The sequence below is a fragment of the Delphinus delphis genome, chromosome 12 (genome assembly GCF_949987515.2).
Source record: "Delphinus delphis chromosome 12, mDelDel1.2, whole genome shotgun sequence".
Lineage (NCBI taxonomy): Eukaryota > Metazoa > Chordata > Mammalia > Artiodactyla > Delphinidae > Delphinus > Delphinus delphis.
The window spans coordinates 38,557,725-38,628,939 of NC_082694.2; the positions used below are offsets into that span (position 1 = coordinate 38,557,725).

General features: G+C 37.0%; 1 protein-coding gene across 3 annotated transcripts; it reads left to right on the forward strand.

Moving 5' to 3' along the window:
• Positions 1-16,211: 16,211 nt before the first annotated feature.
• Positions 16,212-60,020, forward strand: XPO1 (exportin 1). 3 transcript variants are annotated; one of them, XM_060026524.1, is made up of 25 exons: positions 16,212-16,672; positions 20,014-20,145; positions 25,624-25,725; positions 29,253-29,325; positions 42,767-42,828; positions 43,056-43,100; positions 45,180-45,361; positions 46,609-46,657; positions 46,734-46,853; positions 47,989-48,117; positions 48,996-49,154; positions 50,107-50,304; positions 50,791-50,929; positions 51,130-51,311; positions 51,395-51,551; positions 51,651-51,814; positions 52,106-52,240; positions 52,791-52,974; positions 53,301-53,407; positions 55,633-55,827; positions 56,510-56,678; positions 57,358-57,492; positions 57,569-57,728; positions 57,815-57,911; positions 58,926-60,020. In XM_060026524.1, the coding sequence occupies exons 2-25, from the start codon at positions 20,020-20,022 to the stop codon at positions 59,070-59,072; spliced, it is 3,216 nt and encodes a 1,071-aa protein (XP_059882507.1). In that variant the 5' UTR covers positions 16,212-16,672; positions 20,014-20,019; the 3' UTR covers positions 59,073-60,020. The 3 variants fall into 3 exon arrangements, with proteins under 3 accessions (XP_059882507.1, XP_059882508.1, XP_059882509.1); XM_060026525.1 differs by lacking the exons at positions 16,212-16,672; positions 20,014-20,145; positions 25,624-25,725 and adding an exon at positions 26,395-26,688; XM_060026526.1 differs by lacking the exons at positions 16,212-16,672; positions 20,014-20,145; positions 25,624-25,725 and adding an exon at positions 26,708-26,910.
• Positions 60,021-71,215: the final 11,195 nt, after the last annotated feature.

The following is a 71,215-nucleotide window of genomic DNA, read 5'->3' on the forward strand; positions in this document are numbered from 1 at the left end:
GTTTTGTGAGTTGTATGTTTGTTTTGTTTTGAAGAGTAAGAATTTATCAGCTTGAGCTTGTGTGTAGCTATAGTTTCATTCACTCATTCATCTATTAATTCAACAAATATTTATTGAACACTTAATCTATAGGTAGGCACCATAGGTAACTTAGTGGAATACAAAGCCATATATTGCAGAGTTCCTGCTCTTCAGAAGTTTAGCACTTGGTTGGGGAGGGAAGATGCACAACCAATGAACCACCAAGTTCTGCCAGTTCTACCCCCTTAACATTTCTTGGATCTTTCCACTTCCTGCTATCCTCAAGGCTGCTAGATTAGTTCAGGCCATCACCAGCTCTTCCTTGGTCTTCTGCAATAGTCACTCTAACACATCTCCTCATCCCCAGTCTTGCTTCCTTCAAATCTATTCTCTACAAGGTTCTTTCTAAAACGCTAATCTAATTACTCCTTTTCCTAAAACCCCTTAATGACTCACTGTTGTCCTCAGGATGAAATCCAAATTGTCAAACTGGCTGCGTCTGTCCTTGCTTCTCTCTTTTGTCCCACCTCTAGCCATTCATCTTCTTCAACTACATTTTCCAAACATTCTGAATTCCTTCCAGAGTCCCTAATGCACCATGCTTGTCTTCCCTCATGTTTTTCTGCTAGGAATGTCTTCTGTAGATGTGTGCTCATTTATTCATATTCATTCAAAACTTTCATTATGGGTGTCTACGTGTTCAGCCCTGTACACCATCCTGAAATTTCCCATTATGGTCAGGAGATGGATGTGTCAGTGGGCCGTTGTACTGTACTAGGTCAGTCCCAGGATGGATGTAGGCACAGGAACTGTGGGGGTCGTGGATGAACCCAAGTCCAGGGAATAAGTGAAGTCACCAGAAGGAGGAAGCGGGTTAAGAGCCATCTAGACTTAGGGAGCAGCATGAGTAAAGGCCCAGAGTTGAGAGACTGTTGTTCTGCAAAATGGCAATCAGTGTGGCCAGAGTGGACCGAGTGCAAGCCTCAGAGCACAAGCAGGACTGGGGGAGGCAAGGTCCAGTCACCAAGGGCCTTGCCTGATGTGCTAGGGAGTTGGGGTTTCTTTTCCTCTGAGGTAAAGGGTAGACACTGCAGGATTTAAAAAATTTTTTTTATTATTTTTAAAAATATTTATTTAGTTGGCTGTGTAGGGTCTTAATTGCGGTGCATGGGGTGAGTAGTTGCGGAGCCCAGACTTAGTTGCCCTGCGGCATATGGGATCTTAGTTCCCAGACCAGGGATTGAACCCGTGTCCCCTGCATTGGAAGGCAGATTCTTAACCACTGGACCACCAGGGAAGTCCCTGAAGGACTTTCTTTAAATTGGAAGGGAGGGGAGCTAGAGAGGAGAAGGAAGAGTGGCATGGTCACATTTATTTTTTAAAATCAACACGCTGGCAGCATTGCTTGAAAAAGTGACAGTTTGTCACAAATTGTCTAAATAAGCAAATAGTCCTGAATTGAAAAAAAAAAAAAATCACCTGAAAAATTTCAGGGCCACCTTATGAAGCTGGGGCAATTGACTAGCATAACAAAGTTTAAATTGCATGAGTGGAAACTAGTTTAAATTTCTCATACTTTAATAGACGCAAGGTTATGAGTCTTTGAGGGCAGGGCTGTTTTTACCATATCCTCACCACCTATAGCAAATCTACCATGCAGTAAATTATCAATAAATACTTCTGACCAAGTGACTCTGAAATGTCTTCAAAGACTTTCTCTAAGATCATTCAATGAAAATAGCTCCCTGGTATTAAAAAAAAAAAGCCAACCACGCAACTAAATTAACCCCTACTTGTTAAGGATAATTTGTTCAAATTTATGAAACGATGTGTGATTACATAGAGTCTATTGTAGACCCAATTATAGGAAAAATCACATCTGAAGAAAACATTTTCATCATTAGGTCTTTTTGTGTCCAGGGAAGTGAAAGGTTTTTCTCATCATTGTACTCCCAGCCCCAGCACAGTATGTATCTCACAACAGGGACTCAAAATATTAGCTAAATGGGGCTTCCCTGGTGGCGCAGTGGTTGAGAGTCCACCTGCTGATGCTAGGGAACATGGGTTCGTGCCTTGGTCCGGGAAGATCCCACATGCTGCGGAGCGGCTGGGCCCGTGAGCCATGGCCGCTGAGCCTGCGCGTCTGGAGCCTGTGCTCTGCAGCAGGAGAGGCCACAACAGTGAGAGGCCCGTGTACCACACACACACACAAAAATTAGCCAAATGAATGAATGTCTGAACAAGTATAGGGGATGCTTCCTTAAAACACATATATTCATAAAATCCCTAATAAACTTTTTTTTTCTGCCCTGCTCTTTATCAGGTTTAATCTCTAAGAAGAAAGGAACACACAGAAGTTAGGGATTGTCTTTAGGCCAGAAAGGACTTTAGGGACCTTTTAGCAGTTGGAATACTTCACATATGGTGAAGAGCTCTGCCTGTCCATTATGGGTAGAATGGGGAGGAGAATTCAGCTCTCCTGATTCCAGACATTTTTCACTGTCCCATTTTGCAGATCCAATTTTTAAAAGTGTGGCAACATTTATAAAACTATTGATTGATCCTGTGAATCTCACTTTTTTGGTGCCGCTCAAATCTATCTCTCTCCATTGCAGCTACTAGAAAGCTACATATCTCCTGCAGGAGCAGAATTTGCAATATAGATGTGGAATTTATAGATGAAGTTGTTTTTGTCCCTCAAGTAAACCTCATATGTTTTCCTCTATGCCAGTTATTTCCACAGTATAAATTGTTGGGCTACAGTCTTCAACAACCAAGGAAGTTTATGTTGTACACAAGACCTCGGGGATTTCATGTTCGCTGGAGCAAATAGAAGCAAATTCTCTCATGCCCTCCTACCAAGAATTTCATGATGACATTTTGCCATTTGCCTTCTCAGATCTGCATGTGATTCTCCTTCCCTCTCTAGATTCCAGGATGAAGCCCCATTTACTCTGTCCTCCCTCATTGGGTCCCCTTTCGGTCCCTTTAGGTCCCCTTGGTGGTCCTCTTTTCTTCCCTTCGTCACCCTGATCTTATAAGAACTATGTTTGCAGATCTCTCACTCCCACTAAAGCTTAAATGCCTGAAACCACTCTCCCCACTCTCCCCACCCTGCACCATTCATTTGTGAGAAAAACTAGAAGGGAGAAATAACACCTGCCAGTTCTACGTTTCTAAAGGCAGGAACCAGAAGACAATTCTTCTAGGAGCCCCCCGATGGCCTTCGGGCTGCCTGCAGTCCTTTGGGTCCTCTCTGGAAAGGACTCGGTGGAAAGGGAAGGAAAGGCCTGTCTTCTCCTCTTAGTCCCTGTCTATGGAAGAGCACTCGCATCTCCTGCCTTGAGGGTGCAGCCAGAGGGCCCAGGTGATCCAGCTTCTTAACAGGAATAGTAGGAGGCTGGGAGCAAAACAGGCTATAGTCCACATTGTCAGTAGGGTGTAGGGCAGAGGTTAGCTCCTGATGGAAAGATGATCAGGAACTGTGTGAACTTCCAACGGCCCCTTGTTTTTCTCTCATAGGCTTACTTAGTTCAAGGACTTGGTTTTGTTTTTGTATTGGCATTGTATTTAGCACTGGAGCTGACGCTACTGTAAGACAAGACTGGACAAATTCTCCTGAAACAACTGAGTGACAAGCTCCATTGACTTGCCTCTAGTTTTTTCTAGCTGTACCAGTGGAAGCATGGACTCCTCAGAAAACTGAGGCCCTTGTGGACCACCGTGGATTTTGAAAATGCTATAATAGGTGCAGGGCCTTAGGGGCTGTCCAAAACCCTGACTAATCTGGTATAGCACAAATTTCTTGGTCTCCTGGCCCACTCTCTTTCTGATCAGAAAACTGAAACCTTTGCATGAAATAGGAAGTTGTATCCTAGTGATATAAGAAGCAGCTAGAACTGGGAATTCTCTGGTGGTCCAGCGGTTAGGACTCCGCCCTGGTCGGGGAACTAGGATCCTGCAAGCCAGGCAGCACAGCCAAAAAAAAAAAAAAAAAAAGCAGCTAAAACTGTTTACACCCATGTCATTCATAAGTCCCTCTCTTCCTTCTCCATAGTTTCCTTGGGTTGAGTCTCTTGGTTTATTATCAAGAAGATGCTTCTGCCACCTGGGTAATTAAGTCTGTGATCTTTACTGTCTCCTACCTCATTGCTTCTGAAGGCCAACCCGGCACTCTTTTCTATTTCCTCAGTCTGGCGAGGCTGGGGGCTTGTTTTGACTCAGCCTCCTGGATGGCATAAGGTTCCTGCTAAGCCTGCACCTCCCAGCCTTCGACTGCACACCCCTAACAACTCCGCCAGCTGCTGCGGTGGTCCCCTTGTTCCAGCTTTGCCACCCTGCTTCAGCCTCCGCTTCATGCACCTTTGTTCATTTTATTTGTTCACCCTGTGCTCGCCTTGTCTTCCCCAATCCACGGCAAAACCCTTGTTGGGGAATCCAATTGTTACCCAGTAAAGAAAGAAGTGTTGCTTGTGATGGTGCAAACACAATCTGGAAAGAAAAGCTTTCGTTGTGCATTAGTGATGAGCACAGAATTTTTTTTTTTTTTTTTTGTGGCTGCGCTGGGTCTTAGTTGCAGCACGTGGGATCTTCGTTGCCTCATGCGGGATCTTTAGTTGCAGCATGTGAACTCTTAGTTGCGACATGTGGGATCTAGTTCCCTGAGCAGGGAGTGAACCCGGGCCACCCGCATTGGGAGCGCGGAGTCTAAGCCACTGGACCAACAGGGAAGTCCCGAGCACAGAAATTATATTTAGGTTCTACACAAAACCTATAGATGAATTATCAGGCAAACTACTTTCAATGTGTCCTTTGGTATAATTTGACTTATGTAGGAAAGACAAATATTTTCAAATACTTCAGTTTTCATGGAGCTCAGAATAGGTTAAAAACTTTTAAATATTAAAACACATTAAAATATTTTTTACAGAGTGTGTTCAGTAGGCTGGATCTCTACAGGCAAAAAAAAAGTGTGAAATAATTATCTGGATAAATCAAGAAAAAATTATTTTAGTTTGAAGTTATACTGTGGTACATTTTCTGTGTTCATGGTGTTATGGCACAACCCAAATTTCACTGTATATAAAGATTTTTAAATTTTGCTTTTTATTTTCTTAAACATTCAAACATTTAGAAATTTGAATTTACTTTGGTCTTATTTCTAACATTTATGACTGTCTACATATACAAAGCAACTGACAAATAGCAGATACGGAAAAATTGTCAATTTACCAAGGAATTTCCTTTCTCTTTTTTTTTTTAATTGAAGTATAGTTGATTTACAATGTTGAGTTAGTTTCTGGTGTACAGCAAAGTGGTTCAATTTTGTATATATATATATTCTTTTTCAGATTCTTTTCCATTATAGTTTATTATAAGATATTGAATATAGTTCCCTGTGCTATCCACTAAATCCTGTTGTTTATCTATTTTATATAGTAGTTTGTATCTGCTAATCCCCAAATCCTAATTTATTCCTCCCCTCCCCACCTTTGGTAAACATAAGTTTGTTTTCTATGTCTGCGAGTCTGTCTCTGTTTTGTAAATAAGTTCATTTGTATAATTTTTGTAGATTCCACATATAAATGATATCACATGATATTTGTCTTTCTCCCTCTTACTTGCCTTAGTATGATGATCTCTAGGTCCATCTTTGTTGCTACAAATGGCGTTATTTCATTCTTTTTTATGGCTGATTAATATTCCATTGTATAAATGTACCACATCTTCTTTACCCATTCATCTGTTGATGGACATTTAGGTTGCTTCCATGTCTTGGCTATTGTAAATAGTGCTGCTATGAACATCGAGGTATCTTTTCAAATTAGAGTTTTCTCCGGATATATGCCCAGGAGTGGGATTGCTGGATCATAGGGTAACTCTGTTTTTAGCTTTTTAAGGAACCTCCATACTGTTTTCCATAGTGGCTGCACCAATTTACATTCCTGCCAATAGTGTAGGAGGGTCCTACCAGGGAATTTTCTTATAAACAACTACTACTATTTGATTTCCAGTAAATTACTTTATCCAACTAGAAAAAATAGTGTGTGTCTAATATATAGCTGACTCTCAGTAAACAAATTGATGCATTAAGAAAAAAAAAAGAAAAAACAGTTAAGTGTCCAAGTGTCAGAGCATTGTACTGAAGCCCCAAATGTATTATGGAGGTTTTTTTTTTTTTTTTAAATTGTTTTGAGTGAGAAGAGAATTTTCACTGGACATTTTCCATTCCATGAATCCCCTCCCCCTTTTCCTTTTTTTCTCTCCAATTTTCTCAAAGTGTAAAGAATGAGGGAGAGGAGGAATGAATGTCTGTATATGCAAACAAAATATACTTTATATTTCCGTGCAATACAACAATTAGTATAAAAGGAACTTGTAGAGAAGGATATTATGATCTCATGCTTATACATATATATCGTTTTCCACATTTCTTAGATAAATGGCATAAGCCTCATCTATAGAGGATTAGAATTACTGAAATTATGACTATAATGGCCCATATAGTTCTGTAACATTTTTCACTTCATTTTCCATGTGAAAAGTGGTTCAAATATTATTCATTTGAAAATCTTCAGATTCTAGCTACATTACAAATAAAGAGTTGTATTGGCAAATCATGCTAGACTGTTCTTAAGAAAAGATTCCATGAATTGTGACAATTTTCAAAATGCCTGAGCAAATGTACCTGTTATTGAAATAAATTTAGAATGGTTAAATAAGTAAATAAATAACTTACAGGATTTTTAAAAATTTTATTGAAGTATAATTGATTTACAATGTTGTGTAGGATTTATACCAACTTTTTTTCTATGGGAATTTGACCATAGATCTAAAATAAATTTTAAGAGAATTTGAAAGTTTCTAAGTCAAATTAGAATCAAGTTTTTTTTGTTTGTTTTGTTTTTTTTAAAGAAAAAAATTTTTTTTAATTAATCAATTTATTTTATTTTTGGCTGTGTTGGGTCTTTGTTGCTGTGTGTGGGCTTTCTCTAGTTGCAGTGAGCCAGGGCTACCCTTCGTTGTGGTGCACGGGTTTCTCATTGAGGTGGCTTCTCCTGTTGCGGAGCACAGGCTCTAGGCATGCGGGCTTCAAGAGTTGTGGCATGTGGGCTCAGTAGTTGTTGCTCGCGGGCTCTAGAGTGCAGGCTCAGTAGTTGTGGCGCACAGGCTTAATTGCTCCGTGGCATGTGGGATCTTCCTGGACCAGGGCTCGAACCCATGTCCCCTGCATTGGCAGGCGGATTCTTAACCACTGCGCCACCAGGGAAGTCCCTGTTTTTTTTAAGATCCCATTACATCTACATGTTCCAGTCCTTCCAGGTAATAGTATTTCTCTTTCTTTTCTTTCTTACAAGGTTTGAAATTTACATCCAAATGGAAAGGAATAAGAACCTCTTTTGGTTCTTATTCTTCTAGGAAATAAGAAGAAATTTCATACTTCTTTCACTCATTTTTTTAAAATCAGGGTATCCTTGTATACTTTTCACTTTATTTTCAAATACCTTAACTTTCTGTGTTCACTTTCCCATCTTAAAATGGCAATAGTAATAGTTCCTACCTCACTGGGTTATTGTGAAAATTAAATGAATAAATATCATGAAGTGCTTAGTAAAGTTCCTGGACATAGTGAGTGCTCAATAGATGTTAGCCATTATCATACCTGCTGTTTTTTTGGTTTTGTTTTTATGTGTAGTTGATTTACAATTTTTTTTTTTTTTTTGGCCAAACCACGTGGCATGCTGGATCTTAGTTCCCCGACCAGGGATCAAACCCATGCCCCCTGCAGTGGAAGCACAAAGTCTAAACCACTGGACCGCCAGGGGAAGGCCATGATTTACAATATTGTGTTAGTTTCAGGTGTATAGCAAAGGGATTCAGTTATATATATATTTTTCAGACTTTTTTCCATTATAGGTTATTACAAGGTATCGAATATAGTTCCCTGTGCTATACAGTAAATCCTTGCTGTTTATCTATTTTATATATAGTAGTATGTATCCGTTAACCCCATACTCCTAATTTATCTCTCACCACCCCTTTTCCCCTTTGGTAACGATGAGTTTGTTTTCTATGTCTGTGAGTCTGTTTCTGTTTTGTAAAGAAGTTCATTTGTACTTTTTTTAAGATTCCATGTATAAGCGGTCATATAATATTTGTCTTTGTCTGACTTACTTCACTTAGTGTGATAATCTCTAGGTCCATCCATGTTGCTGAAAAAGACAATATTTCATTCCGTTTTATGGCTGAGTAGTATTCCATTGTATATATGTACCACATCTTCTTTATTCATTCATCTGTCGATGGACACTTAGGTTGCTTCCATGTCTTATTAGCAGTTATTGTAAATAGTGCTGCTATGAACATTGGGGTGCATATATCTTTTCGAATTAGAGTTTTTGTCTTTTCCAGATATATGCCCAGGAGTGAGATTGCAGGATCATACGGCAACTCTATTTTTAGTTTTTTAAGGAACCTCCATACTGTTCTCCATAGGGGCTGCTCCAAGTCACATTCCCATCAACATTACAGGAGGGTTCCCATTTCTCCACACCCTCTCCAGCATTTATTATTTGTAGAATTTTCAATGATAGCCATTCTGACCATATGAGGTTATACTTGCTGTTCTTATTATTACTTTCCCCTTCTGATCTATTTGGGTTTATGATCTCTCAGCTGTTTAATTCTGACATTCTCAAGTATATAGAAATCAGCTTGAAATGGTTTAAAAATAGTACCACCTCACACTTGAGGTACTGAGATTTTTCTACGAACATTTATGAGACTAATTTGATCTCCTCAGAGAAGAATTTCTTCTGCTCTAGAAATACACTTTAAAGATTTGACCGGGGGAAAGAATCGCAAAATACAGAGTACCCAAAAATAACGTATTTTTTATGAGCTGAGTAAAAACTTGCAAATACCATGCCCCAGACATTATTTTTTGGGACTTCTCAGTACAAATTCTTGAGGAATCCCTGTCCCCATCCCACTCCAAAAGACAGTACAGTGGCATAATCCAGTGCCTTGTTACTCAAACCAGGGACTCAGCATCAGCATCTCCAGGAAGTTTGTTAGAAAAGGAGTTTCAGACCTGGCCCAGACCTACTGAATCATAATCTGTATTTCAAAAGGCACCCCAGGCAATTCATGTATACAGTGAAGTTTGAGAAAGACTGATGTAGTTGAGGTTCAGCTTTTTTTTTTTTCCTTTATTAGGCCAGGATAACTTCAAATATTTTATAACTAGATCACAGTTTCTCAACCTCTTGACTGTTGATATTTGGGGCTGAATAATTCTTTGTTGTGGGGATCTGTCCCGTGCATTGCAGGATGTTTAGCAGCCTCCCTGGCCGCCACCCACTAGATGCTAGTAGCTCCCCAACAAGCAACAACGCCTTCATGCTATTATTATTACTATTACCTACACCTTCTGCTCTACCTGGACTTACAATGTGCTCTGTTTGGTTCTGACATTGGCTAACAATGTTTTTCTGGTGAGTCAATGTTTGATTGCTAAATGTCTCCTTGGGGATTAAATTGCCCGCATTGAGAACCATAGAAATAGATCCACTAACTTTGCTATGTTCTTCTTTCCTTTTAAAGTCAGAGTATGTGATAGATCATTTTTTACTGTTTTTAGAATCTATTTTCAGCTTATTATAGGCCAATAAGTTTTTAAACTTACTTTTGATAAAATATTATCAAAATTTGATAATATATTACTATTCTTATCTGTTTTTTAAGTTTTCTGCTTCTGATCAGACAACTAAAGCACCAGGCAGGCAGAAAGATGCAGAGCAAAGTGTCAGATAGACCTACTAAGTGGTGAGAATTAAAGGAAGGAAAGTGGACCTAGTTTGGAGTGGCATCTAGTAGCTTTTCTCCTTTTGTTCAGAGTCTTAGAGTCACAGAATTTCACGTCTGGTAACATCTTCTCATCAACATTAATTTCCAGGACTTCGATTACAAAAGCCAAAAGAGATTAATTCATGAATTCAACAAATATTTCTTTTTCTTTTCTTTTTTTAAAGGGAACGCTATTTATTATTATTATTTTTTGGCTGTGTTGGGTGTTCGTTTCTGTACGAGGGCTATCTCTAGTTGCAGCGAGCGGGTGCCACTCTTCATCGCGGTGCGCAGGCCTCTCACTGTTGCGGCCTCTCTTGTTGCAGAGCACAAGCTCCAGACGCGCAGGCTTAGTAGTTGTGGCTCACGGGCCTAGTTGCTCCGCGGCATGTGGGATCTTCCCAGACCAGGGTTTGAACCCATGTCCCCCGCATTGGCAGGCAGATTCTCAACCACTGCGCCACCAAGGAAGCCCTCAACAAATATTTCTTAAGCACAACTAAGAATTTGGCACAAAGCCCCTGCCTTTAAAGATAGATGATAGGAAATTGAGATCCTAATTCAGCCCGATTCCCCTCGATCTGTGTCTGCTGAAGCCCACCTCAGAAAATGGAAACTACACCTTTCCAGTCACTGAAGCCAAAATCCATGGAGTCATCCTCAAATCCTCTCGTTCACACATCCCATCCAGCGGAAGTTCTTTTGACTCTACTTTCAAAATATATTTTGACTTTGAATACTTCCATGACTACCACTCTGGTCCAAGCCCCAATCTATCCCTGGATGAATGCAGAGTCTCCTAATAGATCTCCCTTTTTCTACTCTTGCTCCCCAGCCTAATCTTATCATAGCATCTAGATTGATCCTGTTAAAATTTGAAGTCAGGTCAAGTCATCACATCTGTATTCCAACACCTGGTTGGCTCCCAGTCTCACTGAGAAAACAAGTCAAAGCATTTACAACAGCCTAGAGTAAGGCCCTACATCATCTGTCCCCTTTGTTGCTTCAACTGACTTCCATGGTATAAATACTCCCTTTATGGCCAATTTCAAGCCACCAATGTGATGTCACAAATCGTGGAGTTGTGAAGGTATTTGCAGTAGCACATCATTATATGGTATTTCCATCATGCAAATACCACTGATGTAAATAATCTCAAGAGCATAGATAATAGTAAAATGAAATAACTTAATTAGGAAGTGATAGATTTTGAGTATTTATTACTTTTGTTTTAATATAATTTATTTACTTAATAGTAAGTTTATATAATTTAATTTTTTAACAATGGCTGTGTTTGACAACCAGCTTACAAAATTCTTGAAAAGTTAACAGTTGGCTCCCAGGAGTCAGTTGAACTGGCTCTAACAGTGTTAGAGCACCAAACATGCACCTGCCTCAGGGCCTTTATTTCTTCATCTGCCTGGAAAGCACTTCTCCCAAATGCTTGCAAGGACTCCCTCCTTCATTTCTTTCAGGTCTTTTATTGAATATTACATTCTAGGTATTACTTTCCTCAGCCACTGTATCTAAAATTGTACCATCCCGATTCCCTATTCCAACATCCAGATTCATTTTTAACCTTAGCACTTATCACTATACAACATACCATTTCTCTCACTTGTTATTTACTCCCAGTGTCCTCCATTAGACTCAAAGCTCAATAAAAGTAGAGATTTTTGTCGGATTTGCGCCCTCTCAAATCCTAGCACTTAGATCTGTGACCAACAATTACTGGGCTCTCAATAAAATATTTGTTGAATGAATGGATCAGCATCACCTCTTCATTTCCTTTATTTTACTTCCTGTTCTGATTCTAATTGCCTAATAGTTAATGGTATGTTATATGTGAAAGAAATGGCATCTTTCCAACCCACATCTTTCCAAAGAAAAGGCATCTTACCTTCCCTGGTTCTTTATTTATTTTTTTTACTTCTTATTTATGCAGACCCCAAACACCAGCTCATTATTTTATTTTTGGCTTAGAAATACTTCAGCAAAAACAACTCTGTGGCTTCCCTTGTCCTGCCTGAGAATGATCCTAGTGAAATGATATTTCATATCTCACTTCTATGTAAGAGAGTCTGGGACCCATTGTTGAAAATTACCTTATAGAAATGTATAAATTTCTCAGACTGTCAAACTATAACTCCTAGACTTAGCAGCCTTCTCAGATGCTTTTTTGCTATGTTCCCCAAAAGGCAGCAGCTCACTTTCAGACAACTGCTAATTCTGCTTCTGAATGATATGAGGTGTCACAGACTCCATATAGATTATTCACTGAGGTCTCAGACACATAGGGAGTTTAGCTCCACAGACAGAATATTCATAATTTTCCATAAATATTCTCAACACTGTAAATTGGGTTTGATAGGAATAGGGTTGCAAACTGGACTATGCCCCCAGGGCAATTTTTTCTTGAAAAGAGTATCTCTTCTCTCCCACCTCCATGCTTCACCACCATACACAATTGTACTATTGTCCAAGTTACACTAGTAATGTTTTTGAAATCCAAGGATGTGATGTGATGTGATGTACTGTTTTATGAAGTATTCTTAAAAGCAAATAGAGAAACAATTTCCTTATAAGATATTTACAAAGAAATATTTCTCCCAGTGCTTCCTTTCAGGTCTTGCAAAGTCACAAACGTGCCCTAAAGATTCATGGGAAGAACAATCCCATGGAATTGTGAATTTGTGCCCAATAGATGAATACACCCAGTGAGTCAGACTCATGGTATTTTCAGCCTAAGTGCCCGTTTCTTATGACTGGTAGGAAGAAGTGCATATTGGAAGGTCATTGTTATATCTCTGAGGTCAAAGTGATATCAATTTTCTCAAAAAGAGTGAAGTGACCAATTCCATTATTAAGATAATATAATCAATTCATATCTTACTTCAAATATTTTTTACTACATTATATGGGTATTTAATCTTATAATTTATGTATTCCTTGAAGAGCTCACAGTCAGTAGAGACTGTCTTCAGAGGCAAAAGATCAAATTAAAATGCAAAGATTTGACTCTGGTGTGACCTTAATAGCAAATATCTATGGTTTGATAGGGAATAAACAGGTACTGTTCACATGTTGTGGTGGGTGTGAAAATTGACACAATCATTTTAGGGGACACTTGGGCAGTTCCTATCACAATAACAAATGTACATGGCCTTTGACACAGTAGTTCCACTTTTAGGATATGAACCTAGAGATATATTCACATTTGTGCTCAAAGATAAATGTACAGGGATATTCACTGAAGCATTATTTTTAAGAGAGAAAATGAGAAATAGCCTAACTGTCCTCAATAGGGGACTGGATGAGTAATTTATAGTACTGAGAAGATGGGGAAGACAATGGAGCTGTCAATAAGGATGAAGTGGAGTTATACATTCTGACCTGTTAAGTAAAAAACAAGCCACCAAATAATATGTATAGTATGTCATATATGCTGAACAAAACATAAAGCAAGTATATTTGTAAATGCATAGAAGATATCTCAAAATATACATATCACACCCTTAATGATGATTATCCCAGAGCAGAAAAAAGAACTGGGGACTGAGGGGGAGGACATACGAAGAGGACTTTTATTTTTTACCATAGATACTTCATTCCCTATTGTTTGAGTTGTTAATCATGATCATGTATTACTTTTTAAATTAAAAAAATTAATAGAAATAAGTAACAAGTAGTAAAAAGGAATTTATGAGTTTGTTTCTCTTTTTTCTGATGAATGTTGTTTTGTGAGACAATGTGAACTAGTAAAAAGAGCACAAACATGGGTTCTAAGTTGACTCAGCTCCCGTGGGGTGGTGTGTACCTGTGTGTATGTGTAAGTATGTGTGATAGAGGGTGCGGGGAAGCAAGAGCAGGACCAGGAAAAGAGTAACTACCTCACAGGGTTGCTATAAGAATTCAGTGAAATACTGTACAGAAAGGTCTGTAACAGCCTGCTAGATAGCAGGCAGGCACTCAATACAGTTTACTTACATTTCCTTATTCATATCCCACTCCAAGGTTTGAAGTCTGTTTGACTCCAACAAATGAAGGCAATGAGAAAAGGATTAGAAATATGTCAAACCTGTGTTCTGAATTTGATTCTGAAAATACAGTGATCAAACATAATTATCTGCTCCTGTCACTTCTTTTTGCCCTTTTTGGCTAACTCTAGGCAAAAACAATGGGCTAAATATTTATATCTGATTCACTATGGTCTGACAGATAAGACCTCCTAAGGGATATGATTTAAAGATCACATGAAAAGCACCAAAGAAGGGGTCAGCAAACTGGGACAATTCGGACTTTACAATCCACAAAGTGCTTTATGAGTCGCACTGCTCCTTCACATCTGCTTCATCCTTACATGGATGAGACAGGCATGGGTGATATCAGCCTCATTAATGGGTGAGAAGGAAACTGAGGCCCAAAGAAGTGAAATGACTTGCCCAAGGTCACATTCTGAGCAGAGTCAGGTCTTATGCCGTTTGTATTCGTATTATTCTGCCATCTAAAAAAAACAGTGGCCTGTTCCAGGAGCTGAAAATGCGGAGGGAAAAACTTTTTAAAAAACAGGACAGCCCCACTTTTCCGGAAATAGAATGTAGGTATTCCATATGATCAGTGTATGTATAATATATATTATATATTTTGGCTTGATATTGTTCGGTTAGGCAATGAATAAAAATCTCAGGTCTGAAAGTAATCCAATATCATTTTGGTAAATCTATTGGAGGGTGAGGGAGTTATGCTTTGGTGTAAGCCTTTGTCCACTGTGAGTGAGGATTTGCTGGAGAAAAGAGTGTTGATTTAATAAATCATTTATCAACCTCTTGGTGGCACAATGGGCCTTCTAAACTTTGGTGGGCTGCTTGGTGTTTCTTCAGCAAAGAACAATCAATAAAGCTTACTTGGAGGGGCACTTGGGGACAAGAGAGGCAACCATATGAAGGGCCAAATGCGTGCGACTTTCAAAGAAAATACTATTTGGTGATCATGAAGTATGCGAAGGGCAGCTATGCTGAAAGGAAAAACCGAGGGTAGGGGAAGATCAAGGGCAGTTGGCATGTAAGCTCACCCAGAAAAAACAGACGATGTTAAACCAATTACAGGGATTACAGCGTCTTAATTTTTAGGAAGGATCGGTTGTTAAAGAAGCCAAATTCCAGCCTAGGGAGAAACCGAGTTACAATTTGAAGGGGACTTGCCCCAGAACTAAGTATCTTTCCCATGTCTCCGAGAAAACCACGAGGCGCCAAGAGTGCGCACCCCACACCTCACCCCAACCTCTCAACATCTTGGCCCCAAACCCAGGCCTTTAAAATGGATTAGAGGTCCGGGGCCTACAATTAGTTGGCCTCCGTTGTGTTCTTTTCGCTCCTTTTTTCCACCCCACCCTTCCCCGATTAAAAAAACAATTCCCTGTGCCCTCCCTTTTAGTAGCGCAGCCCCCATCAGAGGGGCGGGTCCCGATCCCGACAGGCTCAGGCCCCGCATGTTGGCGGGAGCCGGCGGGGGCGGGCCAGCGCGGGTCCGGGAGAAGCCGAGCGAAAGCGGGCTACCGCGCGGCGCGCTCAAACTCGCGCCACCACCAGCTCAGGAGCTGCGCCCCACCCTCTTCGTCACCAAAGGCGCCCAGCCAATGAGCGAGCCGGAAAGGCCGGGCCTGCGGGCTAAGCATTGGGAGGGGGAGAGGCGGGAGGGGGCGGGAAGTCGAGGGCGGGCTACGTTTGATTGACAGCTCGCTCGAACCAATCCTCCGCGCGGCTTCTCTTCGCTCTCCTCTCTGCAGGGCTCAGCTCTTCGTCCCACCTCCTCCTCCTCCACCCTCCTCCTAGCTCCTTTGCGACCCGCCCCTCTTCCCCTCCCCCACTCTGCGGGCAAATCGCTGCTGGAAAGAGGCGGGGGACGAAGCGGCGGGCTTGTGTGGAGCCTTGAGGTGGGATTGACGGGCGAGCTGGCCAGTAGGAGGTAGGCTGATGGCGCGGCTGTGGCTGGAACCGGCCAATGGGCGGGCGGGCTGGGGGCGGAGGCCCAGGTTCCAAACGCTCCGCGGCGCCATGGGCTGAAAACTCAACCGAGATGGAATCTCCCAGTCTGAACCGGTTTCAACCGGTTCCGAGTTTGAGGCACTAGGAGGAGGGGGAGAAGCGGCTGCAGCGGCCGCGGCAGGAGCAGCGGGAGCTACAGCATCAGCAAGAGCAACAGTAGCTACAGCCCCGGCGGTGGTGCCTGTTCCAGTCTTTGCTGCTGCAGTCCGTGCAACCACCCAGAGGGGGAGGGGGGAACCACCAGTCGCTGAGGAGCAGGAGAAGGGGGGAAAGTTTAGGCGAGCCTGGGTGGGGGGGGCCCAGCGCCGGAGCCGCGTGAGGGAGCCGTATTTTGGTAGGGGGGAGTCGGACTGCAACTGGCAGCAGAGCGTCCCCCGGCCGTGTGGACTCTACAGCCCCTACTCCTGCCGCTCCTGCTGCCGCCTGTAGCTGGAGGGTCTCCCTGGGGCAGAATCTTTGGGACTTGACCCCGTTCCCCTCCCCCTTCCCTCACTCCCTAGCCAGGCGGGAGCATTTATTCCACAGATTAATTCTCCTTTTTTGGGGGGGTGGCGGGTGTGTGTATCGGGGGGAGGTGTCCCTGAAATAGTAAATATTGTTGAGCTTTTTTTGCTCTTATCCTCTTCGTTTTTTTAATTTCCTTTTTTAAGGTGGGAAAACTGTGAAACCCACCTTGATTTCCTCCCCTCTCCCTCCCCCATCCTCCCTCGCCCTAATCCCCCGACAAGGAAGGAAGAAGCAGTTGGTTCAATCTCTGGGTAAGTCGACTGTGTCTTCGGGGTCGAGGGTCGGGCGGCAGGGCGGGAGAAGGCTGGCGTGGGGCGCGGCGGCGTCCGCGGGAGGCGAACCGGGGAGGCGGCGGCGGGCCCACAGCAGAGCCTGCGATTGAATGGAGCCGCTTCTGCCGCTGGGGGATGGAGGCGGGGAGGCTGCCGCGGGAGGGGAGCGCTTGCTGGGTCATTCGCGTGTGCGGGTAGCGGTGGAGGAAGGCAAGGAGCGTGGTAGTGAAGTGGGGCCCGGCGCGGGGGTGGAAGGGCTTACCCAGCCCCTTGGGTTGGGGAGAAGTTGGGGTGATTTCAGGAACATTTCTGTAAATTATTAGGAGTGGAAGTTTCCAGAAATATTTAGTGCAGCAGCATTGAAACGTCCGCCTGCATCACGTGGCCCCTCGGTGGAGAGCTTGGGATCGCGGGAGGGAGGGGCTCTTAAGTCCTTGCTCCTCCTGCAGGGAAACTCAGAATCTCTGGTTTTTTACGGAGTAGAATTAGAAGTAGGAAAGGTTAGTTGATTTTTTCAGGGAAGTGCAGATGAGGTTCTGTGCTGTAGTTTGTTTGGGGGGACTTGCGTGTGTAAAGTGATCGACTCATTTACTGCTGGCATTGTACAGTGGATAATACCCTGATTCTCTTTCATTCCCGTGTCTGAGTTTGGGGTGGGTGGGAGAAAGTGGTGTACTGGGGGAAGCATGAGAGATTTGCCCAGTCCGGACCTCCTCTGACCACGCAGAGGCCATGCTGCATAGAGAATGGGGCGGTGAACTTCAGGCGCCTGGTCTAAATGCCTTCTCCCGAGTATGGGCGGGGTGAGTGCGTGCTCCAGTATGCTATAGTTAGAAGTGCTGCACATCGGTTCGGGTGGGAAGAGAAGGGAGGGCGGGCCTTAGTGAGGTGTGTTTCTACTCAATGAAGCAGGCAATTGCCCACACAATCTAAAGTAGCAGTCTTTCTCCTTGCAGCGACTTGTTTTTTGACCTACTATGTAGTTATCATTAACGGTTATGATTTTTTGGGTTTTGGATGGGAGCTGGCAGTGTGTAGTTGCCTGCCTATTCAGTTTGAAGTGGCAGTGAAGGTATTTTGGTAGTCACTTGTAGAGTCACCACGTGGCTGGATAATACCTTATATTTGCTATACACTGAGTGGAATTTAGGATTGAGTGTCCCAAGGAGAAGGAAAAGGTTTTGTGGTTTCTTTCACCTCTCCCGCTACGGCTGTTTGCTGTCTGCCTGATTGTGTATCTTAAGCGCGTGGGACACTGCTGTTAGTGGAAAGAATGTTTTGGAAGCTGTTTGATTTGGGAGACTAAATGTGCTTGGCATTGACTAGAAAGCCGCCATTTCTGTACTACGTACGGTTCGAGAATAGGTAGGTCATTTCGAAGATAGCCGCTAGTTTTTAGGGTGGCATACCCTGCTGTATTTAACACAAGCTTCTATTCTAAACCTGATTTTTTTTCACAGGAATTTGTCTCATTTTTGTAAGGACAATGTGCTTGAAAATGAAACTTTTTAGAGTCACTTTATTCTTTCTCGTTTTGGCTATTAAATTATGATAGGATGAAATAGGATAAAAGTTCGTTCAATTTTTAACCCCCCCAATCGAAAACATTTGATGTATAGATCTTGGTTTTGTGGACATTGCTTTTCAGCCTCAATTTTTAAGATTGTCTGATCCTTTGAAATTGTATGGCACTTGAATGGGGTAAATTTACACTTCCGTTTGTGAAATATATATTTTCTTTTTCCTATTAGTATTTAGATCAAAGATTGTGTATGTCAGGTATTTTGCATTAAAAATACATTTAATAACTGTTGTAGAAATTTTTGAAATCTCACCAGTTTTTACTGTCAACAGTGGATGGAAGGACTTAAGAGGAATAAAATTCCTCGAACTCATAATTTCTCAGTTTTTACATTATATCTAACCTAACTGATCCTTCAGACTTCTACTTTATTGTAACTGATATTATCGTTAAATAAAACATTTGACTTAAAATTGCTGCCATTGTTAACGTTTTTTTACCTGTTATAAAATAGACAAGAAATAACGCCTTTTTCCTAACAAGCTGCTTTGTCCAAACATAATGTAATTAAGTTAGCCACCCATTTCCTGATCTTGGAAGGTTAAGAGAGGGAGAAGTAGAGATGACCATCTGACCTTGTTGGGTCTAAGTACAGTAAACCAGGGGTACTTAGCTCAAGGTTTCATGCATGGCTTTCATGGTGTCCTGAATCGTCTGTAATTGTATACAAGTTGTGAATTTTTTAAATTTGGCAACAGCTATCCTGTTCCTCTGATTGTGAGGCATCTTAACCCCAAAAAGTTTGAGGAGTGCTGATTTAGCCAGTCAGACTTAAGTGGCACTGGCTTTGAAGAAAAAGCAAAAGGAAAGATTTTTATAAGGCTGGGCAACAAGAATGTGCATGTGTGCCAGCATCTTGGAGTAGAATCCTCTTAAAGGGGTACCATTGCATATGAACCAGTAGGTTTTAGCCAGTACATTACTTGAGGTGAAGAAGCTCATTTTTCTGTTATGGTAGAATTTAGTCTTATTTAGAAAATAGCAAGATTTTACAGCTTTTTGTTTTGCCAGTCAGTACTTGGAAATTAAAAAAAATCTTGTTTGACATATTAACCATAGTTTTTTTTCCTAGAACATATATTGAAGGAGCTTGTACGCTTGTAATTTAAATCTCCACAAATTCATGGATGAAAGAAACAAATATAAATGGTTTAATTGAGTGCAAAAGCTTAAGTTCTATAGAGGTTAAGGACACCAGATTTGTTAGACTTGTTAGCTAATCATTGCTATATATAGGAAAATCTTTATACCACATTTAATTTTTAGCGTCTTCAATATATCTTAAAAATTAAGGTAACATGAAATGAGGGAAAGTGAGCTTTTACTGAACTAGAAGACCTTACTTGGGGCGGGGGGCGGGGATCCATTTGAACTTAATCTGTATTTAAAATTTTCGAGATCAAGATTTTAAATTGTATCAGGTTTTAGGACCATAAATTCTTTAATAATCATTTTTAAAACGGGTTAGGGTAACTTTATATACATGTTAGTAGAAAGAACAGTATGATTTTTCTGGGGTGTAAAAATAAAGTGAACCCTAATGATGAATGCAGTTGTGGAGTACCTAAGTAACTTCAGCATTTATCTGCTTTTACTATGTCAGTTGTTTAGGTAAAATCTCTGAAATACAAAGTAAAATATTTGTAAGAACATGGTTGAAGTAAAATAACTTGAGTAGAAACTTTTTGACAATATCAAAACTTCATAGGCGCCTTAAATTCTTTCTCTTTATTTTCAGTAATCTATGCCAGCAATTATGACAATGTTAGCAGACCATGCAGCTCGCCAGCTGCTTGATTTCAGCCAAAAACTGGATATCAACCTTTTAGACAACGTGGTGAATTGCTTATACCACGGAGAAGGAGCCCAGGTAAAGTAGCTGATCAAAACATTATTGCAGAGTAATAAAGTTGTTGAGTTTAGAATAAAATTTTAAATAACCACCTTTTTAAAAATATCCCATAGTTTGTATTAAATTGGAATTATATATTCTGAGAGGTGGTCTGGAGAAAGAAATTGCATTACATTTTGAAATGGTTTAGAGTGGGAAGTTTTGGAATATTTTTATTATACTTGTTCTGTTCTTCAGCAACCTTTACCCCATTTAATAAAAGATATAGCCCAATGTATTAAATGTTTTGTAGATATTAGAGGTTGTATGTCCCTTATATATTTAATGTATTTGGAGTTAATATGAGTCTTCTGTTTTTGAAACATTTAAATTGCAGAAGTACTTCACAGATAAAACTTGTTTTAAATATCCCACAATACCAGGTATCTTTACATTGTTTGAATTTTAGCACTTGTAAAAGTGCTAACTGTTAAAATAGGAAATTATCTTACACTTAATCTATGTTTTGATCAGTTTAAGGTTTGGGGTTTTTTTTAAAAAAAACAGGCATGTTTGTAAATTTAAAAATTTTTTTATGGTACAAGAAACTGGACAATCTTCAATCTGCACCCTGTGGACCTAATAAAGTTTTAAACGAGTAAAAGTTTCTGTTCCTGGATTAAAAAAATCTTATAAGGTGACGTGAGAGATATCTTATTAGTAAAATTTTGTTGCCAAAAAGTGCATTTCTGGTAGATAATGTATCGTCAAGCCATTAATTTATATTTGCATAGTTAAACCCTGGCTAGTTTGATACTTTTTAGAAACCTCTGAAAGGTGGATATAGTAGTATCTTTTATAGATAGTCCAAAAAACATGATGTATAAATATTAGCAAGTGCAGAAGTATTTCTGTTCCCTTCTGAAATCTAACATTGGTTTCACTATAATAAAGAAAAAATTTAAAGGGAAAAAGGGCCATGAAAGTTGTATGAGTGGAAAAAATTACAGTGATTTTGTAAGGTTGTTAGTGCAGTTTTATACTCCTAGGCGCTTTCGATCAGTGTTCTTGTCTCCAAAAGCATTCCTGAAAAAGTATCCGTATTTACTACACATACCATACATTCAACATGGAGCTTTAAGCTCCATTTCATCCCAGCATGGATGTATGGAAAGCAGCTGCTTTTGGAAGAAAGTATGACAGTAAGGTTGAAATACATGAAGTAAGGTTGGGCTCAACTTTGACTATATTAGAAGCATAAGTCTATAAGCCATTAGGAAGATAGGCATTTAATTTTATCACATCATTAAGCTGCCACTGCTCTTTAGTCTTCGTTCTTTTTCAACCTGGTTCACAGCATCTAGAAGTATGATGACTAAATAGACCAGTGTTCGAGGCTTATAACAGAAGTAATTATGAAGACTATGTTGTAATACTGCTTTAGTAATGTTTCACAGTGTCGAGATTTAATGATTTGTTTTAAATTTGACTTTTGAATAAAGACTAGATTTAGAAAAGTGTTTACAGATATTTCCATTTATGAAGACAAAATTAACTTTACCAAAAGTAAGAATTTTATGTCTGGTTAGATTTCTCATGGGACAAGTCAGTTGCATAAAGAATAATCAGTAAGTTGGTATTTGTTGTGGATAAGGGAACAGGCTTAGAGCTTAAAGGCAGTTAAGAACCCCTTTTCTGAAAGTGATATCTTTAAACTTCCTTGTTCAATTTTTTTATATACCACTTCTTGGGGGTTTTATTTTGAATAAAAAGTTGAAGGTTGCAGTGGAAAACATGTTTTGTTTTTTTCTTTTGCGGTATGCGGGCCTCTCACTGTTGTGGCCTCTCCCGTTGCGGAGCACAGGCTCCGGACGTGCAGGCTCAGCGGCCATGGCTCACGGGCCCAGCCGCTCCGCGGTATGTGGGATCTTCCCGGACCGGGACACGAACCCGTGTCCCCTGCATCGGCAGGCAGACTCTCAACCACTGCGCCACCAGGGAAGCCCGGAAAACATGTTTTTAGTGTTAAATGTCTTAAATTTATTCCAGTAAGATTTCTAGTCATTCCTCTAGAGTCTCATCTACAAAGTTACCTACCTTGCAAGAGACTGGAGGATTAGTGATGAGGTTTTGTAAAGCACCTGTTAGCGGTGACTGCTATTTAGGAGCCATTCTGTTTAAAGGGGACTTTGAAAGTATAATGAAGATGATTTCACATACGTGATGTAAACTCATTGTTTGGGGTGTTTTTTTTTTTTTTTTGGCGGTACGCGGGCCTCTCACTGTTGTGGCCTCCCCCATTGCGGAGCGCAGGCTCAGCGGCCATGGCTCACGGGCCCAGCCGCTCCGCGGCATGTGGGATCCTCCCGGACCGGGGCACGAACCTGTGTCCCCTGCATCGGCAGGCGGACGCTTAACCACTGCGCCACCATGGAAGCCCAAACTCATTGTTTTAAAATATGGTTTGGTGGGGAGTTTTTGTTTGGCTTTGGTCTGTCATAAAATATGTACTTAAAATAGCAAGTAGAAATTATGCTAATTAAGCTTTAAACTCACCTGTATGTAGCCTAACTTTTTTGAAAAGGATTTCGTAACTTTGGAGAGGAAGGAATTATTAGAAGGGTGGCCTTTAATCTGTAGATAGAACTTTTGCCTAGATGGGTAGTATAGTAGAATAATTAGCACTGTAATATTAGGACTACCTTCTGTTATAAACATTTTTCTATTTTTAGCCAAGTAGGACGCCAGGGAAACAAAAATGTTGGAGTTGGGTGTTTTCTCCAGTACTGTGTTAAGTGTCTTGAACTCTTTTATCTATTGCTTAGCAACTAAAATACTTTCACCATTCAGTTAGTAACACAGGGAGATGCCAGATTTTCTCTCTCCTCCGTTTCCCTTTGTGCCTTTTTTAACCCCTCCTGGGGTTTTAAGTTAATAAAGGAATATATTTTTTAAAAGAAGAAAAGGATATATTATGTAAGGACAGTGGGATTAAGACAAATGAAAAAAAGGACGCAAATACTAGCAATAACTTTAGAGAGTAAAATTACAACAAAAAGGATGACTGAAAAGGAAGGAACGTGATTTATGGGGAGATGGAAATGAATGGTGATAGTGTGGGAACTATTCATTTATGTGTAGAATGCTCATCACTTCAAAAAATCTGATAAAGTTGTATCTTGACCAAATAACTTACTAGGCATGGATCTTTGATGTACCTTATCCTCTTAATATTTGTTACTGTTTTATATGCAAGTCTATCCAGTTAGATATTCTCAGGAAGAGAATCAAAACACTGCTAAAATGGGCTTTGGCCATAAATAGTTCACATCACCATTCTTTCTACCTTTTGTTGGTTGCTTATTATATGATACAATTACAACCCTTTAAATAAATCAAATAAAAAATGTATAGTTGTATTTCAAGACTTCACACACTTGCTCTAATCCCAGACCCTTAGGGTGGAACCCAGGCACCTTATTTTTCTTTCAAGTTCCAAAGTATTTCTGGTCTTATTGTCAGGATACAGAACCATTACCTAATTTAGTGGGTGTGTATTTGTCAACGTTTTAAACAATAAGCAGTGTATAAAAGCCAAAAGAGGGGCTTCCGTGGTGGCGGTGGTTGAGAGTCTGCCTGCAGATGCAGGGGATGCGGGTTCATGCCCCAGTCTGGGAAGATCCCACATGCCGCAGAGCAGCTAGGCCCATGAGCCATGGCCGCTGAGGCTGCGCGTCCGGAGCCTGTGCTCCGCAATGGGAGAGGCCACAACAGTGAGAGGCCCGCGTACCACAAAAAAAAAAAAAAAAAGCCACAAGAGAAAATTATTTTTTTTGTAAATTGGAATAAAAGCCAACTTAAAGATTATGAGGTGTCTGTGTCAGAGATGGTTTAAATAAGAATGCTTTTCTCCCCTCCTTTTGATGCTTCGTTGTTTAACCCATAGAATCAAACCCTTGATCAAGTAAATGATCTAACAGAAGGATAATTGCCAAATTTTAAAACCATAAAAGTTTACTCTTTGGTTACAACATGTGATAGAAATAGGTAAAAGTTAATTAGGGAGGATCCAGTTGAGCTACAAAACAGCCTATAAAGGTGAAAAAGATTAAGCGGTTGCTTCCTGAAAAAAATTAGTAGACTTATCAGCCTTTGATAAAATGTAGTGTTCATATTGTGTGAAAAACTAACAGTTAAAATGAAGAAACTGGATAATGTCAACATGGCTAGATCTTTAAAACTCTCAATTGTCAATCATATCTCAGTGAAGCCGAGGGAAAGAAACTATGTCAAATGGAAAGAGCGAACTGCAGAAGGATTTCTACAATATACTATTTATATAAAATTTAGTAACCACACAACTATATGAAATTCATACACATGCTGTGAAAATACAGACAGGAAAAGACACCAAAGTCATGAAAATGATTATCTCTAAAGAAGGAACAAAGGAAGGAAATGGCGCTGAAGAAAGGTACAAAGTTCCATAAGTTTTAGATCTTATGTTTAAAAGAAAAACAGACAAGTGCAGCAAAATCTTAACATTTGTTAATTCTAGATGATGGTTTCATAGGTTTAAATATTCTGGGTTTGCATTTTAGAAATACAAAAGCAAAAAAAGAAAATTTTCAAAATAAGCAAGGATTTAATATGTGAAATTAAAGGATTTTCGGAGACAAAGGTGTGTTTACAATAAACTGAAAATACTGCTTTAAAAGGATCTTAATGTTTTATGTGTATCAACAGGTATTAGAGAGTTGTAGACTTACTTAGACTTAGCTTTTATCTGTCTCCCCTGAAATATAGTTTTACAGATAAAGTTTGTTAAAGATATCTTGGTGACTCTTATAAACCAGAGTGTGCCATTACATAACTTATCTAAGTAGATGTGAATTTTTATATGTTGCTTTTGGTTGATTGTGTGCTGAGAACCCGTTTATGTTGGAGTAGATAATTGATTGAATTTAAGTTCAGTTTTGAGAATACCAAATAAAGCAGATTAGGGGAAGAAAACACTTTTCTGTTTAAAAAGAATATACCCATTCTTTTTTTTAATTAATTTTTTAAATTCGTTAATTTATTTTTGGCTGCATTGGGTCTTCGTTGCTGCGCGCAGGCTTTATCTAGTTGCGGTGTGTGTGCTTCTCATTGCAGTGGCTTCTCTTGTTGTGGAGCACGGGCTCTAGGCACATGGGCTTCAGTAGTTGTGGTGTGCAGGCTCAGTAGTTGTGGCACACAGGCTTAGCTGCTCCGCGGCATGTGGGATCTTCCCCGACCAGGGCTCGAACCCGTGTCCCCTGCATTGGCAGGCGGATTCTTAACCACTGCGCCACCAGGGAAGCCCTGTACCCATTCTTAATTAAAGTTGATAATGGACACATTTTTATTTCTATAAGGACTAGTTTCTTGAGTATTTCTGAAAGTTGATAAAATCACTGTTCTATTAGAATTTGTGCCTTGCTCAATACCATTCGAAAGAACAAGTTAGCTTAAAATTCTTTTTGTATACTATTTTAGCAAAGAATGGCTCAAGAAGTACTGACACATTTAAAGGAGCATCCTGATGCATGGACAAGAGTCGACACAATTTTGGAATTTTCACAGAATATGAACACGAAAGTAAGCAAGTGGTGGTTTTTTAAATCCATTATTTCTTCTTTTCTTCCAGTCATAAACTTTGAGGAAGGTATCTCATTTTTAGTATTAGGATTTGTTATCTCAAATCATTTAATAATGTTAACTTATTTCAAAATTTAGCCTTAAACATAGAATGAATTCTTGCAAATAGTCCTAAGAATTATAAATGGAGTTTTGAAATTGGGACTAGTATGCAAGGTGGCTTTTTTTTGTTGTTGTTTGGGGGTTTTTTTTGGTTTGGTTTTTTTTTTTTTCTTTTTAGAATATGTGTACAGATCTCGGCATAAATTCTGAATGTTATTCAGAGATGAAACATAACATCAGAGGAATTATTTTGGGCAAGTAATCAATATAACACAGGCTAGGCACCTCCAAAACCAAGTTGTGTGGGCAGCGTAAAACCCTACTCCATGGTACCAATGCTTTTAATGGGACAGCACTCAGTTTTTATTTGCAATTGAAAATGTTATCATTTGGGTCCTTTTTTCTTAAGTTTGAACAGAAGGGTTGATCAAAATGTGTTTTGACTGTTTAGGCTTGATGATTCACACTTCTCTTTAAACTGCCTTAAAGTAGTAAAATACCATGCATGGCATTCTGTTTAAATACACACAAGGTTTCCACTTGGTATACATTGTGTTAAAACAGAAAGTAGCCATGTTCACCTCTGTTTCTGAAATCAGACTGTGTTAATTAACAGTTTTAAAATATTAACTAGTTTTGACATCTTATAAATTTTAGGGCAAAAATACAGTCCAGAACTTCCTCAAAGTGCTAACCTTAAGTAACATAACAGTGTTTGCCTGTTTGCTTGCCTGGTAAATTTTGCTTTTTATACTGACAGACATTACTAATGTTTAAGTTGATTTATCAACAGTATTTTTAAAAACTCAAATTTGTCTTGTGAAAAATGAGATGATTAGAGGAACAGAAAGAAAGCAACAGGTAAAGAATTCTTCCATTTACATAAATTACAAATGATTTGGTGCTAAATTTATGCACTATGACATTTGGCTTTTATGCAATCATTTTTTTTTCTTTAAAGATGTTAACACTACCTGATATTAATCATAATGTTCCATTATGTTGATTGCTTGTAATAGGAAGAAAAGGGGTGTCTTCCTGTGCAACTGACACAGCTAGGCTTTGACGGCAGGCCTCCACAAGGTCTACCCTTTTGATTCCCTTTAACTGAATTCTGTTCATCAATTGTTTTTGTTTCATGGGCGGTGGGAGGGGAAAGGGGAATTCAATGCGTAAAATAAGTATTTCTAAGGGCTCAGTAGAAATTTCTACCATAGGGATCATTTCATGCATTTATTTTTTTCATTTAGTCTTTGCTGTTCTCTGTCCCTCATCTTCATAACTCAGCAGTGGATTTCTCAAGTCCTGAGGTGTAAAGCAGAAACTTAATACTTCAGAATGATATTTGGATTATTTATGTATATTTCCAAAGTAGTTATTTATCATTGGCCCTCAGATTTGGCTATCACTTCAGATTTTTTAATCAAAATACTCCTTTTCAAAGAAATGTGAATTCTCATCATGTGTAGAGTCTTAATGTCTAGGAGAGATTGGGTTTTAGGGTACTATGTTGGTGATCTATGTATTCCTTTGAACTAAGTAGTGAAAAGCTTTTATTGGGCTTCCTGCCTCAGACCTGTTTGCGGAAAGATGAAAAGATGAATTGTATCTTCAGCAAGCTTGTGCTACTTTTTTACAGTTGGAGAAAGGACTAGAGGTTAGTAAATAGGTAATTCAGGTAACAGTATCAGATATAAAGGCAGAAGTAAATAAAGGCAACAATGAAGGGGGGGATATCCTTCAGTTAAAAAGGGTAGGCTGAAAATACATTGGCTAAATATGGTTAAGTTATCATTAAGATTAGTACTTCTTAACTGGTGTATTTATGGCAGGTTTTGTGTCTTAGTTTCTTAAAGATCTTTGTAATTGGTTGAGAATTAGCAAGAGGGTATATATTCCATGTAGTAAGAAGTGCATTTGTTTTGACTTAGTAAAACTTTTGACACTCTGATTTCATGCCTTTAGAATTAATTTAAAGCAAGTTTAGGGTAGTATGTTTTTAAAAGTTAATTTAGAATTTTAGTCAATGAGAAACTTAACCTTTTTTGTTTATTTACATTTGTCTGAAACTTAGATCTATAAAGAGAGGTAAATGAACAGGAAAGAAAGCTTCACCATTTACTGCTGATTATGAAACTTTTTTGGCATGGCATCAAATTTGTAATTTCAGAATTTTGCTTTGGCCTTGTTTTTATTTTTGAAGTCTTTTTAAGGAATGTTCTGTAAATGTAGGATTTGGGTTGAAATGGCAAATTTTTCCTAAAAAGTATGAAATGTTAAAAATGAAAGAAAACAGCAAAAACACTGTTTGAGCACAATGTAGTTTGGGACAGTCTATATTGTGCTTTGGATAAAGTGTGCATTCACATGATCCCTTTGGTTGAAATACTAATGCTCCTATTTTATTGTGTGATGACTAACCATTTTAAAGATGAACTCTTATTCTCAGCCAAAACTTGCAATCTGAGGTTAAATGTCTATATATGAATGAGTTTACCTTTCAGGTATTATGGCTGATTCTTCCCTAATTCAACCAGTTGAAGCATACCACAACAGTTTTGACCCTTTTCTTCCTCCTGTCTATCCACACTAATTGGTCATGGTAATGATTTTGGGTAGTAACTCCTGTAGTCTTGTAAATTGTTATAAATATTGTTGACTATTTAGAGTGAGTAATCAACAGGAGGGACAAAATGGCTTGAAAGTGGTATTTGTATTTATTAACGTTCTTACATTTTTAGTTATCATTTTTATAGTTGGAAGGAATACCTGAAAGGTAGATACAGATTGCAACATTCATTTGTGTATTATTTTGACTGTGCACAAAAGTTTATCTTTAAATTAGTAGAAATAGCAACTCTAAGGGTGGGGTTAAAATTTAAAATTAAACCCGTGGGCTGTCTTGCTGCTCCTTAAGTAACACACCAGTGATGTTTGTAAACACTTTCTGTAGAAAGTATCTGTGACAATACTTTAATACTTGGCCAAGAGCTTACAACTCCTAGAAGATGGTAGGAAGCTTGAGAGCATCCAAGCTGCTAAATTCTTAGGAGCCTGGTCGTGTTAAAGTACGTGAGCCTGTAAGCAGTCATTTATGCTGTGAATTCGTATCTGGCTGCTACTTTTCCTTCTACAGACTAAGCCCATTTGGCTGCTAAGGGCTTTTTATTTGGTTCTTCCTCCTGGTGTGAGCATGTATAAACAGCAGGACGTTAAATAGAGTAGTAAACAATAAAGTGAGGAAAATGCATGAAAACTCAGTATATGGGCAAATAGATCCTTGTTTAATATATGTAATTAAACTTGGTAGCATAATGTTTTTGAAAATTTAGATGTAAATGTGTGAATGTCTGTCCATTTGTGAATCCTGGAAATTGCCAGTCTTACAGCAATATATTCACATGCTTCTATTCTCCAATTTTCAGTATTATGGACTACAAATTTTGGAAAATGTGATAAAAACAAGGTGGAAGATTCTTCCAAGGAACCAATGTGAAGGTAGGAAAGTGTTTTAAAGAATTGTAGATTCAGAATTTTATTATTCCTGGCATTTTTATTATAGTTGAGTATTGGAGAGGAGGAATGTGTTGAATCTTTAGTAGTTTATTATGCTCTAATGGATTACTGCTTTCATCATGTTGCAAGGCAGGTTCTGTTTATATTTGGGGTCAGGGGAAGAATAGGTTATTTTTGGGGGAAAGCAGAAACCAGACTGGTGAAACTTTCTACAGTAAATATTGTGGTGAAAAATTTGTATCAACTTATATAGTTAATCTAGACCATGTTTGAAATGAATGAAATTTGAATATGCGCTCTTATGTATTGTTTTAAATTCATCACACAGTAGCAAGTAATGAGTACTGTAATACAAGGAATAACATAAATATAACAGCAAAGGAAGAAACAAGTTTTAAAAATCAAGACTTTAGCTTTTGACATTCTGGGCATACCTTATAAGAGGTTGGCTTCTAAAATAAGGAAAGATCAAAAAATGAAGATGTGGTGATGCCTGGTATTAATATTTTTACTTTTTCCTTTGTCACTACCTCAGTAAAAGTAGTCATGGTTTAAGAAACATGGGGCAAAGTTAGTCTCTTGGAATTCTTTAATGCAGTTCCTTCCAGTTTTCACATACTGCCTTATTATCTACTTTGTTACTTATTTAATCTCTGAAAAATAAAGAGAGAAGTCTGGATTTTAAAATGGGGTTATACTACTTTTGGTGGCATTTTTTCCTATTAAATTATGTTCCCTTTCTTTGTTGCTCTTTAAGATTTGTCTTTACCTGCTTTCTCATGTCATCTTTATGGTGGAATAGCGACCTGGATTTACTCAGTCTGACTTAAATCTTGACACCTTTCTAGCACTTTTAGAGGTCACTGGGACAATTTTTAACGGCAGTATCCGTAATACACCATAAACTGAATTAAGAATGATAGTATGGGAGGAAATAGTGCCCCCCCAAAGAGGTTCCTCTTTCTTTAAATGTTTTTATTTTGGTTTGAAACCATTTTAGATCACATTCTGTGACTTTCTCAGAAATTAGTAAGTACAGTTTGACTCAGGCCCAAATAGATCTTTTGTACTTCATCACTGCTTTTAGGGACCTTAGGTGCGGTCCTGGTTCCTTTACTACTGTTGTTTTATACTTGTGGTTTGAGCCTCAAATTTAACTTTGGGTATGGCTTACCATACCAACAAAAAAGTGTGTAATATTTTACTTCAGTGCCATTTTACTGTAATAAGTTCCTCTTTAATTTCTAAACACATAGACCTCTGCTTCTTATTATATAAGGATTGTGCTAGATGATCCTCCCAAATTATTTTCCAGGTATAAAATTAAATAATTTAAAATTATACTAGCTTATCAGTCATGGTTGTATTTGTTACTGAAAAAATTAGAGGCTAAAAGTTCTCCCTGAGGACTTGACAGTTTTTGCTTTCTGCATGAATGGGAGTGGCATCTTTTGGTTTTTATCATAAAGTCAAAAGCTTCCATATATTTCTATGTAAGTATCAAAATATATACATATTCCAGGGCATATGTATATTTAATATATGCCCTGGAATATGTATATAATTTTAATTTTGAAAGTCTTACCATCTTGTTTGGCAAAAACTGGTAGAGGCGGGGTGGTGATTATTCTTCCTGAGTCAAGAGAATTCTATTTTATTCATGTGTTCCTATTCTGTATTAGTGAGATACTTCATTTCTCTGCAAGCAGTACTTATAAAAAACATCAATTAGAATCACCTTTCCCCTTGCATTTCCCCTTAACACTAGTGATAAGATTGAGTGGGATGTAGACTTCTTTAAAAGTACGTGACGTTCCTATCACCACATGTATGGTTTTCACTGTCAGTGAAGTCATTACATGGGGAAAGTGTGATGTAATTTTTAGGGTCTTTCAGAGGCTCAATATTAGAAGAGCGTGTAAAATGGCTCCCAGAGAATGTTAGTGAACTCTGTCTAACTTTAGATATACAGCAGCAACTTTGCATGATGCATTTAATGATGTGTGTTTTTAAGGTAATTGATCTCATTTATAAAGCATTGGGAAATAAATTTATTCACTACATTTATAATTCTTTCCAACTTTGTCAATCTTAGGAGGCTTTTACAATCCTAAAATTTTGTATCTCGCGAAGTATACTAAATTTCTGAATGTGAATTTTCCTTCATCTTAAGTAACTTCGATATTGGAAATAAATTAGTATAACCCCCAAAATATTGTACATTCCTTTTGTTTATAATTGTCATATCTTTTAAGCTGTTGTCTCCACTTTAGCTAGTCTTTGTCCATTTTAGTACCATTAGGTATTAAGACTATACAAATATATTCCCTACGTCAGAGTATTACAGGTAGGAAGATAAAACATGTTAAAAATGATATCATTTTTTTAAAAATATCATTAAATTAGGCGTATATGTAATAAGTGCTAACACATGGTAAAAGGGGAAAAATCAGGTTGGCCCCTTTGGACAAGCTCATTCATGAAAATGGCAATGCTTGATGTATTTTAAAGGAATGATAGGTTTGGTTATCAAACCTATCAAACAGCAAGCCAAGATAAGTTTTGTTTGTTTGTTTGTTTGTTTGTTTTGGGTTTGCGGGCCTCTCACTTGCCGTTGGGACGCTCGCAGGCTCAGCGGCCATGGCTCACGGGCCTAGCCACTCCACGGCATGTGGGATCTTCTCGGACCGAGGCTGCACCACCAGGGAAGCCCCCAAGATAAGTTTTGTACATTTTTTCCAATCCAGCATATATTTTATCAGCTTTCAGGTTCTTGTCCATAAGCGTACGTTAATTTTCACATGTTCGTTTAGTGGAATGGCATTTTCAATTAAGGGCATTATCTAAAACAGTTTGCCAGGAAAATACCTGACAGTTCTGGAGTAAGTTAGATGTCTCTTGCTCTGTGTTCCCTTAGTGTGTCCTGTACCAGCGGATCACAAATGAGTAAAATTTTAATGAGCAAAAGACAGATAACAGCCGAGTAAGGACATGTTAAAAAACATTTAATTAAAAGATATTTTAATAAAAATAGAGCAAGGGAGATATAACCTTCATAATCATTTTAATGAATTTAGATTTATGTAATACAAAGTTAACTACATTGCTCTGATTTTTATCATTTTGCTTTAGGTCAGGAAAATGGTTTTTTTGGTCACCCCCATCCTCACCCACTATAACCTTTATCCCACTTAGCTATCACTGTTTTTCTCACTCTTTATCTTACCCTCCCAAAAATAAGCTTAATGGTATCAGGGATCAGAGAATGTCTTTATTGCATTCTTACTGCTTGGTATGTAGGTGTTCAGTATATAATTATTCAATTAATGAATTACTTATTATTGAAGTACTTCAGTGACTAGCACCACTCCCTATTTGGGATTCATTCATCTATTTAAGACCCTAATGACTTTCCCAGTATTTTTGCTTTTACATTTTTAAGTAAGTCAAGAAATTTTTCATTTTAAGATATTGAGTGTAGTTTCTGTGCTATACAGTAGGTCTTTGTTGTTTATTTTGTATATAGTAGTGTGTATATTTTAATCCCAAACTCCTAATTTATCCCTCCCCCAATCCCTTTTCCCCTTTGGTAACCATAAGGTTTTTTTCTATGTCTGTGACTGTATTTCTGTTTTGTAAGTAAGTTCATTTGTATCATTTTTAAAGATTACACATATAAGCAATATCATATGATATTCGTCTTTGTCTGCTTTACTTAGTATGATAATCCCTAGGTCCATTCATGTTGCTGCAAATGGCAGTGTTTCATTCTTTTTTATGCCTGAGTAATATTTGTGTGTGTGACATCTTTATCCAGTCTTCTGTCGATGGACATTTAGGTTGCTTCCATAGTTTTTAAGCAACCTCCATACTGTTCTCCATAGTGGCTGTACATATTTACATTCCTACCAACAGTGCAGGAGGGTTGCTTTTTCTCTACACGCTCTCCAGAATTTATTATTTGTAGACTTTTTGATGGTGGCTATACTAGCTGGTGTGAGGTGATACCTTATTGTAGTTTTGATTTTCTTTTCTGTAATAATTAGCGATGTTGAGTGTCTTGTCATGTGCCTTTTGGCCATCTGTATGTCTTCTTTGGAGAAAATGTCATTTTAGGTCTTATGCCCATTTTTTGATTGCGTTGTTTGGGGTTTTTTTGTTTCGTTTTGTTTGTAAGCTGTGTGAGCTGTTTGTATATTTTGGAGGTTGATCCCTTGTCAGTAGCATCATTCGGCAAGTATTTTCTCCCATTCTGTAGGTTGTCTTTTTGTTTTGTTTATGGTTTCCTTTGCTGTGTAAAAGCTTTGAAGTTTAATTAGGTTCCATTTGTTTGGTTTTATTTAAGACAATATTTTTGACTCAAGAAAAAGAAGAAATTTTAATACGTAAAGTGGAATAATTTCCAAATAGGGAATGGTTACTAGTCATTGAAGCGAAGGTGTGTCAGTGGTGTTGGTTCTTTCTTGTCTGCAATACACATCAGCTTTCATTATAACCTTCGTTCCTTTTTAAAAATAATTTTGGTGCTTGGTTTAGAAGGTTCAAACCATAAAGAAGTGGGGGGAGGCCTCCTTTGTCTCTCGTGAAAAAAATCTTTGTTAAGGAATCTCTATTATTTTAAATTAAACCAAAGGATTATGTTTTAATCTGTTAAGGCATATGGCTTACAGATCATTACATTTCATGAAATATATACAAACTTGCTGATATTGAAAAGGGGAGTGGTGAATTTATGAAGAAGAAGTTCAAAGTGATAAAGCCATACTATCTTGATTGTCTTGTTGCATGGTTACTGGGATGTGATATAAGAGGTAATGTGTGTAAAGCCCTCTGCATATCCAGGTGCTGACTATGGATAAACACAATGTGTATGTTGCCAGCCTTTTTCCATGAAAATTCTCCCACTTCTCTCCATTTCACCAAGTAATCATATACTAGTCTCAGGTTACCTTGCGATTTCTGCAATAGCATCCTAACTGGGCTCCTTAACAACCATTTATGTGTGTCCCTTGTAATATATTCACAACAAAGGATTTAGCATGCTACTTTAAAAAACAGAACTAAGTCAGGTCACTCGCATGCTTAAAGTCTCTCATTGTACTGAATATCACATGTTTAACTTGTTGCCTTTAAGCAATACTGGCTTTTAAAAACTGCTTTTTTAAGTTTTGTTAAGGTAGATTTAACATATACAATAGACCATGTTAAAGTATACAATTTGATATGTTTTGACTCATGCATATACCCGTGAAAACACCACTGTAATCAAGACCTTCTTCTTTGTGATTGCCCTCTCCTTTACCTCCCCAGCCCCCAATCTGCTTTCTGTCACTCATTTGATTAGCTAGGTGTAGAATGGATAGATCATATGGTAGGTTTATGTTTTTAGCTGGCTGCCCAACTGTTTTCCAAAATGGTTGTATCACTTTACATTCTCAGTAGCAGTATGCTTCCCATCCTCACCAAAGCTTGATATTGTCAGTGTTTTTAATTGTAGCCACTATGGTACCTATATAATTGCTTCTCACTGTGACTTCTGCTGTTGAGCATCCTTAACATCTCTGTGTGTATGTTTACTTATTTTAAGTTGATAGTGTTATACTCCCTGTTGAACAGAGAAAGTTGTTTGTTGGTCATTTTGAAAAGAAAATTTAAGTGTTGGGGCTCTTTAAGCCCTTGGCTCTGAAGCAAATCCATGAGAAACTCCTTTTTTCCCCTCATAGAATGTAATGTTTGAAATATCAGTCTAATGGCAGATGTGACAGGCACTCCTATTCGTGTATTTTTGCCAGTTTTATAACATGATGGGATAATAAAGCAAAGATAATGATTAAATTTACATTTTATCTAATAAAACAAGGCAGTATTTTTCAAGATGTTCTTTTGCATTTCAGCATCATACATAATTGACAAAGTATTTTCCCACCACTTGAAGTTAAGGTAACCATTTGATCCCCCCAAAGTTTCCTAGTTCTGTGGAACTTCCGTAAGAGGTCTTTACTTGAGATGTAACAATTCCTAATCCTTACCTTACATCCATGCAGGAGACAGGAACCACCTATAGATTTTATTAAAGGGGTGTGGATTTTATTATGATTGTTCTTTTGTTATAGGAAAAATTGTTGAATTTTTAATAAAATAAAAACTTGTTCTGTTGTGATTAAATATACGTAATATTTACCATTTTAAGTGTATAGTTTATTGTCAGTAAGTAAATACATAGTATTGTGCAACCATCATTACTATTCATCTCCAGAAATTTTTCATCATCCCAGTTGAAACTACCGATTAAACATTAACTCTCCATTACACTCTCTCCCCAGGCCCTGTTAACCATTATTTTATGCTTTTTGTCTCTATGAATTTGCCTGTATTAGGTAACTTATACGCGTATAATCATACACTATTTTGTGTCTGGTTTATTTCAGTAGCACGTTCCCAGGGTTCATCCATGTTGCAGTATGTAACAATTTCATTCCTTTTTAAGGCTGATTAATATTCCATTATACGTATATACCACTTTGTTTATGCATCCGTGGGTTGTTTCCACATTTTGTCTATTGTAAATAGTGATGCTATGAATTTACTAAAATTTTAATTGCCGTATATATTTTAGAGTTTAGTATCTGTTTGAGGCCGTAAACCCTTTTAAGAGTAAAGAATAAATATCCATTCCTCTTTAAACTACTAAACATATAGGCAATAAGTTATAGTCTAATTCTAGCCTATCTATGGGAACCCTAGGTTAAGAAACCTTGCTTTTGAGGGTTTTTTAGCTATTCATTTCTTGTTTTGCTGTTTATTCTCATGAGTATTTTATTGAGTGAGGAGTAGGAACGTTATTCTGGATTCCTTTGGACAATAAAGTAAAGAGGACAGAGCTGTATTTTAGTGATGTCTTTCTGATGATCATTGGTGGTGGTTTAAATGGACAGATGTTTGTAATAACAGTATGACATGGGAAAAGAGCCTTTCTTTCTTGCCAACAGGCATGTGAAAAGGTGCTCAGTATCACTAATTATTAGATAAATGAAAATCAAAGCTACAATGAGGTATTACTTCACACCAGTCAAAATGGCCATCCTCAAAAATGTCTACAAATAATAAATGCTGGAGAGGGTGTGGAAAAAAAGGAACCCTCCTACACTATTGGTGGGAACGTGAATTGGTAATCCACTATGGAGAACAGTATGAAGGTTCCTAAAAAACTAAAAATAGAGTTAACCATATGATCCAGCAATTCCACTCCTGGGCATATATCCAGGAAAGAGGAAAACTCTAATTCAAAAAGATACATGAAGCCCAGTGATCATAGTAGCAGTATTTACAATAGCCAAGACATAGAAGCAACCTAAACACCCATCAGCAGATGAATGGATAAAGAAGATGTGGAGGGTGGGTGTGGGTGTGTGTATATACACACACATGCACACACACAGAATGAAATACATCACTCAGCCATAAAAAGAATGAAGTAATGCCACTTGCAGCAACATGGATGGACCTACAGATTATCATACTGAGTGAAGTCAGTCAGAGAAGGACAAGTATCATGATATCACATGTGGAATCTTTAAGATTGATACAAATGAACATATTTAAAAAACAGAAATACTCAGACATAGAAAACAAGTTTATGGTTACCGAAGGAGGGGAGGGAGGGATAAATTGGGAGTATGAGATTAACATACACTACTATATATACAAAGTAAACAAGGACCTACTGTATAGCACATATATTGTGCTGTACTGAATATCAGTGTCTCATAATAAGGTATAATGGAAAGAATCTGAAAAAGAATGTGTATATTATTTGTATATAACCGAATCACTTGCTGTACACCTGAAACTAACACAACATTGTAAAATATTTTAAAATGTGAAAGAAAAGAAGTTTCAGTTATACATGGCTTTGATGGAAGGATGTGATTACAGAGTAAACAAATATTTAAAGTGAATTTCATCTGATAGTATTGCACAATGGTTGGGACTGGATTTAACTCAGTTTTGTCTGATTGTAGCTTTACTTTTGTAAGAGTGTATCAAGGCTTTCTATTTTCTGTGTTGTATGAAAATTAGCCACTATGAAAGCAAGAGATAGGAGTCTGCAACTTTTTTTTTTTTCTTTTGGCTGCTTTGGGTCTTTGTTGCGGTGTGTGGGCTTCTTATTGCGGTGGCTTCTCTTGTGTGGAGCACGAGCTCTAGGTGCACAGGCTCCAGAGCGCAGGCTCAGCAGTTGTGGCGCACAGGCTTAGTTGCTCCGTGGCATGTGGGATCTTCCTGGACCAGGGATTGAACCTGTATCCCTTGCATTGGCAGGCGGATTCTCAACCGCTGCGCCACCAGGGAAGCCCCGGAGACTGCAACTTTTTAACTCATATTTTAGTTTGCACCATCAGTATGTTGCAGTCAGTAGGTTCTCATTTTAAAGGGTTTTAGTGAATCAAATTCTGTGATGCATTTCTTTTACCCTATCATTAAGATCTAATATTTGCAATATGTTCCTGAGGGATAAGGTTGTTAATATTGCTGTGTAACTAACTTGCAAGATGATATATAACTTCTAAGTCAGGATGGGAGTTACTTAAATCTCAGCTTTTTAGCTAGCTAATGTTGATACTATCAACTTACAGGATTGTGTAGGCTATTTGGTATTGCTTTGTTTTTATTTGAAATGGGACTGTCAAAGAAATTTTTCTTGACTTTGAGAAAATAGAGTTGGATTATAAAAGATGCATGCATAAACTCTTGGATAAGGAGCATTCATGTGCCATAAGCTGCCTTCCGGTGAGTAGTTAGGCATTTTTATACTAGTGTACCTTGTTTTGAAGAAATTATACGTGACTGGTCCTTTTTAAAAAAAAGTATTCCTTTTCAATAAATAATTCAAAGGACTTCAATAACTTTGGAAGTGAATTTTTTTGTTCATATTTAGAAGAACGGGATGGGGGGCTATGGATATAAGTATGCTAGATCATTGTAGGAGTCCTTTGAAAAACTTAGTAACCATATAAGAGCATAATTGTGTTTGTCAAAGGCATACAAACTATGTATGAGAACTCTTCAGTGAAATGTTCTTCAGTTTGTATTTTTAATATATATATATTTCAAGTTTTCCTTATTCCCAAGGAAGAGCTTAGAAGGCTGCTGGAAGGAATATCCTAGTCTCTTCACATACACTTTCTGACTAATTGGAAACAGATAATTTCTGATTAGTATGGTTTTTATTGGATATGAAATCTTGTAAAGGTAGTTCTTGTTTTAAGAAATTTGTTTTACATAAATGTCACTTTTGCAACTGTCAGACGACTAATTCTTTTGGCACAAAGAATAAATAGACACTGGGATTGAAGTATTTTCTGTTAAATCTCAGAAGCTGAGCTTTCTCTGCTACTTGTAAACATTTGACTTTTCTCCCTTGGTATGTGTGACACCTTTTTTTTTTTTTTGGCCGTGCCGTGTGACTTGTGGAATCTTAGTTCCCCAACCAGGGATTGAACCCACGCCATGCAATGAAAGCCCAGAATCCTAACCACTAGGCCACCAGGGAACTCCCACCATTTCTTTATATAGGTTCAGTTTACAATTGTAAACTTTTTCTTAATTGAACTGCTTTTATTTTTTTAATTCTGGGTAAACCATGGGACGGAATTTGGGGAAAGGAGTTATGGTACTTAATCAGATAAGCTACACAGCAGTAGGAGATTCTAAACAGACAGTTGTATGCAGCAGTACTTGATCAAAAAGGTGTTGTTTACGTATAGTTTCAATACTTTGGATGGATGGAAGTACTGATCATTATAGAGTGACGTTAAATTAAGAGACTTTAAAGTCTTTTTAAAGTCTCAGAGACTTCATTGTCTCTGAGATCCTTGTAGTTTTTTGGGTTTTTTAAATTACTTATTTCACATTTTTCCTGCTTTCATCTTTTACTCTTCACTCCATCTACGGGTGAATTTCAGAAGCCTCTAAAAAAAGGGGGAGAAGGTATTTAATTGATTTAATTTATAACAGAAGAGTGAAGGATCAGTTTGATCCTGTTTTCTTATTCTCCGAGGCTGAGAAAAGTCTCAAAACTCATACATGTTTCAACCAGAGGCAGGAATTGTAGTTCTACTCTTGTTCCTTATGACAGATTTAGAAGAAAACTACTGAATGTCTTATTTGGTATTGTCAGTCATTTAATCTAAGAGAGTAGGCTGTATTTTTGGTTTTGTTTAAACCACGTTTTTGCCTATATTAGAGGTTTCAGAGGGGTGCTTTTTTATTTGTTTATAATGGCCCTTTTCCTTAATTTTTTTGAATTTTATTCTATTTTTTTATACATCAGGTTCTTATTAATGTTATCTATTTTATACATATGTCAATCCCAATCTCCCAATTCATCCCACCCCCGGCCACTTTCCCCCCCTTGGTTCCTTAACTTTTTAGGGGTCTTAATGACAGTAATTCATCTGTAAAGAACAGGAGGGTCAACAATATCAGAATTGCTTTTTTTGTGTGTTTTTTTTTGATGGTAAGCGGGCCTCTCACTGTTGTGGCCCCTGCTGTCGCGGAGCACAGGCTCCAGACACGCAGGCTTAGCGGCCATGGCTCACGGGCCCAGCCGCTCCGTGGCATGTGGGATCTTCTCGGACCAGGGCATGAACCTGTGTCCCCTGCATTGGCAGGTGGACTCTCAACCACTGCGCCACCAGGGAAGCCCAAAATGTTCACTTTTTTTTTTTTTGGCTGTGTTGGGTCTTCATTGCTGCACACGGGCTTTCTCTAGCTGCGGTGAGCGGGGGCTACTCTTCGTTGCGGTGCGCGGGCTTCTCATTGTGGTGGCTTCTCTTGCTGCGGAGCATGGGCTCTAGGCACGCGGGCTTCAGTGGTTGTGGCTCGCAGGCTCTAGAGCTCAGGCTTAGTTGCTCCACAGCATGTGGGATCTTCCAGGATCAGGGATCAAACCCGTGTCCCCTGCATTGGCAGGCGGATTCCCAACCACTGCACCACCAGGGAAGCCCCAGAATTGTTTTGATTTGATCTAGTGGATATTAAGGACATGAGATTGTTGTGTGGGTTAACCTAACTAAATGGTATGATTTAGCACTCATTTTAAAATAAAACTTGTTCCCCTAGTCGGTTTGTTTCTTTGTTTTAATCACCTTATTGAATCTAGATCTGATTTTATTTTGTGTGTCCACAAAGCCTCGTTTTTTTAAAATAATTTTAGACAATAGAAACATTGACCCAAAAAGTACAGAATGTACTTACACCTCTTAGTTTATCCTTTTAACAACTTAGACAACCATAATAAAATTATCACAACCAAACATTTAACATTGGTTCAGTACTATTAACTGAATTATGGACCTTAATTCAAATTTCACAAGTTGTCTCTCTTGTCCTTTTCCTAGTCTACAATTTATTTAGTTGTGTCTCTAGTCTCCTTAATCTGTGACAGTTCTTAATTTCTGCTTGATATGTCTTTGACACTGATGAGTTCTGGTCAGTTATTTTGTAGTGTATTTGAATTTAGTTTTGTCTGTTGTTTTCTCATGATTAGACTGGGGTTCAATATTTTGGAGCAAGAATACCACACAGGTGATGTGTCCTCAGTCCACCAAACCGGGGGTACATGATGTCAATATGTTTAATTATTCATTTATTATTAATCTTTATCAGTTATGTTGGTGCCCACTGGTTTTCTATTTACAGGTTTACTATTTTCCACTTTGAAAGTGAAAAATATCTTGGGAAGATAATTTGACAGTGTGCAGATAATGAATTTCTCCTGAAAGTGTTGCCCATTTGTTCTAGCATTCATTCATTGGTGGATATTGTCTGCAACAATTAGTACTGTGGTCTTTGCCTAATGTAGAAATTTTTAAAATGTCAATAACGTAGTTTTCAGCAGATTGTATGTGTTTGTATATAACAGTTAAGTTTTTGGCACGTGGCAGGCAGGTTTTTTAAATGATTCTTATATTGTGAACATTTTTAATACTTAACATTACATTTTCAGTTGATGAATAATCCTTACTTTGTGGCTTTATTGTACTCATGAAATTTTTCTGCAATTAGGAAATTATTTATTAATGATTTTTTGAAGGTTGTTTTAGCTTATGAAGATTACTATATTAAGGTAGTTTTACAATCAAATAAGCACTTTGTTGCCTTCAAGTTGACTAAATTTCTGGCTAACCCCTTATGGGTAAATTTCTTAGCATATTCCTTCTCAGTGTATATTGAGTCCAGTGTTGTAGATTTGTTAGATGAGACTTGGTACACACAGTTTAGTAAAACCTTTATCTGTATTTTTGAAGTTCAGATAGCTTTGAAAATTCGAAAATCTTCATAAGTCATTTGGTGGCAAAACCTAAATTATTAAACAGATGTGAGAATAGTCTTTATTCTTTGTAGTGGGAAATAATAATTTGTTGGATTAGGGAATCTGTTTCAGACCCTTTGGATATGTTAATGTAAGTGTACCACATTACTTTAAATTTTGAGGGGAGCTGTAGTAGATGCCAAGTAAATTCTGAATGATGCAAATTAAAATCAAAGGCATGAAGTCAACTGTTGAAAGAATAAAAGGCATGAAGTCTTAACTGTTAAGAACAGATTATACTATTAAGGTACCCTTAAGTAAAGACTACTACAAATAAAAACTTCCTCCTTGGGCTTCCCTGGTGGCGCAGTGGTTGAGAGTCCGCCTGCCGATGCAGGGGACACGGGTTCGTGCCCCGGTCCGGGAAGATCCCACATGCAGCGGAGCGGCTGGGCCCGTGAGCCATGGCTGCTGAGCCTGCGCGTCCGGAGCCTGTGCTCCGCAACGGGAGAGACCACAACAGTGAGAGGCCCGCGTATCACAAAAAAAACAAAAACAAACTTCCTCCTTAACTCTGTTTTTTCCTACATTGTAGGACAAACAAGTTAAAATTACTTATAGGATTAGCTTAATGCTATAATTAAAATAAATCTGAAAAGGATTAACATCTGACCTTGATTTATAAATTTTACATAAACTTATTTATAGTGCTCACAAAGTTATGTCTTAAAGGTTTTTGTAGTTTTAACCCACAAAAATAATGTGTTTATTTAAATGAACAATACCTTAGTCCTTTATGGGGTTTTTTGTTTTGGTTTGTTTTTAATTTAAAAATCACAGCTTGGTATACTTGACTGTCTAACATTAAAGAATATCTTAGAATACAGTAGTTCCTAATTGTTAAACCAATATTTTGTAAAGTTTAACAAAAACTAAAAATGAAAGGAATAGTACACTAAACTAATTGGCATTTTTCAAAAATGCCATAATTGGAGATGGGATTCAGGTGTATCATCTGACTTTACTCTGCCCTCCCCCACCCCCAGTTATTTTGGTTCCTGAAGATGTATTAGCATGCTATGAAAGTGTTGAATAATTTTTTTTTAATAGGGATAAAAAAATATGTTGTTGGCCTCATTATCAAGACGTCATCTGACCCAACTTGTGTAGAGGTAAGAGCTTTTTTGCAGATTATTGTGAGAGTATAAAATCATTTAAATATTGGGTCTTCAACTTAAACCCACTTCTGTCACAGACATACAGACACATATATGCACAATCATTTACAATAGATCTGCAGTCTTTTTTTTCCTCTCTGTGGGGGTGTGGGTTGCCTACATTTGTTATTTATGTATCTATTTTAAGTCCTCATTTAATCTAAAATTTTTTCTTTTCTTAGAAGGAAAAGGTATATATCGGGAAATTAAATATGATTCTTGTTCAGGTAAGTTTTTAGTTGACACACTGTTTCCCTGAGAAGGATTAAGTGCTTCACTTCAGGCTGAGTGGTTGAACAAATAGTCTAACCTACTTTTATCGAATAACTAAACTAACATCTTGCAGAGTAGTGATAGTAATCTTCACAGTAATTACAATAGCCTGCTGTCTAGCATTTAAAATTGTTAATATGCTGTGGTAGGAAACATCAGATATGGTACTGTAAAACCTTCACTTCTTTGGCTCCAATATGGATTGAACTCATTAAAAAATTTCTCATCTAATGCAAATGTAGACTACAATGAGGTATCACCTCACACTGGTCAGAATGGCCATTATCAAAAAATCTAGAAACAATACATGCTGGAAAGGGTGTGGTGAAAAGGGAACCCTCCTGCCCTGTTGGTGGGAATGTAAATTATTACAACCACTATAGAAAACGGTATGGAGGTTCCTTAAAAAACCAGAAATAGAACTACCATATGACCCAGCAATCCCACTACTGGGCATATACCCAGAGAAAACCATAACTCAAAAAGATACATGTACCACAATGTTCATTGCAGCACTATTTACAATAGCCAGAACATGGAACCAACCTAAATGTCCATCAACAGATGAATGGATAAAGAAGATGTGGCACATATATACAATAGAATATTACTCAGCCATAAAAAGAAACGAAATTCAGTTATTTGCAGTGAGTCCAGCCGGACCTAGAGTCTGTCATACTTAAGTCAGAAAGAGAAAGACAAATACTGTATGCTAATGAATATATATGGAATCTTTAAAAAAAAAAGTGGTACTGATGAACCTAGTTGTAGGGCAGGAATAAAGATGTAGACATAGGGAATGGACTTGGCACAGGGTGGGAGGGGGAAGCTGGGGCGAAGTGAGAGTAGCATCGACATATATACACTACCGAATGTAAAATAGTTAGCTAGTGGGAAGCAGCAGCATAGCATAGGGAGATTGGCTCGGTGGTTTGCAGTGACCTAGAGGGGGTGGGATTGGGAGGCTAAAGCGGGAGGGGATATGGGGACATATGTATACATATGGCCGATTCACTTGCTGTACAACAGAAACTAACACAGTATTGTGAAGCAATTATACTCCAATAAAGATCTATTAAAATAAAAAAAAATTTTTCTCATCTGTCTCATACTGTGCATGTTTCCTTTCCATGTCCACTATCTCAGTCTTATTAATTCATTGAAAAAATTGCCTTTGAATTCAAGCATCCCTTTAATTGATCTCTATACTTAGCCTGTTTTTTAATCTTTCTATATTTCTAAAGTCAGAAATTTTAAGTTTACCTACCTTTAATAATATGTCCAAAAAATTTCTTGAGAACATTAATTAGTATGTGAGGGAAAAACATTTTTTTTAATTTAATAAGTTATAGAAACATTGGGTTTTCCTAAACACTTGGATTTTCACTAAGTTAAACTAGCTTTTATTGAGAACTTCTTGTTGTTAGCATATCTCTGAATGGGAAGAGGGAGGAGTCCAAAGAGGTTAAGTTACTTACCTCTTACTTAACAGGTGCTATTACAGAATATTGTTGGGAAATCCCTAGCATACAGAATCAACAGTACAGACCTTAAAATTGAATAAGTCCATTAGGCTTTTGGTCAAAGATGATTCTGTCCCCAACGATAATGCTGCTTTTCTTCCAAATTTCTTATCTCCAAGCCCTACCTATATTTCAAGGCCCAGATTCCAGCCAAAGAAAATATCTTTCCCTGCCCATCACCTTTTTATCATTTAGAGTTAGATCTTATAGTCTCTTAGGATAATTTGCACATATCTGGCAAATATTGATACGCATACACATTAGAGCTAGATTAGACGAATCAGGATTATTGAGAGGAGGAACAGGGCATTTGAGACACAGAACTTTGTGTTGTGGTTTCTACTCTGTACATTCTATAGAGAGCAGCACATTTCCTGTCTTAATAAAGGGGAAGAAAATGAAAGGTGGTTGATATTTGCTCCTGCTTTTGATATCACGCAATTTCTATGAAGTTTGTTTTCTTTACCATTGACAAGTGAAATGAAATTAACATTTCCTATCTTATTTTAGATACTGAAACAAGAATGGCCAAAACATTGGCCAACTTTTATCAGTGACATTGTTGGAGCAAGTAGGACCAGTGAAAGTCTCTGTCAGAATAATATGGTGATTCTGAAACTCTTGAGTGAAGAAGTATTTGATTTCTCTAGTGGGCAGATAACCCAAGTGAAAGCTAAGCATTTAAAAGACAGGCAAGTAATTGTTTTGGAATTTTTAAGTAATTTATCTAGCAATTTCAAGGAATTTGGAGATAGATTGTAAATTTTTAAGGAACTATGATTATTAAAAGTTAATACACCTAATTCTTTTCTACTACAAATTTAAATAGTGCTAAAGTGGCCTAATCTAAATATGGAGGCTTGAAAAATATGTATGACGTTATAGCAAAATTAACTTCATGCATGTCATGTGGAAGGAATATAGGTTAAGAATTCCCAAAAAACTCTTTGGAATCTGATTCATATGATGTCTAGTTAATCATAGGTCCAAGGATATGACTTGTGTCCAGATGTCTACTTTATTCTTAATATTCCTACATTTTATCAGTTTCCCTATAGTTAACACCAGGAACATGCCAGATTTTATTTTCTTCAACATAGTAATAAAAATGTGTTTAGTCATTAGGGAACAGAAATGTTTTTTACCTTTATGTATTCAGACTAGCTTCAGAATTTAGGATTTTTTCTCTGGTTTGGTGTATAAGCACATTTTAGGTGTATAAGCACATTTTAGGTTTGAGGATATATCGAACACCACTTCTCTCATTTTGGAGAGTTCTGTTTTGACTGTCTTGATTTAAAAGACTAGGTTGAGGGACTTCCCTGGCCGTCCAGTGGTTAAGACACCGCGCTTCCACTGCAGGGGGCGTGGGTTCGATACCTGCTTGGGGAACTAAGATCCCACATGCCATGCAGTGTGGCCGAATTTTAAAAAAATAAACAAAAGGGGCTTCCCTGGTGGCGCAGTGGCTGAGAGTCAGCCTGCCAATGCAGGGGACACGGGTTCGTGCCCCGGTCCGGGAAGATCCCACATGCCGCGGAGCGGCTGGGCCCGTGAGCCATGGACGCTGAGCCTGCGCGTCCGGAGCCTGTGCTCTGCAACGGGAGAGGCCACAACAGTGAGAGGCCCACGTACTGCAAAACAAAAAACAAAAACATAAATAAAAGATGTGATGTGATTGAAATTATTCTAATAGAGTAAGGATGACATGAAAACCAAACCTTCAAGAAATGAAATTAAGTGCTATTTATAGGTGAGTTTTAAGAGATATTTACACATAGTTTTAATAGCTTTGTAACTTTCGATGAAGTTATTGATATCTGTGTTTATAAATAGAAGTAACTCAAGTTTTCAGTGGCTGCTGAAATGTTAGTATGTAAATAATTACAGTGTTCATTTCTATGTGTGTTCTAAACTGATCAATTTTTTATTTTTTTAGCATGTGCAATGAATTCTCACAAATTTTTCAGCTTTGTCAGTTTGTGATGGTAAGTGCTTTTAATTTCATTTTAAAAACTAATTAATTATATAGGAAGATAATTTACAATCATGTTTTTGTTGTAGGAAAATTCCCAAAATGCTCCACTTGTACATGCAACTTTGGAAACGTTGCTCAGATTTCTTAACTGGATTCCACTTGGATATATTTTTGAGACCAAGTTAATCAGCACGTTAATTTATAAGGTATAGTGAATACATTTCAGTTATATTTATCACTGGATAGTGGTGTGTATTTTCTTAATTTGTAATGCTCTTTTGAATATTAAAACCATTCCACATTCACAGCCATAATCAGCTTTGTTTCCGAGATGAGGAAATTGCTCAGAAGAACTTTTCTGTAGTTTCAACCACTAATTCTTAAAAACCGTGTCAGAATTTTATGATTCTGCCACTCATACCAGGCAGTCTCCCAAATTGTATGTGAACAATAATGAATTTGGTTTCCTTTTAGTTGCAGTAGCATGTAATACCTATGTAAAGTCTTATAATTGTTCATCCAGATATAGTTACCAACTGGTTGTATTTCCAGATGTTTTCTAATCAGATATAATGAGTAAATTATGTATTTAATTAAGACCTTATAAAAGCAGACTATTATAACTTACGTTTGGGGCTTTGTAGTTGAGGGCTTGATGTGGTCATGTTCTAATCTGAATTTACTATGTTAGAGCCACCATTTTATCCATAGACAGTTTATTTTAAATTGTTTGCCATTGTCAACAGTAGTGCAGGAAATACTGGACATTTATGCACTTGTCCAAATATTTGGTATAAATTTTAATACATGTAAGTATTGGATCAATAGGTATGTCCATTTTTAAGGCTTCTGATGCTTACCAAATTGCCACACCCAATGGGAGGCTATTTTTATACCTTCTCAACAGTTAAATATGAAAGAGCCAATTTTTCCACACGTTATTAATCCTAGGTGTATTGCCCATCTCTTAGAATCCTAAACAATTAAAGTCTTTTTAGATTATACAGAAAACATGATGTCTTTAAAAGTCATGTAATAGACTGTGGGGAAAGTTTCTAAGCAACTTTGTGTTTTCCAGGTGTCTGAGGACACATCAAAAGAAAGCACAGTATACTACTAAAGCATTTACTGTCTATTGGATGGATAATGAAATTTTCTTAAAATATATGTGCCAAAAAACCCTATCACCACCTATTTGCCTGATATTTTTCCTCTGTGTTCCTGATTTTTAAATCCTTTGTTATTTTTTTAATTGTTAATTTTAAGTAAAGTGCTTCAGGCCGTTTAATTTTATGCTTCCTTCCCCCCCCCACCCCACCCCCTTTTTTTAAATTAAAATAGTTCCTGAATGTTCCAATGTTTCGAAATGTCTCTCTGAAGTGCCTCACTGAGATTGCTGGTGTGAGTGTAAGCCAGTATGAGGAACAATTTGTAACGCTATTTACGCTGACAATGATGCAGCTAAAACAGGTAATACAACACCCTTAAAAACTGACTAAACAATTTTAGTGCCTTAGAAAATGTTGGGTTTGAGTTGAACCATTTTAGCACAGCTTACCATAAATAGATGAGCTGTAATGTGATTGTATATTTATTATATAAAATGAAGGGTAAGCTAGAAATTTTTATGAACATTTTGAAAATTCCTTGAAGTAAATTCTCTGGGAGTGTCATGGTAATTTATTTCTACAGAATTTAGAGGCTTAGTAACCTGGGGTTTAATATCAGTTCTGCCTTTGACCTTTTATCTCTTAAATGAAGGGATTAGCCAAGTGTTAGTCTGACTAGGTGTATATGAAATTATCTAGAAGGTTAATCACAAAACTATATTACTATATATGTTAGTGATCTGAATCAACTATTTTTACATTTTTAATGACCCTAGGTGGGAAAACTCTGATGTAGGGAATATGTCAAAGCATAATCTTTGAGGAAATTTTACTACTTGCAACTTTAAAAAAAAATCAAAAGCTAGGACAGCAAGTTACAAAAATGGATATAATAGACCAAGGCATTCTAGGGGAGAATAAGCTGTTTAACTCCATATGGTTTTTTTGTTGTATTTTAAAAAAAATTTATTTGGTTGCACTGGGTCTTAGTTATGGCAGGCGGGCTCCTTAGTTGTGGCATGTGAACTCTTTATTGTGGCATACATGTCTAGTTCCCTGACCCAAGGATCGAACCTGGGCCCCCTGCATTGGGAACGTGGAGTCTTATCCACTGTGCCACCAGGGAAGTCCCACTCCGTATATTTTAAAATTAGTAAAAGGGTGGTGGAAATTTAGAACTTAAATGTAGTATCTTTGTTTTTAAAATGAAGGGCTTATGATCCATATTTAACCTCGCAGATGCTTCCTTTAAATACCAATATTCGACTTGCATACTCGAATGGAAAGGATGATGAACAGAACTTTATTCAAAATCTCAGTTTGTTTCTCTGCACCTTTCTTAAAGAACATGGTCAACTTATAGAAAAAAGATTAAATCTCAGGGAAACACTCATGGAGGTAGGCTTTATGGAGCCTTTGGCTTCTGAAATTAATAATAAAAACTTAAAGTACAACTTTGTCCTAAAAATTCCTGTACCTTTTAACGTATCTTACCTGTTACTTGTCTGTGTAATATAAATATATGTTGCCAATTCTGAATTATAGTTGTTAAAAGCCAAGTGTCACGATTTTTGTGTTCTACTCAATACCAGATCAATAATTTATAATGAAAATTAAATTCCTAAAGCGTGTGCAGATTTGTCATTTCTAAGATGAAAAGTCTAAAGACCTTATTTTAAAATTGAGATGTAATTTACATAACATAAAACTATCCATTGTAAATTGTTTGATTCAGTGGCATTTAGTACATTCACAGTGTTGTCGAACATTACCTATTCCAAAACATTTTCATCACCCACAAAGGATGATGTACCCATTGAAACAGTCACTCCCTCAATCAGCTCTACCCTCCAGTCCCTAGCAACCAGTAATTTGCTTTACATCTCAATGGATTTAACTATTCTGAACCTTTCACATAAATGGAATCATAACATACTGATTTTTGTCATTGGTTTCTTTCACTTAGCATGTTACTATGTTACAGCATGTATTAGTACTTAATCCCTTTCATGGCTGAATAATACTTTGTATGGATAAACGTCGAGTTTTGTGTCCGTTCATCTGTTGAACATTTGGATTATTTCTACCTTTTTGCTATTACCAAATATCTTTTAATGTCCATACCTTTTTACAATCACGTAAGTTTCTTGACACGTCCTAGGACATGTCAGAAGAAAGCACAGTTGTTCCTAGAGAATTTCTGTTGTCTGTTTGATGAATAATGAAATGTCAGAGTTGTACAGAATGCAACATGAGTTTTTATTTCCTGTTAACGTAGCAAATGGAAAGCAGTTTGAGGTTGGTTAGTAACGTCTAAGGATTGTTTTAATAGTTTTGGTCTCCTATGTAGGCCCTTCATTATATGTTGTTGGTATCCGAAGTAGAGGAAACCGAAATCTTTAAGATTTGTCTTGAGTACTGGAACCATCTGGCAGCTGAACTCTATAGAGAGAGCCCATTCTCAACATCTGCCTCTCCATTGCTATCTGGAAGTCAACATTTTGATGTTCCTCCCAGGAGGCAGCTGTATTTGCCTGTGTTGTCCAAGGTAACAGTAGTGGGTGATTGAATGTGCTTCCTGTGATTTGGGGGACCAGATGCAAATACTGGCTTTTATTTTTTGGCTAAATCTATCCAAGCACCACCTGTGAGTTTCTTAGGAATGAAAATGAGATGCAAGAAAGTTAACAATTGATTATTTTATTTTATTTTATTTTGCGGTATGCGGGCCTCTCACTGTTGGGGCCTCTCCCGTTGCGGAGCGCGCAGGCTCACGGGTCCAGCCGCTCTGCGGCATGTGGGATCCTCCCGGACCGGGGCACGAACCCGTGTCCCCTGCATCAGCAGGCGGACTCTCAACCGCTACGCCACCAGGGAAGCCCAACAATTGATTTTTATCCATGTTATTTATTCTTTTATATTGTGGGAATAATTTTGTTTGGTATGTTGGTGTTAAGTGGGAGTGGGGGTTACATTTGATGTGACTGATTTCAAAGATCTAACAGATTTGTTTCTCTTGTTTATTGTTGAATAGGTCCGTTTACTGATGGTTAGTCGAATGGCTAAACCAGAGGAAGTATTAGTTGTAGAAAATGATCAGGGAGAAGTTGTAAGAGAATTCATGAAGGATACAGATTCCATAAATTTGTATAAGAATATGAGAGAAACATTAGGTAAGTTAATAAATACTGTTAATTCAATCTTCATCTTTGTAATTCAGTTTGGGGTGGAAATACTTCTTTAGGAAATATGGCATGCTTAGGTTCTCAATCTGTTAATAGCCATCCTTATTAATGTGCTATTAGTCTTAGTAAAAATCTTTTTGCTCATTAAGTTTTGCAATTTGAAACATTTGGAATTTTTTTCCTTGTAGTTTATCTTACTCATCTGGATTATGTAGATACAGAAAGAATAATGACTGAGAAGCTTCACAATCAAGTGAATGGTACAGAGTGGTCATGGAAAAATTTGAATACATTGTGTTGGGCGATAGGCTCCATTAGTGGAGCAATGCATGAAGAGGATGAAAAACGATTTCTTGTTACTGTTATAAAGGTATGTAAGAGATAGGTATGAACTGGAACTTTAGTTCTAAGTGTATTTTATTACAAATGACTGAAATTTGTCTTATTTTACAGGATCTACTAGGATTATGTGAACAGAAAAGAGGCAAAGATAATAAAGCTATTATTGCATCAAATATCATGTACATAGTAGGTCAATATCCACGATTTTTAAGAGCTCACTGGAAATTCTTGAAGACTGTAGTTAACAAGCTCTTTGAATTCATGCATGGTAAATCCTATTTGCTTAATATATTTTATTTAGTTTTGCTGAATAAAAAATGGAAATTTTTTTTGAAAATTTTTTTGATAATTGTTTTTGTGTTGCTAGAGACCCATGATGGAGTCCAAGACATGGCTTGTGATACTTTCATTAAAATAGCTCAAAAGTGCCGCAGGCATTTCGTTCAGGTTCAGGTTGGAGAAGTAATGCCATTTATTGATGAGATTTTGAACAACATTAACACTATAATTTGTGATCTTCAGCCTCAACAGGTATGTGGATCAGCAAGCATATTTTTCTTAGAAAATAACTACTGTTTTAATGAGAATTTATTAATGGGAATAGAAAGAAAGCCACTCTTGAATTCAGTTCAAGTGTTTCTGTGGTTAGGTTTTTATAGTGAGGCAGAAATTCAACCAAAAGTTTGTTAGGCTGTTTTCATACTTAATATAAATTATTTCTGACACTTTAACAAAATTAGTTTTAAGTGTATATGTGGATTGTTTGTGTGTGGTTTTCCTTATTATGATGCATGCAAGTAAAATGTCTGCCTTTTAACATAGGTCCATACATTTTATGAAGCTGTGGGGTACATGATTGGTGCACAAACAGACCAAACAGTACAAGAACATTTGATAGAAAAATACATGCTACTTCCTAATCAGGTTTGGGATAGCATAATCCAGCAAGCAACCAAAGTAAGTTTTATTACTTTTTGTAAAAGTTCTAATGGAAATTGAGAAAATTATATTTACAGAAGTAATAAATTTAGTACCTTTGACATGTATATCTGATCCATAAGTGCTTTTTTTTTTTTTGGTGGTACGCGGGCCTCTCACTGTTGTGGCCTCTCCTGTTGCGGAGCACAAGCTCCGGACGCGAAGGCTCAGCGGCCATGGCTTACGGGCTTAGCTGCTCCGCGGCATGTGGGATCTTCCCGGACCGGGGCACGAACCCGTGTCCCCTGCATCGGCAGGCGGACTCTCAACCACTGCGCCACCAGGGAAGCCCCATAAGTGCTTTTATGTGTACTTTTGCACATTGAAAAAATTGTAGTATTTTTATTCTGTTTTGATGCAAAATTGGGAATATTTTGCTCTGTTTTTAGTAATGAAGACTTTTGCATTAGTTTCACCATTTAACATTATAAATGTGATGGTGCTTTGGAGTAGTGTGGGTAATGTTTTTTGCTTTAGCTACAAGAATAATTCTCATATGTTAAATGGAGTTGTTTTTTGTCCTTCGCAGAATGTGGATATACTTAAAGATCCTGAAACAGTCAAGCAACTTGGTAGCATATTGAAAACAAATGTGAGAGCCTGCAAAGCGGTTGGACACCCATTTGTGATTCAGCTTGGGAGAATTTATTTAGATATGCTTAATGTATACAAGTGCCTCAGTGAAAATATTTCTGCAGCTATTCAAGCTAATGGTAAGCGATTCTGAATTCTTATGGAATGATGTGTTAATAAGTCAGTTCTGCATTCACTGCCTTGGCGTAAGCATTCAGCACTTCTCACAGATTTAAATTAATCCGTCCCATGTTTCAGGCGATCCTAGACAATTTTTTTAACCACTCACAGGCCCCTTTCCCCTATAAAATTAGTCTTAGTTTATTTTCTCAGGAAATTCATCTGTGTACTCTTGTCTTTTAAGTTTTCTAATGGTAAATGGGAACTAATAGTATCTGAAGTACCTGTAACTGCCAGTGTAGAATTTTAGTTGTTAAGTTGGATTCCACCTGATTGTATTTTTTAGGTGAGATGGTTACAAAGCAACCATTGATTAGAAGTATGCGAACAGTAAAAAGGGAAACTTTAAAGTTAATATCTGGTTGGGTGAGCCGGTCCAATGATCCACAGATGGTAAGTGAGATGTGCTTTTTGTTTTTAAAGTTGATGCTGCATTCTCTGGAACGTGCATATATTCTGTATGCGTTTAGCTATTTTAAAGGTAATTTAGATGTTTACATCTGGCATTATTTTATAACATTCTATTTAGTGGAATCCCTGAGTACATTAAAATAATAAGATATATACCATCTTCGAAAGAAATTGCTGTTAGTGGTGGGGGGGTTGGTGATGTAACAAGATAGCTGAGATGATTGGGTCGTTTTTATTTTTCTTTGGATAGAGTTCAGATGAAATTTTTGTTTTCCTCATGGCTTTGAGAGCAATTTGCAAAGCTGTCATTAGTTTGCCTTTTCAGTGGGTGGGGGGGAGTAAGCACTTTCCTAGTTGAAGGTTTGAAAGTCTCTTTTGCGCTCTTATTCCTGTTAGTTTTAAATGGTTTTCAGAAACTAAACCAGCTCCATATGCCTCAACTTGGGGAAAATGAGATTTATGTTTAGTTATTGTATACCTTTCATTTTCTTGATCCTGGGAACATTACCAAAAATCTTATCCTGTTTATCACTATTGTGTGGAAGTAGCACTGACAACCGTGCAACTTACTTTCATAATTTTAAACTTTCAGTATTGTTCCTATTGATATGGAAATTTTTTTCAGGAAATTCTCAAGGTATCAAGCTTAAATACCAAAAGGTTTTAAACATGTTTATGTATGAGATCAGAACTGTATTTAAAATTGGAAAGTAAAAAGTAGGATGAATTGAAGGAATTGAGAAGTTCATAATTTACAACAACTTAGGCAATAATTTCAGGAGTATCAGTGATGATAATAAGAAGGGTCTCATTATGTTTTACAACTAAGGTTTATGTTGAGGTTTGGGGCTGTGAATTCAAAGATAGTCAAACACTTCAGATCCAGTATGTAGGAAAATAAATTATTTCAGTGTTAAGAGTAGAAATGTCAGGGTGGGGGAGGAAAGAATAAATGAGTCATGGGTATGAAATGTATAACGTGGGGAATATAGTCAATAACTCATAACTTTTTATGGTGACAGATCATAACTAGACTTAATGTGGTGATCATTTGAAATGTATAAAAATACCAAATCACTCACTATACTGTGTAACAGGAAGTTACATCGTGTTGTAGATCAACAAACATACAACGAACTCATAGAAAAAGATACCAGATTTGTGTTTATCAGAGGTGGGAGAATGAGGGGAGGGGAAATTGGATGAAGGCAGTCAAAAGATGTAACGTTTAGTTTTAACATAAATAAGTACTAAGAATGTAATGTACAAACATGATAAATGCAATTAACACTGCTCTTATGTTATATAAGAAAGTTTAAGAGTAAATCCTAAACGTTTTCATCACAGTTTTTTTTTCTATTTGTATCTATATGATGATGTTCACTAAACTTATAATCATTTCATGTATGTAAGTAAACTTAGTGCTATACATTAATCATGTCTCAATAAAACTTGAAGAAAAAGAAGTGAGAATCAGTTCTAGTTAAGAGGAACCAAGTAGGTAAAAGGAAAAATAATTTTGTGCTTATCCTTCAAATCTTAACTAGACTTGTTTTGTTGTATGGTGGGACGTACTAACTAGTAATCTTCAGTTAAATGAAAGATGGTTATATTTATTGTGCACATCTTAATGGAGAACCTGTTAAAAGCATAGAAGTTACGCCTTACTAAGACTGTATTTATTGAGAATCTTGGAAACTCACACACAGTCTTTCTGGCATAGTCCAGTTCCTTTTTTGAGAGTAAGTGATGGTTACTATTTCTGATTATTAAAATATCAACTAGCATTCATTAAATTAAAAAAATCATTGAGTGGGTGTCTGCTTTTGGTTAGATATGAGTACCTTGGTACAGTATTGGTGAGGAGGACTCTACTTTGAGGTTACCAATCCCATACACACAGTATTCCTAGAATCCTGGTCCTGCCACAATACTTAGTGTCAGGCCCCAGTTTCCTTTAATAATTACAGATTTAAACTATGCAGTGTCCATGGCCCTTCTCAGCCTATTGTGATTTCTCGCTTTCTCTTGGTAAGGTTTTAATATACAAAAACTTTTAAAGCACAGGAGTTTCCAGTTTTCAGCAGATGATCAACCTAGATTAAATCTTACAGATGACATTGACCTAGCTGCTTAATAAGAGTTAGCAAGTGCCTACACTAAAATTGAAAAGTTGTGGGTTTTTTTGTTTTGTTTTTTTTAAACAGGTAGCTGAAAATTTTGTTCCTCCTCTGTTGGATGCAGTTCTCATTGATTATCAGAGAAATGTCCCAGCTGCTAGAGAACCAGAAGTGCTTAGTACTATGGCTATTATTGTCAACAAGTTAGGAGGACATATAACAGCTGAAATACCTCAAATATTTGATGCTGTTTTTGAATGCACATTGAATATGATAAATAAGGTATGTGATTTGCATTTCAGTTACATAATGAGAGGTTCTGCAGTATGTCCTTATCACTTTTAAAAGGATAAATAATGGCTGTCTATGAGTCCACCATAAACTTTAGCCTCTGATATTAAATATTTGAACTTCTAGAAAAGAAAAATACTTCTTAAATTTACAAAAGTAAATTTGATAGATTGTTTATTCAAATAGCAGCTTGCATTTGTTGAATACTTGCTGCATTTTAGTCACTGCCATTTTAAAGTGTAGTCTGTGCTTATAAGGAATGGGAAAATGTATTAATCAAGAAGAAAAAAAATGTACATGTAAGTGTACACATCTACACAGTAGACAACAATTTTTCTAATCTGTATTAGTGATCTCAAAGTCACTTAAAAGTGGTAGTAACAGTCTCAGAGTTACTAGAAAATATGACGGTCTTTATGTGGGTTTTGTTGAGTTCTCTTTATAATAAGGTGAACTTGTATTCTTTCAGTTTGGTAATTCATTTGTCTAATAAATAGTAATTTTGTCTTCCCTGACAGGTGAATTCTATTAGCTTTTGAGTTTGACTTTCACATCTTAACGGGGTCCACTAACAACTCCAAACATTTATACTGAATTAGGGCTTGCTTTCCCCCTTCCATTTAACATAATTCAGGCATTGAAACTTTATTTTGTTCCCACTGTTTGTTTTTAGGACTTTGAAGAATATCCTGAGCACAGAACGAACTTTTTCTTACTACTTCAGGCTGTCAATTCTCATTGTTTCCCAGCATTCCTGGCTATTCCACCTGCACAATTTAAACTTGTTTTGGATTCCATCATTTGGGCTTTCAAACATACTATGAGGAATGTAGCAGATACAGGTAAATACACAGAAACGATGTTCTTTATTCATTTGCTTACCAACCCACAATCCATGTACAGACACTTACAGGTAGGTGTATAGTGGTAGACAGGTAGGTATCACTTCACTTCTCATGGTTTTGCTTGAATGCATCAATTCCATAGATAGGTCTGAGTAAGTCCTATAAACAGTTTAATCAGATCCAGAGTGAGTTCATAGACAGAATTGAGTTAGAGGGAGATGGGCATAAGATTCAAGGCAGGGAGAACATCACTCACCCATATCCTCACCAGTGTTTCCTTTTCCCCATATGCTTTTCCTCTGTGGCACTGAGGGTTAACTAAGGATAAAACAAAAAAACTGTTTATAGTTGGAGGATTTGTTTTCCTTTTAAATAATAACTGTTTTATGTAATAGAAAAATCTACTCAGTTGCACTGCTTTTGGAGTGGAGGTAGAGAGAATCAACTAAACCTTCAGAAATACTGGAAAGGTGGTAATGATTAGATTATAGCCTGTAAGTTAGCAGACATTGATTCCAGTTTAACTCCATTACTGAGTCAAGATAATTTAGGCAAATAATTGTCATTAGCAAAAAAAGAGGGGCGAATGGACTTCGAATGAATTGTTTAATAGCTGAAACACCATCATGAATGTTGTCAGTATGTAATAACGTTGTTGGCATTATATGTATTTTAGGCTTACAGATACTTTTTACACTCTTACAAAATGTTGCACAAGAAGAAGCTGCAGCTCAGAGTTTCTATCAAACTTATTTTTGTGATATTCTTCAGCATATCTTTTCTGTCGTGACAGACACCTCACATACTGCTGGTAAGAATTTAAAGCCATAAAAGTATGTGTTCCGGTTGCTCTTATATCTTGAAGTTAATGATGTCCTTCTTAACAGGTTTGACAATGCATGCATCTATCCTTGCATATATGTTTAATTTGGTTGAAGAAGGAAAAATAAGTACACCATTAAATCCTGGAAATCCAGTTAACAACCAAATGTTTATTCAGGAATATGTGGCTAATCTTCTTAAGTCTGCATTCCCTCATCTTCAGGAGTAAGTATAAATAGACTTTTTAATAAACTTAAATTTTTAAGTTTTTTTTTTTTTTAAGCAATTAATCATTGTGTTTTGACTTGCAGTGCTCAAGTAAAGCTCTTTGTGACAGGACTTTTCAGCTTAAATCAGGATATTCCTGCATTCAAGGAACATCTTAGGGATTTCCTGGTACAGATAAAGGTATGTATTTTATTTGCAGTTGCAGAAGTATTGACTAAATACTGATTGAATTCTTGCATCCAGAATTGACCACTTTTTGTAATGCAAAATGAGTGGGCTTTTAAAATATGTGTAGTCTTACTCTTTTGAGACTGATTACAGAAGGAAACACTTTCAAAGTCAAGGCCAGGAAGAGGAGATAGGTTTGAAATGGTTTGAAATGTTCGGGGGAACTTTTTATTAATATAATTCATTTTAGAATATCTGTTGCAACATTGTGATTGAATCCCATGGGTATTTTTAAAGGAGTGGAATGGGTGAAAGAAACACATTGGTAGTTCCTTTTGGGATTTTCCATTTTGTTAGTAAGGAATTCATTTTAGGGGGAACATAATTAGCAGATACCACCCTATTTTTACTGCTGTTAAAATGCTCCATTTACTTATGGGAAGAGGGATTTTTCTTGTATCATCATGCTTTAAAGAAATACAAAAAGTACCATGAAACTCATAAGTAGTTGATGTTATCTATGTCTATTAAAGAATTGGTCACATAAGATATGCAGGTTTTTTTTCCCTCCAAAATACAAAGGTTTTGTTGTTGGGTTTTGTTTTTTGTGGGTTTTTTTTACTGTAAATATAAAATTAGTAAAAAAAAAAAAAACTAATTCATAAAGTTGAGAGTGTATAAAGGATGAAAATTGTCTGAAACACAGCTATGAGGACAATTATAGAAACTTGATCGTTAGTCTTTCTTGGTATCATTGCTTGTGGAGTATATTTTGTATATGGCATTACACTATCCCTCTTTTGAAATCTTTTTTTCCCCCCAACTAACACCTTTGGTTTTTAATTCAGTTGTGTAGAATTATAAAAATAATATACCATAATTTAAACTCAGTAATTGATGGATAAATTATATTGCTTGTGTAAACTGGGAGGTGCTTATCTACACTTCTTTTTTCCCAAAGGCAAGTCATTTTGCGAATTGAAGTTTACTAAAGTATGTTGACGTTTCAACTATCTGTTCCCACAGGAGTTTGCAGGTGAAGATACATCGGATCTCTTTTTGGAAGAAAGAGAAACAGCCCTTCGACAGGCTCAGGAAGAGAAACATAAACTTCAAATGTCTGTCCCTGGCATCCTTAATCCACATGAGATTCCAGAAGAAATGTGTGATTAAAGTCAGAAGTCATGCTGGGTTGTTGTTGTTTTTTTTTGTTTTTTTTTTTTCTTTTTCTGGTTTTTTTTTTTTTTTCTTTTTTCTGCAACTCTGTTAGCAGATGAAAACAGCATCTGGATATTTGTCGACCAAAATGATGCCAATTTGTAAATTAAAATGTCACCTAGTGGCCCTTTTTCTTATGTGTTTTTTGTATAAGAAATTTTCTGTGAAATATCCTTCCATTGTTTAAGCTTTTGTTTTGGTCATCTTTATTTAGTTTGCATGAAGTTGGAAATTAAGGCATTTTTTAAAATTTTACTTCATGCCCATTTTGTGGCTGGGATGGGGGGAGGAGGCAAATTCAATTTGAACATATACTTGTAAATTCTAATGCAAAATTATACAATTTTTCCTGTAAACAATACCAATTTTTAATTAGGGAGCATTTTCTTTCTAGCCTGTATTTCAGTCTAGAAGAAAAGATAATGAGTAAGACAAATTGCGTTGTTAAAAGGATTATTATAGTGCTGCATTGTCTGAAATTAGCACCTCTTGGACTGAATTGTTTGTCTAGGCTACATGTATTACAAGTCTGTTTGGCAAGTTTGCAGCAAGATCATGTGCATATCATCCCATTGTAAAGCAACTTCAAAAAATATGGGAACACAGTTAGTTATTTTTACACAGTTCTTTTTGTTTGTGTGTGTGTGTGCTGTCGCTTGTCGACAACAGCTTTTTGTTTTCCTCAATGAGGAGTGTTGCTCATTTGTGAGCCTTCATTAACTCGAAGTGAAATGGTTAAAAATATTTATCCTGTTAGAATAGGCTGCATCTTTTTAACAACTCATTAAAAAACAAAACAAAACTCTGGCTTTTGAGATGACTTATACTAATTTACATTGTTTACCAAGCTGTAGTGCTTTAAGAACACTACTTAAAAAGCAAAATAAACTTGGTTTACATTTATTTTCCCTTTATTGGCTCAAACTTATTCCTATATTAATGAGAGTGGTTATTTGTGTTTAGGTATTAGGTAATATTTTTAAATGAAGTTTGATACCTGTTGACTTCTAAATATTATTTCTAAGGTTATTAAGTAAAGGCAGCACTTGTATAAAATGAACATGCTCCTGAAATACCTTCTGTTCCCAAGAAACAAGTCCTTCCTGTGACAGCTTGGCGCACATTTTACCTTTACTTGCGGTTAAAAAGCATCTTCTTTATTCTGGTTAGGGGCTAGGGGTAACAAAGCTTAAAATTAGTCTTAATGAGAACCAAGGGGCAGAAAGCTACTGCACATATTCTTGATTAATTCTACTCTTGTAAAACAACCCTTGGAAGTAGTGTAGTCCCTTTGGGAAAGGTGGGAAGAGAGGAAAAAATGTGTAAGAGTGCCTACGAAATATGAAAAGGGAGTAGAAAAACGAAACCAACTTGGGTGAACCTGTTTCCAGAGGATTAAATTAGCCTTCTATAAACCTAGACTAAAACCTAAGCATTTGAAGTGCCTCATGTTCGTGGAGAATCAGCTTGGTATAATTGCTGTACTCCTAACTTTATAGGTCTTTGGCAAAAACTAGCATCATTTTAGTAGAATGTAATCATACATAAAATAGTCATTTTTTAGAACAGAGATGGTAAGATTTTTATGTGTTCAAAGAGGAATATTGAAGGGCTTTGTTTAAAACTTCAGCTTTGTTAAAAGCTTGATTTGATCACTGGTATTGGCCTGAAAATAAGAGGTTTTCTTGGATCAGTCAAGACCTCAAGTCCAAATCGTTTGCTGTATTTGAAATCAGCTGTAAGTTCATGTTTGGTTTAGAACAGCTGTCACCATTTCCATTTCCATTCCGTGTAATTTTCTTATCCTATAGCCCCATTGCCTACCTTGATATGTTCTGGATGTTTAAGAAACCAGGCTTTGGCCAAAATGAGACTGATAGCTATAGCAAATTAAATCTAGGATGGGCATTTCTTGCTTAATTGAAAGTTAATCATATCAGGCCAGCTTCAAAGGTATTTGACAGCAAAGCCCACTGATAAACTGGCCATTCGAGATGTTTGGTTTAGTGCTGTTTAACTCTTGGAACAAGGCAATGTCTCAGTTACAAATTGTGAAAGAGAACTAGAATTGTCTCATAAGTGGGTCTGAATCCTGGTCTAGGCACCCGTTAGAATCTTGGGCAAGTCATTTGAACTTTGAAGATGGGATCACAAAGCTAATTCCTGAGTCAGTTGTGAGGATATCTCAACGAACAGTAGGATGCATTTTTTTCTTCACATTTTAGCATGTCTGGAAATCAGGGTGTATTTTACAATCCATGGCACCTGAAAATTACAGTGGCGAGGCAATACCCCTGGCATATTTCCTTGCTTGTCCCTGTGTGAACTTAGTTATAATGGTTTGTAAGCATTTATTTAATTGCTATTTAAAAGTGTGTTACAAAGGATTGCTCAGCAACAAAATAAAATGTTACTTATATGCAAAATGGCAGAGGCAGCAGGATATAAACTAGATAATAAAGGGAGGAAATACTCATTGTTGGAAGGATAGTCACACTTCCATATTATCTTGCAAAGTGGCAACCAGGTTTTTTGCGGGGCCTAAGCAAGGGAGCTGCCCATAAGTTATAATGCAAAGAATTGTCCACCAAATGCCAAGCAGTGCAATTTTATTCATACGAAACTTTGAAATTTCAAAAAGGCTGCTGTAGCCAGTTCATGTATTTTGTAGTAAGGACTATCATATTGTCATAGTTGAAATTGTTTTCTTGTTCTCAATGGTACATAAAATTACTGGTACATCTTGCAACTGATATCTTAGAATTGAAATACAGCAGAAAGTAAAGTGTGAGTTCAGTCTTCACAGGCTGTCAACTCCACATTGAGTCAAATCTATGAAAGACTGACTCGGGTGCAGATGTTTCATGATTTGATGCCAACAGACATGCAAGGATGGAGTTGGAAGAAATACAGTATTAGAATACTGAGAAATTAATTGGTCTGGTTTGCTGGTGTATGTATTGGATTTTCCTCCTAGAAAGTTTCCAGCAGAATTAGTCTGTAACGTGTGAAGACTTAGGTCTATGGAAAAGAGGTTCAAAAAGTTGTAAGTCACATAGTCAACCGATTCTGGTGTTGTGATTAGAAGCTCAAGAACAAAATGGATTATTAAGTTACATAAAAGTATATTAATAAGTAGTACTTTGGAACTTAAGTACTGTTGTAAAGTTAACAGTAAGTACTGTTGTAAAGTTTCTTACCGCTTTTTGTGCTTTTCGTCTCTGATACATTCTGGGTAAACTTAAAAAATTAACTGTAATTCCATAATATATGTAGTCCATGTTTAGATTTCCCCAGCAGTTCCTAAGAATTGTTTTTCATAGCTTATGTTTTTCCAAATAGGTATCCAATTCAGATTCATGCTTTTTGCATTTGTAGTTTTTAATTTCAGTGATCGTTGTTTACTTGAAAAATATTTGGTTACTATGCGAACCTGTTTTTTAAAGTATATTCTCTTTTTTTATGTTTATCTAAGCATAGTTTATATTCTATATTGTCTGTTGTCCCGATTGACAAAAGCCCTCCTCCGTACCCTACCCCCTGCCTTTAGAGTCCACTTAACAATTTTATTTACAGATTTATTCTAGATGCCTTAGGGAGTAAAGTCTTACTAGCTTGCAAAGTGGTTATGTATTTAAGAATATTTTTGTAAATGAACATTTTAAGGTTTTTTTTGTTTTTTGCTCATGTAACAAGAAAGGTAGTAACCGTGACTTATTATAGTTTATTTTGTTGTGCTTTTATCAGTGACGTCCAGAGAACCAATACAGAATTTGGGAAGTGCTGCTTTATGATATAAGGTCTGGCAATTTAGGAATTTTTTTCTATCCGCAGCACTTGGATTATACCCCAAGGTCAAATATGGCTGTGGGAATTTCAGCTATTATACCTGCATTCTAGGCAGCAGGGAAGATAAAAGCTTCCCCTTTTAAGACTCAGAACAAGTTGCAGAACACTTTTGAATAGATCTCCATAGCCCCGCCCCATAAGAAGCTGAGAAATACAATCTATACAATCTTAAAGCTGGATGTGTTGCTGCTCTGAGTAGAATTGGCATTCGATCAATGAGGAAGGGGGAGAGTGAATTGAAAATAGCAGTCTTAACCACAAGTTCAGCAAAATTTAAGTGAAAGTAAAGGACAAGGCAGCTGACTCTGAAAAGTAAAATCTTCTCTAAGCATTGAGGTACTGAAAATGCCAAAGAAATTGCTCTTCTTACAGTGGCAGCTGTCTTTGTCATTCACTGTACACAATTCAAAAAAATACCCATCTGTACAGGGTGGCAGACAAAACCATTTACTCCTTGTCTTGTTACTAATTGCTGTGTGGTATCAATTTTCAAGATAAAAAGAAACTACTGAAACTAACATCCTGACATTACAAGAGGAAGACTTTAAAACCTAAAGGAGAGGAAGCATACAGAATTTGAGGGGGAAAGGCCATGTCTAAGAGCTGGGAAAGTTTGTGTGTGGGAAACCTGTTGTTTCCTTTGTGAAAAAGGTCTTTTGGACAAATGGGTATCTAAACTTACAGAGTCCTTTTCTTGATCTACTCCTAAGTGAGCTATCACTGCTCTCCCCACTGTCAAGACACCTGAGGAAATTATGTCTTTTCCCCAAAGTTTGCTGACTAGACCTTTTCTTTCCTGACATGGAAGTACCTTCTCCATTTTCAGAAATCTTCCTTTATCCGCTCACCCTGTATTTCTTTGGAGACTATTATAGATTAACTTGCATTTAATTTTTTACATCTCTCTTCTCTTAGTCTGTTAGGATAAGACCAGAGTTTCAAGGTGGGATACACTTTTTTGTGCTCCAGCAAGACATGCGTAAGAGATCCAGCCCGAACATTAATTCTCTGTACTTGCTACCCTAACTGAAGTTCCTAATCCAGAATGTCCTTTTCCTACAACGATAACAAGAAAAGAAACTCCAGGCCTACCACACTTTGATCTCAGAGTCCTGAGATCAGCCATTCAAAATGAGATCAGGCTTATTCAACATGCCCCATCAGGTAAGAGCAAACTATTCTTAAGTTTATTTTACCTTTTTTATGATTCATCAGACTCTTAGGCACAGAAAGTAGTGATGTACTTTCCACCTTGTTCAGACTATTGGTAATGGTCCACAAGAAATCCTTTTATTCCTGAGTCCACCTCAAATCTGGGTCTTCAGAGACATTTAAAAAGGTAGAACCGGGACTTCCCTGGTGGCGCAATGGTTAAGAATCCGCCTGCCACTGCAGGGGACACGGGTTGGATCCCTGGTCTGGGAATATCCCACATGCCGCGGAGCAACTAAGCCCGGGAGCCACAACTACTGAAGCCTGTGCACCTAGAGCCAGTGCTTGATAAGAGAAGCCACCGCAAAGAGAAGCCTGCGCACCACAACTAGAGAAAGCCCGCGTGCAGCAGCGAAGACCCAACACAGCCAAAAATAAATAAAAATAAATAAAAAGGTAGAACCAATGTCCTGAGCTTTGAAGTTGATGTATTTGCACTTTAGGTTGCCTTAAGCGTTACAAATAGTTTGTTAACTGGCAGAAATAATTAACCAGTTAGTCTATAGGAAGAAAATTTTCTGCTTCTGAAGGCGATTGCAGCTAATTCACAAGTGAGCTGTCAGGAGGCTACAGTGTTAAAAATAGAAAAGACCTCATAACAATTGCTTAGATTCATCCATGCATAGCCACACACAAAAAATCTTCCTGTATGGGACTTCCCTGGTGGTCCAGTTGCTAAGACTCCATGCTCCCAATGCAGGGGGCCCAGGTTCAATCCCTGGTCAGGGAACTAGATCCCACATGCCGCAACTAAGATTCTGCATGCTGCAAGGAGGATCCCTCATGCAGCAATGAAGATCTGTGTGCTGACCTGCTGCAGCCAAATATTTTTTTAAAAAGTCATTCTGATTTTAGTAAGCTAGATTGCTCCCCCTTTTTGGTCAGTAATCTTTGTTCCATGAGGTGATGTGCGATAAATTACACTTCCCCATAATATTTACACATTTTGTGCTCCATAGAGTCTTAGCTGACTAGTGAAATTTCTTGTGCTGGACTAGGCTCTGCTTGTCTCTTAATTTAAAATCTCTGTGCTTTCTGACCGCCAAGGTAAAGAAGAGAGGACTCTTTTAGAAACAATTTTAAAAAGACAGGCATCATTTTTTACCTCTCAGCAATTCAAGTTCTAACTCCAAAATTTGTATTAATTTAAAATAAATTTTGTTTATATAACTGTATGAAGTTATAATACGTATCTAGGGTAGGAAATACTGTTAATTCATAAATTGTACCTGTTAATATTCACCTAAGTTGTAAACTAATGCACTAATTTGTTATATTTGCTTCGACCTTAGTTCTTCAGGGTGACCTCTAATGCCGTTTTGTTTTGTCATTTTGTCTCCATGAAGCAGCTGTGTGAAGCTTCTATTAGTTAAAAGAGCTTCCAGGGCTTCCCTGGTGGCACAGTGGTTGAGAGTCCGTCTGCCGATGCAGGAGACACGGGTTTGTGCCCCAGTCCGGGAAGATCCCACATGCCACGGAGCGGCTGGGCCCGTGAGCCATGGCCGCTGAGCCTGCGCGTCCGGAGCCTGTGCTCCGCAACGGGAGAGGCCACAGCAGTGAGAGGCCCGCGTACCGCAAAAAAAAAAAAAAAGCTTCCAGAATTTTTCTGAATTCAGTCATCACAAAATATGTAGATGGTTAATACTAATGAATTTTCCTGGTTTCAATGGAATCATAACCTTTGAATAGCTACAGAGATACTTAATAGATGTAAAGTCACAACCTCAGGAAAGATTCATAGATTTTGGCAAGTCTGACTATGCTATAAATTCCTCAGGCTGCCTTTGCAAAATAAATTTGAGAATGTGTCTGGGTTGCTGGTCATCTACTCCATTAAGGTGACTCGTTTCAGAATATCCATGGAATTTTGGAGATAAGAGTTTCAGAATAATCTTGAAAAGTATGCATTCAAACACAGCATAGTCCAGCTGTGGTTCTGTGAAAGCATATTTTTCATGAAACTTCTAAAATAGAAGCTGAAAGCTATGTTTGAAAAATACTATTTCTCCTCACTGATTTTTAGAAAAAGCCTTTTTAAAAAAATTCCAATAATCATTCAAATTTCAAAAAAACATGTATTCCTCTGACAACTTTCTTGCTTCTCACTTTTGAGTTCTAAGAAGGGGAAGAGAGAGACAAAGACAGACAGAGATGACAGGACGAAAAATCTTACCAAGAGCTTGTTACCAGCCTCATAAAGGTACAGACCCCCTCTTCCAAAACGCTCTGCTTTGCTCACAAGGAACTTAGGAGCTATGCCTTCTGGAATTGTCCCTTGGAAATTTTCACATCGTGAGGCAATAAATGAATGAGAGGTATGACTTTTATTTGTAAAGTGGGAGATAGGATATTTGAAAGGGAAGTGAAGAGTTAAACTGGCAAATGGCTGAAACATTTTGGGGCAAATCACTGTTGACAAAGTTCGTACTGAAGTTGATTCCATTAAAGGTACTTAAAGAGTACCCCCTGACAAACATTTGTGTACATAAAAGAAGCAAGTAGTCCAATGTGAAGATTTCTGGTCTTCAACATCCAGCATGATTCAGGCCATACCTGTTACCTTTTCAAGTTTGCTTCGCACTTAGAGGATAATTTAACATGAAGTTCGTGAAGTTTAGACTTCAGGGCCCCTGTCTTGCAAGAGCTCCTTCCAAAGCCTTTAGCTATGTGTGACATTTGCAATATTTGTCAGTTTTTAAAATTTGTGATTATTATGACTTCTGTTCTCATTCTAAGTAAGTATTCATTTTTGTACATAATTTTATATTTGCAATTTTGTATTTTTCTTGAAGCGAGCCCCCCTAATTGTGTAAGCTTTTGGATAACACAGAAGATAGATCCACCCCTATTTGCACCATTTTGTACTTACTTGTTTTCCTTTAGTCCCACAGTTACTTTGAGGATGGGGTTACTATTCTGAAAACAGGAAAATTAAATGAACCTGTGCATCCTAGATGCTGTGATTCCTCAAGCCTTCTTTCCCTTCTTGGTTCCCAGGAAAACTAGTAGCTAGACCCTCAGGCTTCTGCCAGGAGACTGCAAGAATCTCCTCTGGGAATCTGTCCAGCTAAGAAGGAAGGAACCAAAGGTACTGGCAGAAGTTCCAGTTGGACCTCTCTACAATGAAGGTCACAGTAGACGAGCCCCACTCATGGGCATAGCCTTCCAGTTAATTTTTTTATTCTCACACTTTAAGTATGAATGGACAACTAAGGATTATCAGGCATCTGAGGGCAGCCTCAATATGAAAGATAAAAACAAAATGAACAGAAAAAAAATTAAAAACTTGAAGAAAACACAGACCATGCATAGGCAAGGAAAGTAAACTATCACCAGTAACCTCAGAGAAGTTAAGAGAAGCTATAGCAACCAAGAAATAAGAAGAGGATAATATATTAAAGGTAAATTTAGAAAACGAAAAGGAACTTTTGCAAGTTAGGTTGTTTATTTCTGCTATTCTTTGAGTTGAAGGATGAGTTGAGGAAATCTCCCCAGAATAGAGTAAAAAGATAAATTACACAAAATGTTGATTTGACATTTGCATACATTATGAAATGATTACCATATAAGTCTAGTAACCATCTGTCCCCATACAAAGTTATTATATTATTGACCATACTCCTTATGCTATATATTACATCCTAGTAGCTTATTTATTTTGTAACAGGAGGATTGTATCTCTTAATCCCCTTCACCTATTTCATCCCACCAGTAACCCCTCCTCTCTGGCAAGCACCCAGAGTTCTCTGTATCTATGAGACTGTTTCTGTTTTATGCTTGTTTGTTTGTTTTGCTTTTTAGATTCCACGTTTGTAATCATTTAAATCGTTGGCCTGTCTGGAATTTTAGTGTTTTCATGTAAGATGCTATTATTTTGCTGCATTTATTTCAGTCTTTTCTTGTTCATGTTTTTATACATAGATATAATCATAGTGTATATACAATTTATTTTAAGCCTAAATGTTCTTTCTTAGCCTGGAGAGTCTTAACCATTTTGGGGGGAAATGTAATGAAATTTCAGACAATTGCATGTATACTACAAATTTTATATATAATTTCAGGTCTCTAATTAGATATAGTTTTTACACAAACAGTAGCTTATTGCACACTGGACTTTCTCACCTAGTGAGTCACATATCTTGCCTGTTGTCCCATATCAGTATGTAAAGGGCTTCCTCTTTATTATGGCTACATTATATTCCATTAGATGAATATACCATAATTAATTTAACCATATAGTACTATGATGAACATAGTACAATATCATGTAGAAATTAAAGGAGTCTGGAGCTGTACTGCCTGGGTTTGAATTCCAGCTCCAGCACTTACTAGCTGTGTGACCTCTCCGAACCTCAATTTCCTTATCTGTAAAATGGGAATAATACCTACTCATAAAGTACCCATCTGTAAAATGGGAATCATACCAACCACATTAGGTTATGAGGATTAAATGAGTTAATATATATAAAGCATTCAGAACAATGTTTGATCCAGAAGTAAGTGCTAATTTCTTGCTAATACTCTGAAGAAACTTATACATGTGTGAGTATATACAAATGATAAATTTCTAGCAGCAAAATAGCTGGACCAATGTGTGTGTTTGTAACTTTAATGGATATAGATATGAGCTAAAATACGACCTTTGTTGCTGCTGTGTGAAAAAATTAATTATTTAAATTCTACTAAAATGCATTAGTTCAAGCTAGTCATTCTAAGATACCATGATGATCGTTGATAAATGTGTCTCCTGACATAGTGACATCTGAGAAACATTTGCAGCATTTCTATCAGTTCAGTTCATTTCACAACAGGAAACCTGCCCTTTAGAAGGATCTCTGTTTATCCTTATCCTTTATGTAGTTGCTACTACTCGTAAATAAAGTTTTTACTCTAGTTTTATTTTTATTGCAGTTTTTGATATTTATACTTGGATACTTTATAACAAAATATTAAAAACAAACACACAGGATAAAAAGACAGCAAAGTTGGAAAAGTTTCCTAACAGTCTTTTAAAATATAAAGTTGAATCTGCTGAATCTGCTGGAGGACAAAAGGGAGGTAGTTCTAGTGATGAATTGTAGCCTGAACTTGAAACACTGTATAAAATAAGAACAGTCCAGAATGTCCTTTGATACTGTAGAAGAATTGATACAATAATAAAGCAATTAGTTATATTTCCAGAATGAAAAAACAGCTTTATTATTTCAACAGTATATTTGGGTGGCCTATTATTGCAGGTTACATAAATATAGATACAATTTAAAATAGTTAAATGTAGTATTATTAAAGGTTGAAAGTGCTAATAACCACATATTCCATCTAAATCACAATTCTCTTATAGCTTATGAGTTTTAAAAATTGCAATGATCAGTGGGGAAATTTTTTTTAATTAAAATAATATCATGTTACTATTCAGCAATAAAAAAAGAAAAAATACTAGTTATACATGCAACAAAGTGGATGCATCTCAAAAGCATCATGTAGATGAAAGAAGCCAGACACAAAAGAGTATATACGTACAATTGCATTTTAATAAAATTCATGAAAAAACAAAACTAATGTGAGATAATAGAAAATGATTATATGGGTATTATACATCTTTCAATACTCATCAAAATGAAGACCTAATACGTATATTTTTTATGTTAATTATACCTTAATTTAAAAATATGATAGCAGTTAAAATATAATAGCATGTTTCTGAGCATGCAGTCTGTATGTACAATAAACCATTAGAAATGATTCCCAAGGTTTTTAAAAATCAAGATGTTGATAAAAGCAAGAAAAATTGTATATATTTATATCATATATGTTATGTAAAATATATTTAGACATATATAACATAACCATCAACTGATTTTAACTCTGTAGTTAAAATAATTGAAACTGAACAGTTTCAGATATAAAATATTTTAAAAGACTTCCAAAAAGCAGCACACATTATATAATATAATATTATGATCTAGATGAATGGTTCTGATTTTTGCAAAACATATATCTACTGAAATGTGAAAACTTTTAGGAAAACATACATGAAACTGGTAAAATTTCATCATTATTGATGAGATTTCAGGTGTTTTATATAAAAGTATTGTAATAATTTACTTAAAACAAATAGAGAAAAGTAATTTTATTTATTTATTGAGCTTCAAAGCTCCAAAGATAAGTTAGTGGTTTTTATTGATCTTATGGAGATGATAGAATCATCTGAAATAATAGATCAAATTTATTAGTAGTATATTAAAAATTAGTTCAATAAGAAATCTTACATAAAATTCAAATTGAATTTTGTACAGACTGAGTGAGGTTAGAAAGAAAATCTGGACTTTCAGCCAAAAGTTTAGAAAATTTTCCAGATTATTTAAAATTATTTTTTTTAATTTTTATTGGAGTATAATTGATTTACAGTGTTGTGTATGTTTTAGGTGTACAGCAAAGTGAATCAGTTATACATATATCCACTCTTCTTTGTTTTTTTAGATCCTTTTTCCATATAGGCCATTATAGACTATTGAGTAGAGTTCCCTGTGCTATACAGTAAGTTCTTATTAGTTATCTATTTTATGTATAGTAGTCTGTATATATCAATCCCAATCTCCCAATTTATCCCTCCCCCCTTATCCCCTGGTAACCATAAGCTTGTTTTCTACATCCATGACTCTACTTCTGTTTGGTAAGTAAGTTCATTTGTACCCTTTTTTTTAGATTCCACATATAGGCGATATCGTATGATATTTGTCTTTCTGTGTCTGACTTACTTCACTCAGTTTGACAGTCTCTAGGTCCATCCATGTTGCTGCAAATGGCATTATTTCATTCTTTTTTATGGCTGAGTAATATTCCATTGTATACATGTACCACATCTTCTTTATCCATTCATCTGTTGATGGACATTTAGGTGGTTTCCATGTCCTGGCTATTGTAAATAGTGCTGCAATGAACATTGGAGTGCATGTATCTTTTGGAATTACAGTTTTCTTCCGGCATATGCCCAGGAGTGGAATTGCTGGGTCATATGGTAATTCTATTTTTAGTAT

Excerpts from the sequence above, each read along its gene's own strand:
- XPO1 (XM_060026524.1), top strand. The coding sequence starts at position 20,020 with ATGCCAGCAATTATGACAATGTTAGCAGACCATGCAGCTCGCCAGCTG. Across the intron at positions 20,146-25,623 it reads ACCACGGAGAAGGAGCCCAG|CAAAGAATGGCTCAAGAAGT; the intron begins GTAAAGTAGCTG and ends ATACTATTTTAG. Across the intron at positions 51,815-52,105 it reads GTGATCTTCAGCCTCAACAG|GTCCATACATTTTATGAAGC; the intron begins GTATGTGGATCA and ends CTTTTAACATAG.